Raw genomic sequence first — 67,388 nt, 5'->3', positions numbered from 1 at the left:
CAAAACAGTTATATTTTTACAATTAACCTACAAGAAAAGTAATTTTTTTTAACTTTTAAGTGCAATGGTACATGTGAAGTTTTGTTACGTAGGTAAACTCATGTCATAAGGGTCTGTTGTACTGATTATTTCATCACCCAGGAATTAGACCCAGTACCCAATAGTTATCTTTGCTGCTTCTCTCCTCCTACCCTCCACCCTCAAAAAATTAATATTGTTGACTTTTTAAACATCTCTGCCAGATATGTTATAAGCACATAATAATGGTTATGAATTTATTTATTAGGTAAATTTAATTTCATTTTGGATTGTAATTTATTTACATTGCCACTAGTGAATCTTATTAAAAATCTCTAAATAAATAAGTAAATAAATTTGGGGGGCATGCAAACATTCAGATCATAACACCACTCATATCTGGAGAAGTTTGTTCTCATAGTATGTTGCTGTGAGGCTCATCCACAGCCCAAGGTCATTTCTCTCTTCTTATCCCAGTCCTTTTACGCCATTGGCCCTTTGCAGGGTAGATTTAATCAAAGGAATGCAAACTCTACTTTGCTAGGCTCTTTCCCCTAGGAGAAAGACAAGTCTGGCTGGCTTCTTTTTTTTTTTTTTTTTTTTTTTTCTTTTTTTTGATGCTCTGTCTTCTTCCAGGCTGGAGTGCAGTAGCGCCATCTCTGCTCACTGCAACCTCTGCCTCCCAGAGTCAAGCAATTCTCCTGCCTCAGCCTCCCAAGCAGCAGGGACTACAGGCATGCACCACCATGCCTGGCTAATTTTTGTATTTTTAGTAGAGACCAGGTTTTACCATGTTGGCCAGGCTGGTCTCGAACTCCTGGCCTCAAGTGATCTGCCTGCCTTGGCCTCCAAAAGTGCTGGGATTACAGGCGTGAGCCAACATGCCCAGCCCGTCTGGCTTCTTGAAAAATTAAGTGTCTTAGGAAATACATATGCAGCCTATTTGGGAGCAAGGCAAAGGCAGACCTTAGAGAGAGAAGAGTTTCTCTGCTCCCAATTGCCGCTGGATATAAAGCATCTTAGGCCCCTGGAAATAAAAGAAGTTTGCTTCTCCTTGTTTGGATCAGAAAGTCTGTGGAGCTGAACTGAGGAAACCCTGTGATCCCTGCCTGACAAGATCAACCCATGAATTCTAGGCCAGCATCAGCCGTGAGACTAGGGACATCTGTGGGTAGCAGAAGGGAATGGGCTGGACTGGTTCTTTGACACAGAGAGAACTGGTTAGCTTTCTTCTCTCAAGAGGTCCAGAGGACAAACAAAGTAACCTGCTGTCCATCTAGATGGAATGTGAGGCAGCCCCATCCTGTCTCGTAGCCCCTCAACCAACCCAGTGCCCAATCATCTATGGCTAGAGCTTGATAGTGAAGACACTGTGGCCATGGCTCAGTGCCTATACAGGGCAGGAGATGACTCATGTGCTCTACTGTCTGTGTTGAGTGGTTCAAGAGCTACCATGTCCACAGAATTTATGCCATTGAAGTCTGAAGTTCCAATGTTAGTGCTGCCTTTCTTTGTTAAATAGTAGGGTGGTGCTGGAGGAGCCTGTGGGAAACCAACCACATGGGACCTGTGAGTTCCGATTTGCATAAGTTGATATGCATGAGCATTGGGACCACAAGGTAGGATGGGGGAGATTTTTGCTCAGACACCTAGGAGTGTGTGGGGTGTTGGATGACACGGTGTACCTGCCAGGACTACTTTTGAGCGTCTATCAGAGGGGGAAAAAAGTATAATGTACAGCTGAAGTGATTGTTTTCAAGAGTTTTAAGAGTGTTGCTGGAGCCGGGCATGGTGATTCACACCTGTAATCCCAGCAGTTTGGGAGGCCAAGGTGAGTGGATCACTTGAGGTCAGGAGTTCAAGACCAGCCTGGCCAACATGGTGGAACCCCCACCCATCGCCACTAAAAAAAAAAAAAAATACAAAACTTCTGCAGGCATGGTGGCATATGCCTGTAGTCCCAGCTACTCGGGAGGCTGAGGCAGGAGAATAGCTTGTACCTGGGTGGTGGAGATTGCAGTGAGCCGAGATGGCACCACTGCACTCCAGCCTGGGTGACAGAGCAAGATGCCATCTCAAATCAAAATAAAAATAATAATAATAAAAGAGTGATGCTGGGACACACAGCTCTGCTGCAAGGCCCAGCTAATAAAACAAGGCCCAGCTAATAAAACAAGACCCAGAGTTTGGAGAGAGAGGTGTTTTGTTTTGTTTTGTTGTTTTTGTTGTTGTTTGAGATAGGGTCTCACTCTGTCACACAGGCTGGAATGCAGTGGAGCCATCTTGACTCACTGCAGCCTCAACCTCCTGGGCTCAAGTGATCTCCCACCTCAGCTTCCCCAGTAGCTAGGACTACAGGCATGTACCACTGCACCCTAATTTTTTACTTTTTCACAGAGACAAGATCTCACTATGTTGCCAAGGCTGGTCTCAAACTCCTGGGCTCAAGCAGTTCTCCTGCTTCAGCCTCCCAAAGTGCTGGGATTATAAGCATGAGCCATGGCACCCAGCCTGAGGAGAAAGTTTGTATAGCCCTTTCTTCAGGGGACATAGCAGAGCCCAAATGCAGTGAGGGCTGAAACTAAGAAAAGATCCTTCTCACATCTTGCGGATTTGTGTAGCCTTGAACTCAGGGCAAGGAACCAGTACTCAGGGCAAGACAGCCACAATCCAAGCAGAACCAGCCTCCTCAGGTGTAGCTGAGAAAGAGAATGTGCCTCCTTCCAGAGGTTTGCACACTGCAGGTGTCACAGACAGAGAGGAAGGGGATAGCGAACTCGTTCCATCCACATATGAAACACCCACTGGGGCCTCTCAGACAGTTTAGAGGAGGCTACAAGACTGGCCTTCAGTCTGCTCTGAAGCTGGCAAGGACAATAGGGCCACGAATCCGGTGTTAACTCCAGGTGAGGCATGGAGTCCCCCATGTGTGAGGCACGGACTTACTTGAGTAACAGTCACAAAGCAAATCCCTGTGAGTGGACACCCCCAGGTAACCTTCAAGCAGCCATTAGAGCCACCAGACTGTCACTCACAGGCGGAGACAGTCCCCACATGGCTGGACTAACAAGCAGAACTTCCCCTGGGCCATTTGCTCTCCCTTTCTGAGGTTTCTGAACATGTTCCCGGGGCTGGCATGGGCAGAATAATGTGCTGGACGATTTATATTCATGGATGTGAATCTCCAGCGCTGCACTTTTCCCACTCCCTGGTGCTCCCTTCAGGCCAACCAGTGTATAGTCCCTGCCCATAATCTCCCCACTTGCCTCCCACCAAACTGCTCTCTGGAGAGCCCCCGAGAGCCGCTATTCACACCACTATGCTGTTGTTACTGAATTACCAATACTGTGAAAAATCCAGTTTTTCACAGCACTTGAAAATTGGAAAAGCTCTTTTGATGACCTAATGATCACACTGAAGCTTCTCAACAGCCAAGTGGGCAGGGAAGGCAATCACTCCCATTTTATGTGAGATAAAGGTGAAACCCACAGATGTTAAATGTCTGGTCCTGGGTCAGGATTTGAATCCTGGGGACTATTTTTGGTGTCATTTGGGAAGTGTCTGAGGGTTCACACTAAGAGGATCTTCCTACATGGCATGGGCTCATTCCCGTGGGCTGTTGGGGGGATGCTGTATAACAGAGGAATTTCAGGCTTCAGCCACCAACCTGGCATGGACACCAGGGCGTTGGGTGTCCTGGGCCTTTTTTTTTTCTTTTTTTTTTTCTTTTTTTTTTTTTTTTTTTTTGAGACGGAGTCTCACTCTGTCACCCAGGCTGGAGTGCAATGACAACCTCAGCTCACTACAACCTCCACCTCCCAGGTTCAAGTGATTCTCCTGCCTCAGTCTCCTGAGTAGCTGGATTTACAGGCGCCTGCCATCATGTCCAGCTAATTTTTTTTTTTTTTTTTGTATTTCTGTAGAGACAGGGTTTAACATGTTGATCAGGCTGGTCTTGAACTCCTGACCTCAGGTAATCCACCCACCTCAGCCTCCCAAAGTCCTGGGATTACAGGCGTGAGCCACCATGCCTGGCCGGGTGTCCTGGGCTTTGTTGGAGCTCATGGCAGATTGTCTCTTTTGCTCTGTGAGGCAGCGTGGGTGAGAAAGGACATGGTGCATGGTCCTCCTACCCTCCCCCATAGGGAAATACTTCAAAACACTCAGCAGCCCAGCTGCATCAATGCCTCATCCAGCAAGTCAGCAGGCGGCCCTTGCAGAGCATGCCCTTCCCCATTTCTGCAGGGCCACCTTGTAACTCACTGCAGGTCTGGGGCAGGATCTGGGAGACTCGAGTCCTTTTTACTGCCTGTGTGACCTGGAGCAAATCACCCGACCGCTCCACACTTCCATTTCCCACCTGCAAAATGAGAAAGAGCATTCCTGCTGTATGTGGACTATCATGAGAATGAAATAGGAAAGTGGGTTGGAGGAGGCTTTGTACACCGTACCACTGTTACAATCCCAATACTGGCCTTCTGAGGCCCTGGCACCAGCCCTCCTCTTACTGCCCTCAGGTGCTCACCTGGGCCTTTCTGGAGCCTTAACTGTGTTTGTCTCAGAGTCGATTATTTCAATCCACCCTGTATAGTGTGTTATGGAAGGGTTTTGCCGTTGAAATACAGTTTGCAAATCCAATATTTTCCCATCACAGAAAGGGAAACTGAGGCCCAAAAAGAGAAGGTGATTTGCCCAAGATCACTCAGAGAATTCGCAGCAGAGTTGGGAATAGAATTCAAGCCAAAAACAGGACCGGGCTCGGTGGCTCACACCTGTAATCCCAACACTTTGCGAGGCTGAGGTGGGCAGATCACGAGGTCAGGAGATCGAGACCATCCTGGCTAACACGGTAAAACCCCGTCTCTACTAAAAACACACATACAAAACTTAGCCAGGCGTGGTGGCAGGCACCTGTAGTCCCAGCTACTTGGGAGGCTGAGGCAGGAGAATGGCATGAACCCAGGAGACAGAACTTGCAGTGAGCTGGGATCACGTCACTGCACTCCAGCCTGGGTGACAGAACGAGACTCTGTCTAAAAAAAAAAAAAAAAGAATTCAAGCCAAAAACAAATTATAGCTGAACCCTGCAGCCAGCCCTCCCCTAGCCTGTACCCCACTGTGGACACCATAGCCAGCACACACTCCCCAGTGCCGGTGAGACTGAGAGGGGGCCTTCAGCCACAGACTCAGGAAAGCTGCTTTGCTGGCTTGTTTTGCACCCTCTCCCTGGAGACCTCCGGCCTCTCCTGTGCATCACCGGATTATTTCTGGCTTTGAAGATGATGGGGTGTGAGCAGGCCCAGGAGGCCCAGGGGCAGGAAGTCTGACTTCTTCATAAACACAGACCCTGGTGCAGGGTCACCAGAAGAACAGAGGTGTGGAGAGGAAGGACATCCCTCCCACTCCTATACCCTGGGGCTGTCTCTGCCAGTCACCTTGGCCCGAAAGTAAGGAAAATGAGTAGCTGACAGGGTGCTAGAGGCAAGGATGGGGGCTGCTGGGGGTCCAGGGAAGGAAGAACGTCTCAGAGACCTGGAGAATGCTGAAGATATCATCACGTAGGGCAAAAGCTGAGAGCTCAATTACAGTCAATTTCCTTCTTTTTGGGGTCTCATGGAAGCCCCAGCAGGTGTGCCTAGATCCTCCCAAACAAAGCAGGCACAGACGCTCTGACAACAAAGGACCCCCAGCCAAAGGCCCACAGAGAAGGACAATCCACATGTCCTATCCTGCGGTCCTTGTGGTCTTGCTCTCACAGTGTCCATGGTGGACACTATCTGGACCCCCAGCTACCTGCCAATGTCCAGACCCACAGACACCTTCTCCACCAAAGGAGATATGTTCATCGGGGCTGTGACCCCTTACACACAGCGCTGGACCAGACAGAAGTCAAGTTCCAGCAGCCTCTGGAGCAGCCACTGTGCCAACGGTGGGTCATGCTTTTTATCCCTGGAGAGGGAGAGAGGGAGAGAAGGAGGGAGGGAGGGAGGAAAGGAGGGAGTGAGGGAGAGGGAGCCACCTTCCTGATCACTGTAGGCAGCTGGGGACTCCAGACCTGTCATACCCACTACAGGGCCCCTGACAGGGAGACCCTTGGCCAGGACAGCGCCCCTCTCCATGAGTTCCCTCGGAGTCTTTGGGGGTTTGGTGAGGAGTAAGTTGGTGGAAGCCATAGTGAGGGACTGAATCCACACTGGGCTGTGTGTCTTCAAGACACTGTCACAGGTGCCATGACCCGGCAGTAGGAACACGTACCTGAGCATTAGAGGGTCTGTTCTAGTCCTAGTTCTCTCTGAGCAGCTGAGCAACTGCAAGCAAGGCCTTTTCTCTCTCTGGGTCTCAATGCCTCCCTTTGCACAATGCTAACACTCCTTAAATTTGCTGGACAGCAGAGCCTGGCAACTTCTGCCTGGGCGTGGTTTCAAAATCACAGCAACTAAAGCCATGAGAGGCAAGATGTATCTTCATGGGCACATTCACAGAGAAGGTAGCCCCAGACCCAACCTCGTCAGCAACACGGGCCCACAAATTCAGCTTTCATGCATATCTGAACTGTTTCCAAGGCTTAACTGGTTTTGAACCAGACTTCAATCTGTGAGCCAGCAGTTCCTCTCCAAAAAGATGCCTAGGAAGTATTTAGCTACACTCCTACATCACCTGCACCAGGTCTGTCTTATTTCTTCCTGCCTGAGTTTTTGTCGAAGGGATGTGCTGTGTGTCTTTTGCATCTACTCATCACTGTCTGCTTCTGTCTGTCTATGCAGGTATCTGCCTGTCTGCCTAGGCCTGCACCCATCTGTCTGCCTGTGTATGTGACTACCAGTCTCTCTATGTGTCTGTGTCACCTGTGTCCTTATCTCTTCTACATCACAGTGCCTGTCTCTGTGTGTATCTGTTTCTGCATCTGAATAACCTATCCCAGTCCATGTGTCTTCCTGTTTATGTGTCCCATCCACTCCATAGCCCCTCTGTCAGGTGCCTGCCTGAGTTTGTAGAGCTGATGCTGTTTATGTGCCTCCATTGCTGTCAGCCTCTCTTTGCACTACAATGAGTCTATGTGTGTATGTCTGCCCACCTGTCACTCGGTGTGTCTCCTTGTCCATCTCTAGGAAACTGCAGTCTTTCTCTAAGTCTATCTGCTTGTGTGTGTGTGTGTGTGTGTTTTGTGTGTGTGTGTGTCTAAATCTCTAGAATTCTCCCCTCCCCCAATGCTTCTTTAAGTAAATGTACATCTACATTCAGTCCCACCTCTCCTTTGCTCCTCCCAAGGAGGGACTCCCTGGGGCTGTTTTTTGTGGCTCTTTAGAATGCTACTGACCAAATCTAACTCTTTCTGTCCTTGACCCTCTCTAAGATTCAAAGCCCTCCTTTTCCTGAATGCCCTGAGTCCCCTCTCTTTGCTGTGGCTGAGGCAGAAGGGGACCAAGACTTCCTGCCCAACATCACTGTGGGACTGCAGATTTATGACTCCTGCATCTCAGGGATCCAGGCTCTGGGGAGTACCCTGGTCCTGCTGTCCAACCAGGTTCCACCCACAACCAACTATGCTTGTGGCTCCCAGCAACATCTCCTGGTCGTGGTTGGAGGGATGACCTTCCTGGAGTCAGAGCCCATGTCTGAGCTGCTCTCCATCTACAGAGTCCCTCAGGTGAGAGACATGCCTGGAAAGAGAAAACCACTTAAATACTCTGGCTGGGCACACAATGACAAAGTGCAGCCTGGTAGAAAGATCAGATTTATCACCTCAAAAAAGTTACTTCCCTGGGCCTGGGATTTCCCACTTTCTACAAAACGGGAGGCGAGTATTGGACTAGAACATTTCTGAATGCTGGTCCATAGACTAGTGCTGGTTTGCGGTGATCTTTCTCTGATTTGCAACAGAATGACAAAGAAAAGACACAGTGTATGTACATGTGGATGTGAGGTCACCAACCCTCCTTAGATGGTGGTTTTATCACAAACTTTTTTGTGGCAAAATTAAAATTTGGCAAACTTAGGCTAAACTCCCGTAATTGTCCTACCGATGTCTTAAACAGCCTGGAATCCCCGGAGTTAATAATCCCTGGATGCCCTGCACTCGACAACCGACCATGATCTGAGGGCTCATGACAGCATCTAAGATTTATAACCCAGGCTAGGATCATCTCATTCCTCCTTTGCAGCCTTCCCAGAAATTTGGAAAGTTGAGCAAGTGACAAACCATTCCACTGGATTTCTTGATGTTTCTATGAAACATTTGCCGAGATTTCAGTTTGATCTTCGATATATACTAAATCTGTTAGGCAGGGAGGCAATGTTTATGAAATTATTTCCCAGTTGAAGAATATTTATTTCCCCTAGCATGCCTGAAAGGTAACTGACCATCTGATTGTGACCTTTAAAACTCACCCCCCAAAAAATTAAATGTCTTCCCTTGTAAATTCCACTGAGGCTTCAAATGCCACAATTAAAAATATCCAGTCAGATGCAAACAGTTTATTTTCTAGGAGGAGTGATATGTACATATCGTCAGTCAGTCACACCCTAGTAGAAATGAGTTTATCACATGCTTTTTTTCTTCTGCAATATTGGCTGAGAGTGACTCTAATAATAACTATATCTATCATTTACTGGATATTTACTAGTAGAAAGGTGATTTTTAGATCCTTTGCATGTGTTCAAATCCTCAAGATTAAATAAATTAATACATGTAAAACATTTAGAAAAATGCCTGGCTTATAGTAAGTGCAATATTAGTAGTTCCTATTGCTATTATCTTCTATTATCTCATTTAATCTTCACAGCCCTATGAAATAGATACTATAATTAGTCCCATTTTGCAGATGATGACATTGAAGCTGAGAGGAAATGTTTACTTGTCCAAAGTCACATAGCTAATAAATAGTAGTCTGAGTGTTAAAACCCAGGGAACTTGATTCCAGGGGAAAAAGAAAGTGCACAAGCAAAGAGTAGGGAAACTGCCCTATATAAAACTGCTCCCTCTTTTTATACTGGTTACTATTTCCAAATGTTTACTGAGCACACCACCACTAGTGGTGTAGAGAATTGTGCTATAGCCACATGTACCATGAGGCACATGTGAGGCCATAACCCTATCCTCAGGGATGCTGGCACTCTGGAAGAGAAGGCAAGCATGAACTCATATAACCATAACTCCAGGGCACCCACATGGCTCTTAAAAGGCCTATCTTGGGAGAACTCAGCAGAACAACGCAGCCTCAAGCCTCCAAATTAGCATGTTAGGTTACAGTGGCTTAGAATGATATTTTCTAAGTCAGACCTCAAGACATCTAATTGACAGGATTGCTGTTTCTAGTTTTTTGTTTACATGAAAAGTCTTACAAAGGCATGAAAATAAGTCACTTTTTTAAGATCTTGATTGCCCTAACTAAAAAAGTTGAAGTGCATGAAATTAGTACAATCCCCATGCCTGCAGGCTGCTTTGAGGTCTCATTCAGCACAGCAGGTGGTATTAGACCCAAGACCATTCTCCCCACAGTGCTAGAAGAGAAGATGCCTACATCCAAAGTGAGTTCCGTTTTTAGGGGCTCTAGACCTAGGAGTGTGTGACCTCCAAGGCTGATCCTTAGGAAAACGAATTTAGATTGCCTGAGGTCAACCTCTTCACAAAGGACCCTTGGGCTTGATGCTGGGGAGATGTGGGAGGTGAGCCAGGCATATCCTTAGGACTGGAATGTATCTAAGTGAGTCTCTCTCCTAGATAGGTGATAACCCAATCAACCAAAAAGTGGCTCAACCTACCTGAGTGTTTCCATCCTTTATAAGGGAGAGGATGTCTCAGCTGAGCTAAACTCTGTTTGTCTAGGCAGGTCTGACTTCAGAGCCACAGTGGTCCAGTTATTTCTTTGTGCCACAATGCTAGGCTTATAGACAATCCTTCTGAGAATAATTTGGCTTCAGATAGAGGCTTTCTGTAGGGAGAGAATACACTGACCAGCCAACCAATGTTGGTCACATTCAAAGTTACATTTCTCACTCCTAGTAAGTGGTGTCTGGTCTTGGCAATGATTTTGGGAAACCTGCACCATTCCTAGCCTATACTAGTCATTTCTGGGTGAGTTCCTCCTTCTTGAAACTATGACATCATCTTGTTGCTCATGTACCACTCACCAGGAGATCTTTGAGATTGGCAAGTAGGTTTTGCTCATATTAGTATATAAACTGGCATGTAGCTGTTGTTCAGATCACATCTGTGGAATGGGTGTGAACTGAGACATTTCTGAAGCTACAAAGCAGATTGTAACCACCACTGGCACCTCAATGCTTAATATATGCTAAGAGCTACCTTTAACTTGCTAAAAATCCAAGGGAACTCCAAATGTGTTACATCTTAAGAAATTCTTGAGGATTTTGCAATAGCCCTTGCTGTTGCCGACTCTGGTTTTCCAAAACCCCAGAGTCCCTAAAAATCAAAGGACCTACCTCATTTCACACAACTCACCAACAGAGATCACTGGACAGAGGTGGGCTGGGAAGCCAAAGAGCTAGAAATGATAAAGGGCACTGGCTTGACAGTCAGCAAACCTGGATCTTATGTATGCTATTTACTGATTATGTGACCTTGACAAATTGAGTCATCTGTCTGAGCTTCACATTCCCTCATCTACAAAACGAAGGTAACAAAGGTTAATGATAATGTATTTGCCTTTAGAGTCATTGTGGATATTAACAATGGAATAACCAGGGCCTGGTACTTAACGAACCCTCAATGACTGTTAGTTGGAATTGCTATTAGTGATAATGATGATACAGTGCAAGCCTGGAAAGAGCAGTTAACTTTGGAGAAAAGCTGGCTCCCATGTCCTCTGTGTAATTTTGCCCAATATAGGAACAAAGACTCACCAAAAACTTTAAAGTAAAAGAACTTGTCTGCACATATCTGGTAGGACAGCTTCCTTATGGTAGGCTGGGAAAAGTCTGACAGTGAGCCCCTGCACTGACCTGAGGAGGCTGTAGGGGAAGCAAAGCAGGAAGAAGATGAGCAGGAGAGAAGAAAAAAGAACAGGCATTCACTCATGCACTCAACAACTAAGATAAATTGAATGGATCCTGCTTAGAATCTGATTGGAGAGAAAAAGGCATGAACTTCAACAGTCTGAAGTAGTAAGAGTTCAGTGATGATGTGACGAAGGTAATGATCCCAGGGCTGGCATGAACCAAGAATTGAGAACTAGATCTCAGCTTGAGGAGCAGGGATTCAGGGAAGGCTGTACAGTGGGCCTGGGACTCCTCAATAAACAGGCCATACTGTGTTTTGTTCTTATCCTCCTCTATCAAAAAAAAAAAAGTACTCTCTTAATTTCATGACTGTTTCTTAAGTGTAATATTCAGCTGACCATAGCACAGCCTTCCAAGTAACTGGAATTACAAGCATGAGCCACCACACCCCACTACTTTTTGTACTTTTAGTAGAGACAGGGTTTCGCCATGCTGGCCAGGCTGGTCTCGAACTCCTGACCATAGCTCCTGAAAAGTTTGTTGCTAATAAACAGGTTAAAGAAAACTTAATACATCATATGGGCACCCGCTAGGTCTGCCCACCAGAAATCACACTCTGCACTGACAACCCCTTTCCCTCTGCTCCAAAAGCCTCCCAGCTTTCCTTAGGCAGGAGAGCTGGAGAGCTTCCAGGTCAACTGGACTCACCTAAGATTTTTATGTTACCCATTCCCGATATTAGATTTTGTTATTTTGCTTGTGTTTCTTCTAAATAGCAAATAACCGGCTTGATTTTTATCCAGTTTGAAAATTTCCCATCTATTGTAGTCAAAATCTTTACTCAGCTGCCCCGTGACAGAAGAGCTCAAGTCTCCCCTCTTCACCTTTGAAAAGGAAAAACCCAGATGAAGGGGCTGCTTTCAAAGGAGTGGGAAGGGATAATGAATGGTGAAACACCTGAAGGACAGCCATAGCAGGAAGCTGTTTCCATCCTTGGGAGAGGAAGCAGAGCTAAGGAAGGCAGCCACTGCCCACCCATGGCTGAGCAGGGAGAAATGAATACCTCAACCTCACTTTCCCCCTACCCCCAGTCTCCCAGCAAGCCTTCTACCAGAAGGGAGAGGGCAGGGCAGCCCTTTGACACAATCCACAAAGATCAGCCCTTCTGGAGCTCAGAGCTATGACAGAGAAACCTGGAGAGTGCATCAAGACAGGCAAGTAGAGAATACAGCACACTCTTCGTAAGCAGGGCAATGTAACCTATCATTTAAGCTGACTGCTGATATGGTTTGATGCTATTCTGCCATCTTATATAATCTCTATTTATTATGCTGGGTCATTGCTTTCTATTAATATATCTAAAACTATAATAATAGAAATAATAGAGATTTTTTACTTAGTTTTCTAGTTCTTATGCTTTCTCCTTTTCTTTCTTTTTTTTTTTTTTTTTTTTTTTTTTTTGAGACACAGTCTCACTCAGTCACCCAGGCAGGAGTGCAGTGGTGCAATCTTGACTCACCACTGCAACCTCTGTCTCCCGGGTTCAAGTAATTCTTCTGCCTCAAGTAACTGGAATTACAGGCATGTGCCACCACACCTGGCTAATTTTTGTACTTTTAGTAGAGACAGGGTTTCCACCATGCTGGCCAGGCTGGTCTCGAACTCCTAACCTCAATTGATCTGCCCGCCTCAGCCTCCCAAAGTGCTGGGATTACAGGCATGAGCCACTGTGCCCGGCCCTGAAATTTTTTTAATTTGATCATTTTTTTTCAATTGTTTTCCTTCTGCTGCTTTGGAATTTATATATCTTGTTTTTATTCTATTAACAATTACACAATTTTTAATTCACTTGAGCCTTTATCTTTCAAATAATGCCAAGAATTATACAATGTATAGAAAGAAACAAAGCCGTTAGCACATCTTTTCCTCTCTGCTTCTCCCACCCCCACTGGAAGATATGTTGGCATTCTTTAGTCCGCTGCATTCCTTTCTAAAAACGTCAATTGGTTTCTTAGGCCTGAGCCCACAGGTTTTCGAAGGACCTGGAAACAGCATATATCAAAGGCCAGTGAGATAATAATTAGAAATAAAAGGCAGAGAGGGAAAAATGAGGCCAAGTGACAAGGCTGGTGAGAGCATTTGTGGATCCTGAGCAAGTGTGTTCAGGCCAGGAATGTACAGCTCTGTTCCTTTCCCCCAGATCAGCCACGGATCTCAGCACCCCCAGTTCTCCAACTGTTTCCAGTTGACATCCTTCCTCCGCAAAGTGCCCAGCAGCATCCACCAGCCCTGGGTCCTGGCCAAGCTCTTGAGTTACTTTAACTGGACCTGAGTAGGCCTGGTCAGTTCTGACAACAGCAACTTTGAGTGGCTGGATCAGCAGCTGCAGAAGCAGATCGGGGACAAGGGTGGCTGCATGGCCTTCTCAAAGATCAGCAGTGTAGATGAGAGCATTAGCAGCACGGCCAGCGTCATCGCCTAAACCCCTGCTGCCACAGTCATCGTCTCTGACTGCTACCATTTTCACTTCAGACTCCTGGCAAGGGCCCTTCAGGAGAACAATGTGACTGGGAGGATGTGGATCTTTTCCACCTCCTTCGCATATAACCCCTCGGTGCTGGGTCCCAAAGCCCATGAGTTGCTGAACGGCAGCTTAAGCCTGACCATACACTTAGGAATAATCCCTGCCTTTAAGGACTTCCTGTTGGCGCTGCGCCCAGCCCTGTACCCAGGCAACAGTCTGATGAGGAAGCTGTGGGAGCAGCTGCAGGGATATAGGGGGTCTGGATTAGGGGCTTCCACCCAAAGTGCCAGAGAAGGGGCTTGGCATCACACAGGGCTGGAGAACATGACCACTGCCCACCTGTCTGCCTTCAAACTTCCTGATCTAACTGCCACTTACCAAGCCTACCTGGCAGCCAAAGCCCTGTGGGTCGCCTATCAGAACTTGATGTCCTGCTCTCAGAGAGAGGGACCATTCCTGGGAGGCACGTATGCCAACGCATGGGAAGCCAGGCCTTCTCAGGTGAGCGGCCAAGAAGACTTTCCCAGTCCCTGCCAATTCCAGCTTTCTGTGAGCTTTAGACTAGCAGAGAGGCAGTGTGGCCTAATGAAAGGAGCATCAAATTTAGAACAAAAGTGATTTGGGCTCAAATCTCAATATGGGATTTCTCTGGGGCCTTGTCACTTACCTTTCCTGAGCTTCAGCTCTCTCCTATGTAGATTGAGTATAATAATAGTGGGTTGTTATGAAAATAAGAGATCATACATACAAATGCTGGCTGGTGATTAATGCATGTTATGGGTTACAGCTTTTCTCCAGGTGGTGTACACTGCTGCTAATAATGGTGACGACATCAAAACTGCCAAGGGCCTTAGAAATCTGCTGGTCCAACACGAAGCAGGAAGATCACAAAAAGGGGGAGGCAGAGCTGGAAGAAAACGCAGCTGTCCTGACATCCAGGCCACTACATGCCAATGCTGATATGCAACAAACACCACACGATTTTCACAGTAAGAAAGAGTTAACCACAAAGTTAGAAAACTGGTAAATCTGCAATGTAAAACATCCAATCCAGCACCAACACCCATTCTTCATGGGCTGCTCAGGGATAAGGACAGGAAGGGAAGGGAGGTGGTCTTCTCCTCGTAGTCAGAGAGGTAATGCTAGAACAAGCTCAAAGAGATGAAATAGAGTTCAGAGGACAAAGACCTCAACCAACAACATCAAAAGAAGAGCACTGGGTTTTCAGCTAGAGGAAGAGCTGAGTCTGAGTGCTTAGCCTAGTCATCAGCCTTCTCTGTGTTCGAGGTCTTTTTTCCTCTCCGGTCATTAGGTACTTTAATCAAAAAGACCTTGGGCTGGGCACGGTGGCTCATAGCTGTAATCCCAGCCCTTTGGGAGGCAAGTGGATCCCTTCGGGTCAGGAGTTCAAGACCAGCCTGGCCAACATGGTAAAACTCTGTCTCTACTAAAAATACAAAAATTAACCAGGCGTAATGGCATTGTCTATAGTCCCAGCTACTCAGGAGGCTGACGCATGAGAATCGCTTGAACCTGGGAGGCAGAGTTGCAGTGAGCCAAGATGGCACCACTGTACTCCAGCTTAGGTGACACAGTGAGACTCCATCTCAAAAAAAAAAAAAACAAACCTGAATTGTATAACCGTGGCAGCCTTAGGAAAGTGGGTACAGATCAGTAATTTTTACAGTGTGCTTCTTGGAGCCTTAGAGTTCTATAGGGAGTCTTAGGTGCCCCCGCTGATAGAACACTTCTTCAGGCAGTGAGAGGCTTGGGGATGGGGCTCTGGACCCCACAGCTGCCTACACCAACCAGAGATGCTCTATTTTCTCTGCCTAATATATTAGTGTTAAGCATAAGATTTTACTTGGAAAAGATTTTTCTTGAAAAGTAGCAACTAATGGACTAGATAAGGGGTCAGCAAATTGTCTCAGTAAAGAGCCAGATAGTAAGTGTTTTCAGATTTTCAAACCATGCAGCCTCTATCACAACTACTCAATTCTGCTGTTGTAGTGCAAATGCAGCCATAGAAAACCCATAAACAAATCAATCTGACTGTGCTCAATAAAACTTTATTTATGAACACTGAAATAGGAGTTTCATGTATTTTCCGTATATCATAAAGTATTACTCTTCTTTTAATTTTTTTCAACTACTTAAAAATGTAAAAGTCATTATTAATTCATACATCACACAAAAAAATAGGTGGCAGACTAACTTTAGCCTACAGGCAGTAGTTTGCCTACCTGTGGACTAGAAAATCTCCAGCAGAAGGAAAGGAGATGATGACAGCTGCCTCTTCATAGCATTCATAAGACTCTTATTAAAGATACCAGAGGTCTAGGTCCAACAGAGATAACTGGCTCTGACAGCGAAGGTCAGTTGTTAAATTTTCAGGAATTGTGCAAGTCATTTGTTAAACCACTGGTAGCTTCAACCTAGCCATAGTGGGAGTATTTACACCAGGGAAATCAGCAAACACCAAAAAGCCTGGCTTCCTTTCTTAGCAAGCCAGTTGTTAAACATTAAGTACATATTGCAAATAGCCATGCGAAGTTTTAGAAATAAAGTCAAAGTAGAGCAAAAATCCTTTTAATATTAAAAGAAGGTTGTCTTAGTCCATTTGTGCTGCTATAACAAAGTAGCCCAGACCGGGTAACTTATAAATAATAGAAATATATTGCTTACAGTTCAGGAGGCTGGGAAGTCCAAGATCAAGGCACCAGCATGCAGTGTCTGGTAAGGGCCTTCTTGCTGCCTTACATGGCTGAAGATAAAAGGTAGAAGGGCAAAAGGGGCCTAAGTTAGTAGTTGCCTCCAGCATTTTTTTTTTTTTTTTTAGAGTAGAGTCTCGCTCTGTTGCCCAGGCTAGAGTACAGTGCTGCGATCATGGCTCACTGCAGCCTCGACCTCCCAGGCTCAGGCAATCCTCCTACCTCAGCCTCCTGAGTAGCTGGGACTACAGGCACATGCCACCATGCCTGGCTACATTTTTGTATTTTTTGCAAACATGGGGTTTCACTATGGTGCCCAGACTAGTCTCAAATTCCTGGTCTCAAGCGATCCTCCTGCCTCAGCCTCCCAAAGTGCTGGGATTACAGATAGAAGCCACCACATCCAGCCTCCTCCAGCCCTTTTACAAAGAACTAATTCATTCATAAGGGTGACTTAATCACCTACGAAAATGCCCCACCTCTTAGTACCACCACAATGATAATTAAGTTTCAACATGAATTTTAGAGGGGACACAAACATCCAAACCATAGCAAAGATCTTCAAACTAGGCTCAGCTTCTTTAAGAAGGCTTTTAGGCAATTTCATCGGTGCTTATGTAGTATAAGTTCTTAAGGGCTCTAAGAAAAATAACAGTTAACACCTTTTTAGTGTTTTTTATGTTGAGTTATATGCTAAGCACTTTTATGTATTAATGCATTTAATTTTCAAGATAATCCTATGGTGTAGGTCCCCTTTTTACCGATGAGAAGTTTAAGATCTACAAAGAGCAAGATCTACAAAGTCACATCACTGATTCAGATAGAGTGAGGAATGTCACAGGAATCTTGGCTCAGGACTCTAGAACCAGTTCCTCCCAACCAAGTCATTTGCTCAAACTTCATCCTCTAGTTCTTATGAACTTTCATAGCCCAGTTCAACACACACACATACACACACACATATATTTGATTGGTGCAAAAGTAATTGTGTTTTGTTGTTCTTGTTGTTGTTTGAGACAAAGTCTTGCTCTGTCGCCCAGGCTGGAGTGCAGTGGTGCGATCTCGGCTCACTGCAACCTCCACCTCCTGGGTTCAAGTGATTCTTCTGCCTCAGCCTCCCCAGTAACTGGGACTTCAGGCATGCACCACCATGCCTGGTGAATTTTCGTATTTTTAGTAGAGACAGCGTTTTATCATGTCGGCCAGGCTGGTCTCAAACTTCTGACCTCAAGTGATCCACCCACCTCGGCCTGGGATTACAGGCATGAGCCACCACACCTGGCCTCAATGCATGCATTTTTATGCCACAAGTATTTACTAAGCACTTGTATTTTCATGCACTTTACATACTAAGCACAAGTATTTTCATGCACTTGGAGTAATGAGGGATACAGAAATGTACAAAATGTGTGCTTGCCTCAAGATGTTTACATTGTAGTTGAAAGAGTAATAAATAAGCAAAAATATTGATATTGGTATTGGTAAAAATGGCACTTGCAGGAGTGGGAAAGTGATCCAGCTAATTCAAAGCAGGGGATGGCCAAAGGAAAAGAACAGTAGAAGGAAAAGTTGGAAAGGCAGGTAGGAGCTCTATTATAAAGAACCTCAAATGTCTTCTTAAAGAGTTCAAGGCTTCTGGAAAAGATGACCACCTCTTTTCCTAATTACAAAATCAAAGCCAATCCCACCTTTTCCAAAGATGTTCAAAGATCAAACCACTGGCTCTAAAGTCACTAGAGGGATTCCTGAAGGCACTCTGCCTATCTTCCTTTTGCTACTCTTTCTTTTTCAGCTTTATTCAGGTATAATTAACAAATAAAAATTGTATGTATTCATGGGGCACAATGTGATGATTTGATAGGCATATACATTCTGTAATGGTTACCATAATAAAACTAATTAACACATCCATCACCACCCATAGTCATCATTTGTGTGGGAGGGTGAGGGGAAATAAGGACACTCAATATCTGCTTTCTTATCAAATTTCAAGTAAACAATACTGTATTATTAACTACAGTCACTATGGTGGATGTTAGATCCCCAGAACTGGTGGTTGGGATGGGGGATGGAGGATGAAGAAGGGGAAATATTGGTGCAAAAACTCCCTTTTCTGCTATTTAAGCTGTTCCCAAAAAGAATGATGACAGGGTTTTGATAGTCACATAATCCAAGAGTGTCTCAGCCATGAAGAGTTTAGAATACACTGAAAAGATACTTCTTAGTTTATATCTGCTTTACTGTGAATTTAATATTTTTATTTTATATATATATATTTCTTTTTTTAAGATGGAGTCTTGTTCTGTCACCCAGGCTGGAGTGCAGTGGTGTGATCTCAGCTCACTGCAACCTCCACCTCCTGGGTTCAAGGGTTCAAGCAATTCTTCTGTCTCAGTCTCCCTAGTAGCTAGGGCTACAGGCATGTGCCACCATGCCCGGCTATTTTTTTTTTTTTTTTTTTTTTTTTTTGTATTTTTAGTAGAGGTGGTGTTTCACCATGTTGGCCACGCTGGTCTTGAACTCCTGATCTCGGCCTGCTAAAGTGCTGGGATTACAGGCGTGAGCCACGGTGGCCAGCCTAATTGATATATTGAAATAATCGTTCATATTCATGAGATACAGTGTGATATTTCAGTACATGTATACAATATGTAATGATCAAATCAGGGTAATTCGCAAATCCGTATCTGCTTTTAGTCAAAACACATTTTTTTATCAGCCACACTTCTTTGTGCCTTGAAGGCAGGACTGAGTTTTTCTATCCTAGGTACCAATCCTATCTGGCATAAAGAAGGATGCTAAGTAATTCATATGGATGGATTGTAAAAAACGGGATACGTTCCTATTCATAAGACCAGCCTATCTGTGAAGCAGTCTAAGGTAAGACCTAATGTTTCAGATCCCCATTACCTTGTCTTTCACTTCCCTACCCTGGCCCCTATAGATTAACACAAACTTGGACAATGAGAAAACAGAACTCTTTCTTCTTAAAGTGTGCAGAGATAAGATGCCTCCCTCCAAGGCACCAACAAGCATAGATATGGGAAACTGTCCAGTGATGTGGAGGAAGGGCTCCTAATGTGAGACGGAGTCTCTCTCCATCGCCAGGCTGGGGTGCAGTGGCGAGATCTTGGCTCACTGCCACCTCTGCCTTCTGGGTTCAAGCAATTCTTCTGCCTCAGCCTCCTGAGTAGCTGAGATTACAGGTGCCCACCACCACAGCCAGCTAATTTTTTTTTTTTGTATCATTAGTAGAGACGAAGTTTCACCATGTTGGCCAGGCTGGTCTCAAACTCCTGACCCCGTGGTCTGCCTGCCTCAGCCTCCCAAAGTGCTGAGATTACAGGTATGAGCCACTGTGCCCAGCTGCTCTTAATCAATTTTTCACTGTTATCTTCCATCCCTCTCTCAGGTGCTCCATTATGCCCGAAAGGTTAACTTCACCACCAAAGCCCAAGAAGAGGTTTTCTTCACCAAAGATGGGGAAGTGCTGACAACGTTTGACATTGAAAACATCTATGTTCCCCCAGAACTGTCAGGACAGACAGCCATTGTTGGACATTTTGACTTCAGAGCACCTTCTGGAAAAGAGCTTCTGTTCGATGACAGCACAATTGTCTGGGCAGAAGGACTCTTAAAGATTAGAGCTGAGAGAACCCTAAGAACCAAGACCACACAGCACCTCTCACATCCCAAGCTCCAGGAGTATTTGTCATATTGAACTCACTTAGGATACTGGGTCAAAAAGGGGTGGATTATTGACTTACACAACTTTGAGGCTGTTCAGAAAATAAAACCTTCCAAACTCCCTGGTTCCCAAAATTAGGCACCTTGCTAAAGGCAAATATAACTAATGAGCCAATGGGAAAATAAATTATATACAATTGCCAATTCAAGTTTACCCTGAGATGGTCAACTCCAGATACCCGGGGATACTACTGATTTAGCCTTGCAGACTTATGTCAAGAAATAGGCAATTGATACTGAGCTTTTTTAAGCAGTGGAAAATAACCCATGGAATCCCATTAGTCCTTTCCCAGACCCCTAAGTATCTAAGATCACCAGAGGGAGAAATTCTTTTTTTTTTTTTTCTTTTTTTTAAAGATGGAGTTTCGCTCTTGTTGCCCAGGCTGGAATGCAATGGCGTGATCTCGCCTCACTGCAACCTCTGCCTCCCACGTTCAAGTGATTCTCCTGCCTCAGCCTCCAGAGTAGCTGGGATTACAGGCGCCCACCACCACGCCCAGCTAATTTTTTGTATTTTTAGTAAAGACGGGGTTTCACCACGTTGGCCAGGCCGGTCTCAAACTCCTGATCTCAGATGGTCCACCCGCCTCAGCCTCCCAAAGTGCTGGAATTACAGGTGTGAGCCACCGTGCCCAGCTGGGAAATTCTAATTTAAGTGCGGTTACATCTCAACTATCATCATGCCTCCTGCAGTTTCCTCTAACTCGTGTAGGCAGGGTTAAACATTCCCTTCACTGAGCAACTGTAGCATTTTTCACATACCTCTATGATAACAGTAAGAAAATGACTATAACTGGTATAATATGTTCTATAATATGTTTTATCTATTTTCTCCGTGATTTCAAACTTGTTCCCACTGGTCTCACCTTAGTCAGGCATATGGTTTTTTATTCCCATGACTGTCACACCTCAATGTCCAAATCATCCCACCCTGAGAGGAGGGAACAAAGTTGCTGATGAACAAGGAAGCAGAATAGAGTTCCAGGGAAGAAATTAGCATCGTCTCCCCACAGGCAAAGGGCTGACCCGGCCTGTTGAGATCTTCACTCAGTACTGTTTCAGGTATCTCACAGCCCAGGTACTTATCTTCTTGCTTGCTTCTCCTTCCCCAGACCACAGAATCCATGCATCAGAACTTTCTAAGGAAATTCATTCTGCAAACACAATCTGAATCTCTGTTGCTCCCAACTTGGAGTGATTTTGCCTCTCATGGGACAATGACAATGTATGGAGACAGTTTTGGTTGCCACAACTTGAGGGAATGCTGCTGCCATCCAGTGGAGCAGGGGCCAAGGTTGCTGCTAAATGCCCTAAGATGCACAGGACAGTTCTCCATAACAAAGAATTATCCAGCCCCACTGTCAGTAGTGCTGAGGTTTAGACACCCTGGACTCAAGGAACCCTAGAGTGGTGCTGAGGCTTAGCTAGTGTTTGTAGTCTTTGTTTCTAATTCACTGTGGATGGCCCAGTCCTGTTGGGGCTAGGAGAAAATTAGTCCCTTAAATATAAACAAAGGGATTTGATGAGCCCAGAGTGAAAGACAAACTCTTCAGTTAACACTTCAGAATATGATCCCAGCTCACTAGCATTTGTCATGCACTCATGATTCTGGTCACTGTGATACAGACTTCACTTGCATTGTCTTATTTAATCCCCACACCACCTTCAAAATACATATTATTATGGCCAGGCACGGTGGCTCACGTCTGTGATCCCAGCACTTTGAGAGGCCAAGACAGGTGGATCATTTGAGGTCAGGAGTGCAAGACCAGCCTGGCCAACATGGTGAAACCCTATCTCTACTAAAAATTGGCCCGGCGGTAGTGGCACATGCCTGTAATCCCAGCTACTCGGGAGGCTGAGGCAGGAGAATCACTTGAACCCAGGAGACGGAGGTTGCAGTGAGCCAAGATCATGCCACTGCACTCCAGCCTGGGTGACAGAGTGAGGTCCTGTCTCAAAAAAAAAAAAAAAAAAAAAAAAAAAAAAAAAAAAAAAAAAAACGTATTATTACTACAACTTGAGTATCCCTTATCCAAATTGCTTGGGACCAGAAGTGTTTCGGATTTCAGATTTTTTCAGATTTTGAAATATTTGCATATGCATAAGGAAATATCTTTGGGATAGGATCCAAGTATGAATATGAAATTCATTTATGCTTCATATACCCCTTATGCACATGGTCTGAAGGTAATTTTTTACAACATTTTTAACTATATTGCGCATGAAACAAAGTTTATGTCAAGTCAGGTGTGGAATTTTCCACTTGAGGCATCATGTTGGCACTCAAAAAGTTTTGGATTTTGGAGCATTCCAGATTTCAGATTTTCAAATTAGGGATGCCCCATCTATATCTCCATTTTATTGAAGAGGAATCTGAAGCTTAGAGAGGTTAAGCCCAAGGCACGCAAACCATAAAGGGCAGAACCAGAATTCCAACCATCAAGATGTCTTGTTTTCCCACCACACTCGAAATCCCGAAGAGCTTATTCTTACCTATCACTGTTTCCCTAACACCCTGTACAGTACCTGATATATGGAACACATTTTTAATTATCTGAGCAAGAAATGGAGGAAGAGGAAAATGAAAGAGAGAAGAAAAGGAAAAGGTGATAAAGAGGGGTTTAATAAAGGAAGGAGTAAGAGAAAGGAAGAGAGAGAGGGACCCAGTAAGTGAAAACGATGAGGCTTATTCCTCCACAACCTGACTGTGCAGATGTTGCTCAATTCCCCCTGCAGTCTCCCCAGCACTCTCTCCCCTCCACTCTCTCCCCTCTCATGTGTAGGTCCCTTCCTCTGTCTGCAACGAAAAATGTCCTGTGGAAACCAGGAAGTCAACCCTATCTGAGAAGTCAAAATGCTGTTACAAAAGCCTTCCCTGCCCCAGAAGAGAAATCGCAATGTCACCAGGTAAGGAGGGAGGCTGGTTCTTGGTCAGAGGGCGGCCAGCCATCAGACAGAGTAGGCTTCAGATGAAAGCTGTGTCCACATCAAGGAAATTCCTTCAATGGAAAAGTCCAGGGAAGTGGGGACCAAAAAGAAGATGTCAATGTGACCTTCCCAGATGCTGCATTAAAGCCATTTGAGGCTATTACATTCATTCTTTCTTTTATCAACCATGAGTTTGTTCAAATCCTGTACTTAGTTTAACATTTGGCATATGGTAGGCATTTCATAAATGTTTAAAAGGAATTACGCTAATGACATAGTCGGTATTTTACTAAGATGTCATTCATTCAACAGATATCAACTGGCACCAACCATATACAACCACTGTGCTGGGTGCAAGGGTACCAACAACAAATAAGGCATGGCCCTGGACCCACAGAGCTCAGGATATATTAAAAGAGAATGATACTGTACCCCTACACCTAGCACAGCTCGTCTCTCAATAAAGAAACTAGACTATAAAGTGAAGTCAATACTGTAATACTGTAATAAATAAATAAATATTCAAGCATTGAGCCATGAAAGCACATTGGAACAGTTAATTCTAACAAAGAACAGGCAGGGAGACTTTGCAATGCAGGGGGTGGCATGTGACACAGGCCTTAAACAACAAGCAAGGTTTCAAAGGCAATGACGTGTAATAAGGATATTCCAAGGAGGAAGTTATTATAGTAAAGGCATGAAAGTAATAAGGAGCCGAGAGTGGTTTCAGCATCAATTGTGATGCAAGATATAGGAAGCAGGTGGTCAGATCATAGAGGACCTTACCTGCTGGACTCAGGAGCATGGACTGTATTCTATAGAAAATGGGGAGGAGCCTCTGAACTACTTCAGTATAAAAGCAATGTGTATTTCAGTGTGTGTCTGGGGAAATGAATAGACAAACAGACAAAGGAGGGAGATTGGAGCAGGAAGACCAGGTTCAGAATCCAGGTAATTGTTGAAGCCACAGGTTTGGGTGAAGTCTCTTCAAAACTCTCCCTGGGAAAGTAGAGACTTTGGAAACACCTTTTGCCCTGTTGAAGAGAAAGTTTCCACCGAATGAAGCAGATAAGGAACCACCAGGTGCTGAAGAGAGGATGACACAAATGAGAAATCCTTGAACTTGGAGACTAAGAAGACATGGAATCAAAGTATCTAGGACCCTACAAATATATCCAAATCAAGGAAAGAGATCAAAGAAGAATAAATGACTATTCCAGGGCTCAGGCCACAAAATACATCCTTAAAATCACTATGGAATACAAAACTGTTAAGTTTTGTTAATGTTGTTATTTAGAGAAGGGTAGCACAGTTTAAAAAATCTGTGTACATACTAAGCACTCCATAAACATTCCTTAAACTAAATCGGCTGATGCATGAATAAATCTGTAAATTAATTAGCTGTGGCTATGAATTACAACATTACCACAATGGTTGGTGAGTTTAAAGGAATCCTAGACAGGAGTTGGAGCTTCCATAGGTGGTTGTCTCAGTGTTATTTCATGTTAGTCTGATGCATGATAAGCAGCTGCTGTCAGGATTTCTGCCATCTGTGTCTTTGGCCCTGAATCCGAGGACATCAGGCAATCTGGAAGGCCCATCCAATTGAGACTGAAATACACCGAGCCTGCTGGAAAAGCCATCACAAGTCGTAGAACTGCTTGACCATGGAAAAATTTCCAAAAGCTTTCCCACTCTGTTGTCTGACCCAGTTTCTCTTTCTCCCTTCAGATAATGTTGTGTGTCGGAAGTGCTCTGACAACCAGTGGCCCAATGTGCAGAAGAGCCAGGGCATCCCCAAAACCCTTGACTTCTTGTTCTATCACGAGCCCCTCGACACGGCATTGGCTGTCTGCACAGCCCTGCTCTTCATCCTTGCCCTGGCCATCTTAGGCATCTCCATCTGACACCACCACCCTCCCATCATCCAAGCCAACAAATGCCAGCTCAGCTACCTCCTGCTGTCCTCCTTGGCCCTCAGCTTCCTCTGCCCCTTCATGTTCATTGTGCACCAGGCAGACCCCATCACCTGTGCTGTGCACCAGGCAGCCTTTTGGGTCACCTTCATGGTCTGCATGTCCACTGTGCTGGCCAAGACCATCATGGTGGTGGCAGTCTTCCATGCCACCCAGGCAGACACCCAGCTTAGGAGGTGGGTGGGGCCAGTCCTCCCTAGCACCATCCTCACTGTCTGTTCCCTGACCCAGGCAGCCTTGTGTGCACTCTGGGTGACCAGATTGCCCTCACAGCCTGTGAAACTCTACAGAACCCAGGCCCACCGTGACTGTAAAGTGTGATAAAGGCTCCTTGGAACTGTTCTATGCCATGCTGAGCTACTTGAGTTTGCTAGATCTGGTCAGCTTGCTGGTGACCTTCCCCACCTGCCGGCTGCCTGACACCTTCAATGAAGCAAAGCATATCACTCTCAGCATGTTGTCTGCTCCTGTGTCTGGATGTCCTTCATACTTGCCCACATGCGTGCCCACAGCAAAGACACTGTGGCCATGAAGGTCTTTGTCATCTTGGCATCGGGAGGAGGCCTCATGTCCTCCCTCTTCTTTCCCAAATGCTACCTCATCCTTCTCCATCCTGGAAAGAACACAAAAGACCAAATGTTTGGCCAGCATTATCTCAAGTGGAAAAACTAAAGTGAACTATGGGGAGTGTGGCTTTCTCAGGGATGCCTTCCTGAACTCCCCACCAGGAGGACAAGCCTTCTTCTGAGCCCCATCACTCAGGTCTGAACCCCTCCCTGTCTCTCAGCTGCTTCTATTTTATATTTCATTCTATCAAGGGGAGAGGAGACATGTTTGCAAATAATATTGTCCTTGATAGAAGCATCTGGCCTAATTCATTCTATGGCCTCTCAGCACCCAGCCAGCACCTCATACAGTGAGGAGATAGAATACGTGATTAGTAAATGAATGAATCAACTTATGCAAAATTAGCATTGGAAGAGGTCTTTGAGAGGAGACAGGTAGAGTAGTTGAGTGGAGCCAGACAGACCTGGTTCATGTCCTCCTGCTGTCATAGCTATATAAACCTGGGCATGTTACCTCACCGCTCCGAGCCTCAGTTTGCCCCAATGTAAAATGAAACTAAGACTTTATCTTTGGGTTGTTGTGATGATAAAACAAGAAACTATATGAAACGTCTCAGCACATGATAAACACTCAAAAGGTAGATATTTAAAGTCACCCAGTCCACTCTGTCCTTTTACAGATAAGGGAATTGATGCCAGGAGAGAGAACCAATTTACTCAGGATATCACTGTATAGAGGTTAAGAGTCAATCAACAGGTTTCAAGCCCTATCTCTGCCACCTACTTTGCTGGGTGACTTTGGGCAAGTTACTTAGCTTCTCTGTCCTTCTGTTTTCTCCTCTATAAACGAGGATAATAATAGCACTGACTTCATAATATTATCAATGAGGAGTTAATAAATTTAGGAGTAATAAATTTAGTAAAACATTTAGGAAAGTACCTGGCACAGAACAAACACTAAACAAGCATTTGTTAAATAAATCAATAAAATCATACCCAGTGGCAAAACCTTCACCTTGATTTATTGCCAAATAACTGAAACTTTTACAGGACACTTGCTCTAAGCTACATCCTGGAAGGGACCTTCAGAGAGGCTAAACTATAATCCTTATAAGCAAAGAGTTTGTGATCTGCCATCACCAACCTAACCTGGGTAGAGTGAACTAAATATACCTATTGTGAAATTGTTTTATAAGTAAATAACCTGTAGCTGCTTGCCTTGGAGTAAATGAGGACAAGTGACTGTCACAGACCCAGTGGAGTGACCACCTATGCAAAGTCTGCTCTAAAGGAAGCCCCTCCACTTCCATGAGAGTGTGAGGATGCTAAAGAAGCCCATGAAATACTGGGCATCAACTGATTAAATGAAAGTGCTCCTGGATTGCTTCCTGGGGAGAAACAGAGCTTTACTGTCATTACACAAAATATCTCAATGTATCAAGGCAACCACATTTCTGGGCAATGAGATCCATTTTAAGTTCCTACCAAAACGTGCTGAAAATCCTACCTTGCCAAGGCTGGCCAAAGATGTTATTGGGACCAATGAGAATGAAGCCACCAAAGAAAACAAGGATATGAAGAAGATTCAATTTAGGCCAGGTGCGGCGGCTCACGCCTGTAATCCCAGAACTTCGGGAGGCCAAGGCGGGTGGATCACCTGAGGTCACGAGTTTGAGACCAGCCTGGCCAACATGGTGAAACCCCATCTCTACTAAAAATACAAAAATTAGGCGGGTGAGGTGGTATGCATCTATTGTCCCAGCTACTTGGGAGGCTGAGGCAGGAGAATCACTTGAACCTGGGAGGCAGAGATTGTGCCACTGCACTCCAGCCTGGGCATCAGAGTGAGACCCTGTCTCAAAATAAATTAATTAATTAATTAAAAATAAAAAAGAAGACTCAATTTAGAGGAACAAACCTGTATTCCACAGCCAGAGCCAACATTTTGACAGACACACCCTAAAAATCAATTGCTAAGGACTTGGCATGTAAAAATGGAAAAATAAGAGACTAACTCAAAAGACTAAGAACCCTAAAAAATGAAATAGAAATCCCAGCACAGGTACAAGGGACAAGAACAACATGGAGCCATAAAAGAGAGATCAGAAGAATGTTAGTGAAGGAGAGTTATACCAGAGCTTTTGACAATGGTGATGTAATGGCACACAGAAAACTGTAGGATTCTGATTTCAAAGTGTAGATCCAGTCATTCTCACCAAGTCCCAAGTCAAAGGACCTTCCCAAGGATGGTTACCAGGTAGTTTCTACCTAACCAATCAGTATCCTAATACCCAGAATGGTCAGAGTAAGACAAGCATCACTCCTTACTGAATTCCATCTTAATAAGTCTTGTTTGTCCAGAATTACTCCCTGTGACATTCTCTGAGTAACAGTGAAGTAGTATCTATGCTAGGTTAGTCCTTCATATGACAGTGTTACACTCTATAATAGATATATCCCCAAAGAAGAAACTATATTTTTAGAAACTCCCTATTTACAAAAATATGCATTTCCTACAACAGGATTGTATAGCTTATCTCATTGCAGATTGATCTGCCATTAGTAGTGGCTTTAAAAACTTTAGCTATCAATACCTGCACATATCATGCACCTCAAATTCTTGTGGGTAGGACTGGTTTTTAAGGGAGTTATTGTTTTAATTTGTAACGTAAATAATCACATTCACAAAACTGGGTTTTTCCCAGTTTCATTACTTGTATCAAGTTTTATTAAAGCAATATTCACATTAATATGTTTAGGATCCTTTCTATGGGTATGCATCAGACTTTTTACCGTTTTATGTAATTTATCTCAAAAATATAGTTATTCTTGGCCGGATGCGGTGGCTCACACCTGTAATCCCAGCACTTTGGGAGGCCGAGGCAGGTGGATCATGAGGTCAGGAGTTCGAGACCATCCTGGCTAACACGGTGAAACCCCGTCTCTACTAAAAAAAAAAAATACAAAAAAATTAGCCAGGCGTGGTGGCAGCCACCTGTAGTCCCAGCTACTCGGGAGGCTGAGGCAGGAGAATGGCGTGAACCTGGAAGGCGGATCTTGCAGTGAGCCGAGATCGCGCCACTGCATTCCAGCCTGGGCGACCGAGTGAGACTCCGTCTCAAAAAATATATATATAGAGAGAGAGAGTTATTCTTTAAGAAGCTCAAAATGGTAAGCTTTACTGACACTTCCCATATAGTTATCCTTAGAGTAGTTCTCAAAATTCAGAAAACATTCCCTGTGTTGGAATTTGAATTTTTTCTACTACAATAAATGAAAACTACATAACCCAGTATGTTTTGCTTTCTTTTCATCTTTCCATTTTGTTCAGAAACCTAAAAGTCTAACTCATTGTGTGTTCATATCTACTCAGGTCAGGTGCCTGAAAGTCTACAGGCATACCCCAGACATATTGTGGGTTCGGTTTCAGATCACAGAAATAAGTGAATAAAGCAAGCTCTCATACAAATTTTTAGTTTCCCAGTGCATACAAAAGTATGTTTACACTATAGTGTAGTCTATTAAGTGTGCAATAGCATTATGTCTAAGAAAATGTACATACCTTAATTTTAAAAATACTTTATTGCTAAAAAAAAATGCTAACAATAATCTGAGCCTTCAGAGAATCTTAATCTTTTTGCTGATAGAGGGACTTGCCTCGATATCAATGGCTGCTGTCCAATCAGTGTGGTGGTTGCTGACGGTTGAGGTGGCTTTATTAAAACAAGACAACAATGAAGTTTGCTGTATTGATTGACTCTTCTTTTGGTGAAAAAATTTCTCCGTAACACGTGATGCTATTTAACACTATTTTACCCACAGTAGAACTTTTGAAATTCAAGCCAATTCTTTCAAGCCCTGATGGTGCTTTATCAACTAAGTTTATGGAATATTCTAAATCCTTTTATTGTAATTTCAACAATGTTCACAGCATCTTCACCAGGAGTAGATTCCATCTCAAGAAACTACTTTCTTTACTCACCCATAAGAAGCAACTCTTCATCCATTCAAGTTTTGTCATGAGGTTGCAGGAATTCAGTCACATCTTCAGGCTCCACTTCTAATTCTAATTCTCCTGATGTGTCCACCACATCTGCAGTTACTTCCTCTACTAAAGTCTTGAACCCCTCAAAGTCATCCATAAGGGTTGGAATCAACTTCTTCCAAACTCCTGATCATGTTGATATTTTGACCTCCTCCCATGAGACATGAGTGCTCTTAATGGCACCTAGAATGATCAATCCTTTCCAGAAGATTTTTAATTTATTTTGTCCAGATCCATCAGAGAAATCACTATCTATGGCAGCTGTAGCCTTACAAAATGTATGCCCTAAATAAGACTTGAAATCAAAAACTACTTGTTCCATGGGCTATGGAATGGATGTTATGTTAGGAGGTATGAAAATAACATGAATCTCCTTGTACATTTCCATCAGCGCTCTCATGTCGTCAGGTGCATTGTCAATGAGCAGTAATATTTTGGAAGAACTATTCTTTCCCGAGCGGTAGGTCTCAATAGTAGGCTTAAAATATTCAGTAAACCATGCCATAAACAGCATGAGACAGGAAAATGTTTACTCAGTGAAGCAGTCAGAACACACATATTTATCAGTTAAGTTCACTGTCCTATATGTGCACAGTTCATAGCTCCCCAAAACAATGACAACAGTGACATCAAAAATCACTACTCATAGATCATTATAACAGATATAATAATAACAGCAAAGTTTAAAATGTTGCAAGAATTACTAAAATGTGACATAAAGAAGCAAAGTGTGCACATGCTATTGAAAAAATGGCACTGATAGACTTAACACAGAATTGCTACAAATCTTCCATTTGTAAAAAAAAAAAAAAAAAAAAAAAAAAAAAAAAAAAAAAAAAAAACCAGTACCTGTGAAGCACAATAACACAAAACACAATAAAATAAAGTATGTTCATATACTACTTGTATTTCATTCACATGGATTATTATATTTGATCTGGAAAGGTTCTGACCTCTGCATTGTTTTTGCATCTTGCTGTCATCCAAAAGAATCTAAAACACATTCTTGATACAACAGTCAATAAATGAAATGATTTTCAAAATGTGCCCTTCCTGTTAACTTTGGAAAATGCAATAGCTCAGACCCTATTCAGGAAGACTGTGACAATGAGGGACCATTTTGCAATATGCTCATTACTGGCCAGCTAAGGAAAATATGCCTTTCCCCCAATTCAGTCCCAAGCTCAACATTTTCCTCTTCCATATTCTATAGTTTCTGGAATCCACATTGAAATGATTATTATAAATGTCTTTTTAAATGCATCTACCTACATGTAAGGAAATACCTGAATTATAATTGTCTTTTTAAGCCTTATTTCAAAAGAGTTGATACTGCCATAGAGATCTTCAATTTCCAAAACACCAACTGATATAAGGGAGCAGTCTATATATCAAATAAGCAAATATAGATACAAAAAAAGATTAAGTGCATGGACCACATGAAAAATCAGCTTTTATTCTGGGGACTTAGTTTGTGCTAAAAACTGCGGATTGTCTACCACAATTTGTTTTTTTCTTTTTCTACAATAATTAAATGGTGACTGGGCATCTGGCTACCTGACTATGGACTATTTTTACTACCCTTGCAATTAGATTTGACCTAAGGCTCACTTCTCACCAAAGAGGTGAGTGGAAGTGATGACTGCTACATCTAATCAAGAAATCTTAATTGATTCTTGTAGTCCCAATACTTTGGGAGGCCAAGGTAGCAGATCACTTGAGCCCAGGAGTTTGAGATCAGCCTGGGAAATAACCTGGCGAAACCCATCTCTACAAAAAATTTAAAAATTAGCCAGGTTTGGTGCTGTGCACCTGTAGTCCCAGCTACTCAGGAGGCCGAGGTGGCAGGATTACCTAAGTCCAAGAGGTGGAGGTTGCAATGAGCCAAGATCGTGCCACCACACTCCAGCCTGGATGACAGAGTGAGATCCTAAAAAAAAAAAATGAAGGAAAGAAGGAAGGGAGGGAGGAAGGAAGGAAGGAAGGAAGGAAGGAAATAAGGAAGGAAGGAGGGAAGGAAGGAAAGAAATAAGGAAGGAAGGAAGGGAGAAAGGAGGGAGGGAAGGAAGGAGGGAGGGAGGGAAGGAGGAAGGAAGGAAATAAGGAAGGAAGGAGGGAGGGAGAGAGGGAAGGAAGGAGGAAGGAAGGAAATAAGGAAGGAAGGAAGGAGGGAGGGAGGGAAGGAGGAAGGAAGGAAACAAGGAAGGAAGGAAGGAGGGAGGGAGAGAGGGAAGGAAGGAGGAAGGAAGGAAATAAGGAAGGAAGGAGGGAGGGAGGGAGGGAAGGAAGGAGGGAGAGAGGGAGGGAAGGAAGGAGGAAGGAAGGAAGGAAGGAAGGAAGGAAGGAAGGAAGGAAGGAAGGAAAGAAAGAAAGAAACCTTAAGACAGTGTGTCTCCTCCATGCTCTATCTTCACCCTTCTTTCCCAATGGGACCCAGTATTGACCATGTAAATAACAAGAAGGCTCTAGACAAGGGTTGGCAAATGGTTTCTGCCACAACTACTGCCATTGTAGCACAAAAGCAACCACCAATGATACATATAGGTGTCACTGTGTTCTAATTAAGCTTGATTTATGGGCGCTGAAATTTGAATTTTATAAAATTCAAATTTTTGTGTGTCATGAAATACTCTTCTTCTTTCAATTTGTCTTCAACCATTTAAAAATGTAAAAATCATTATTAGTTCACAGGCAATTAAAAAAGCAAGTGCTGGCCGGGTGCAGTGGCTCAAGCCTGTAATCCCAGCACTTTGGGAGGCCGAGGTGGGCAGATCACGAGGTCAGAAGACCGAGACCATCCTGGCTAATACGGTGAAACCTCATCTCTCCTAAAAATACAAAAAAAAAATTAGCCGGGCATGGTGGTGGGCATCTGTAGTCCTAGCTACTTGGGAGGCTGAGGCAGGAGGATGGCGTGAACCCGGGAGGCGGAGCTTGCAGTGAGCCGAGATCACGCCACTGCACTCCCTCCAGCCTGGGCGACAGAGCAAGACTCTGTCTAAAAAAAAAAAAAAGCAAGTGCTGAGCTGGATTTGGCCAGCAGAACTTTCTTAGCTAACATCCTAGGGGATGTTGATCCTGCAAGATAGAATGAACTTGCATCCTTGAAGTTGAACAGAGCTACCACCAGCCTGGAACACTCACTGTGGACTCTTGCCAGAAAAAGAAAATCTCCTTCATTCTTTAAGCTACACTATAGTTAAGTCTCTCTTATTATAGAGACTTAGCATTTCACTTTATCTAATATATAGTCCATAACTCCTGACTATTCAGACCATAGCTCCCTTCCATAGTCCTCACCACTGTCCTTTTTTTAATTTCCATTTTTATTTTAGATTCAGGGGGTACATGTGCAGATTTGTCACAAGGATATATTGTGGGATGCTGAGGTTTGGATTCTATTCATTCTGTCACCTAGATAGGAACATAGTACCCAATAGGTAGTTTTTCAGCCATTGCCCCCTCCCCTCTCTCCCTCCTTTTGCAGTCCTCAGTGTCTCTTATTCCCATCTTATGTTCATGTACCCAAGATTTAGCTCCTACTTACAAGTGAGAAAACAAACTATTTGATTTTCAGTTTCTGCGTTAATTTGCTTAGGATAATGGCCTGCCACTACATCCATGTTGCTGCCTATAATACAATTTCATTCTTTTTCATGACTGCATAATATTCCGTGGTGTATATGTATTGCATTTTCTTTATCCAGTCTACCATTGACAGACACCTAGGCTGATTCCATCTCTTTGTTATTGCAAATAGTGTCATGATGAACATACAAGTGCATGTGTCATTTTGACAGAAGGATTATTTTACTTTGAGTATATACCTAGTAATGGAATTGCTGGCTTGAATAGTAGTTCTATTTTTCATTCTTTGAGAAATCTTCAAACTGCTTTCCACGTGGCTGAACTAATTTACACTCTCACCAACAGTGCATAAGTATTCCCTTTTCTCTGCAACCTCCCCAACATCTGTTATTTTTTGACTTTTTGATAATAGCCATTCTAACTGGCATGAGATGATATCTCATTATGTTTTCATTTGCACTTCTCTGATGATTAGTAATGATGAGAATTTTTTCATATGTTTGTTTACAACTTGGATATCTTCTTTTGATAAGTGTCTGTTCATGTCCTCTGCCCACATTTTAATGGGATTGTTTTTTTCTTGTTAAATCCCTTATAGATTCTGGATATTAAACCTTTGTCAGATGCATAGTTTGCAAATATTTTCTTTTATTTGGTAGTTTACCTGTGTGTCATGTCAACAGTTTATTTTACTGTGCAGAAGCTATTTAATTAAGTCCCACTTGTCAATTTTTGTTTTCATTGCAATTGCTTTTGAGAACTTAGTAATAAATTCTTTCCCAAGACCAATGTCCAGAAGGGTATTTCCTAGGTCTTCTTCTAGGATTTTTTTATAGTTTGAGGTCTTACATTTAAGTCTTTAATCCACCTTAATTTTTGAATATGGTGATAAGTAGAGGTTCAGTTTCAGTCTTCTGCATATGGCTAGCCAGTTTTCCCAGCACCATTTATTGAGTAGGGAATCTTTTCTCCATTGCTTATTTTTGTCAACTTTTTCAAAGATCAGTTGGTAGCAATGTGCAGCTTTATTTCTGGGTTCTGTATTCTGTCCCATTGGTCTATGTGTCTGTTTTTGTACTAGTACCATGCTGTTTTGGTTACTGTAGCCTTATAGTATAGTTTTAAGTCAGATAATATAATGCCTCCAGATTTATTTTTTTGTTTTTTGTTTTTTGTTTTTTTTTGCTTAGGATTGCTTTGGCAATTTGGGCTCCTTTTTTGCTTTCATACGAATTTTACAATTGTTTTTTCTAATTCTGTGAAAAATGACATTGATAGTTTGATAGGAATAGCATTGAATCTGCGGATTGCTTTGGGCAGTATGACCGTTTTAATGATATTGATTCTTCCAATCTGTGAGCATGGGATGTTTTTTCATTTGTTTGTGTCATCTCTGATTTCTTTTAGCAGTGTTTTGTGGTTCCCCTTATAAATATCTTTCACTTCCTTGGTTAGTTGTATTCCTAGGTATTGTATTTTTTGTGGCTGTTATAAATGGAACTGCATTCTTGATTTGGTCTCAGCTTAAACGTTATTGACTAACCTGTTTTTAAATATCCAAGGCAAGGAAACTGGGTTCCCACCTGCCTCCTCACTGTCCCTTCCAAGACTTGAGAGAAAAGACTCGACCCAGAGCTCCCTTTACTTCCTTGTTCCTAAGACTGTAGATGAGAGGATTGAGCATGGGCGTGACAATAGAGTAGAAGACAGATACCACCTTGTTGAAGTTGATGGAGGAGGTCACCTTGGTCCGGACATACATAAAGAAAAGAGTGCCATAGAAGAGGCTCACCACAGTCAGGTGAGCTGCACAGGTAGAGAAGGCCTTCCAGCACTTAGCAGCTGAGCGGATGTGCAGCAGTGTCCAGACAATGTTGCCGTAGGACACAGCAATGACCATAGAGGAGGCCAGTAGCACAGCCAGAGACACCAGGAAATCCACAGTCTCCTTCCAAGTGACATCTGAGCACGACAAGGCTAGCAAGGGTGAGGCATCACAGAAGAAGTGGTCAATGACATTTGGGCCACAAAATGTTAGCTGAGACATGAGGTAGATTGGCAAGATGGGTGTGAGGAAGCCTACCAGCCAACAAGCAGCTGCCAGACGGATGCAGGTGCCCCAGGACACCAAAGCCCCATAGTGGAGAGGCATACAAATGGCCACATAACGATCATAGGCCATGGCAGCCAGTGGGAAACACTCAGTTGCCCCAAGAAAGGTGAAGATGAAGAGCTGCGACAGGCAGCCAGCGTAAGAGATATTCTTGCCACCATCCACCCCAATAAAACCAGCCAGCATCTTGGGCACTGTAACAGAAGTGTACCAGATTTCAAGGCAGGACAAGTGTGTCAGGAAGAAATACATGGGTCTCCATCGTCGGTGGTCCAAACCCACCACTAAAATGATGGCCAAATTCTCCACCAAGGTGAACAGGTACATGGTGAGGAAGAGTATGAAGAAGAGGAGGTGTGCTTCATGGATGCCAGCAAAGCCCATCATGACAAATTCAGTTACCTGGGTCCAGTTTTTGGTATATGGCTGCATATGTGTCAGTGAGAGCTCAGCAAACTCATAGCCTCACAGACAATGAAAGCTCAAAGGGAACCTGTGAGGTTGGAGGACGTTGTACTAAAATGCCTTTCACTTCAGAAGAGAAACATGATGTCAAGACACCGTTCTTAGCCTCAAAGAATTTACAGTTCATGAGGGACATGAGAAAACAAATAATATTAGTAAAAAATGAAATGCACTGGCTAAGAATAAGGCAGGATACTATGGGCAGAAATAGCAGGGAAGCTCAACCAGTCTTGAGAAACCTTCGTGGAGGGAAGACTGTCTAAAGCTGATCCTGAAAAGGAAGTATAAGTTAGTGAGACAAAAGGTAGAGATAGAGAGAAGACATAGCAAGTATAAAATTCCAGACAACAGAGAGGAGATTGTGCATTTGGGAAACTTCAAGTAGAGACAGTTTACCATAGAGATCAAGAGCTTGATTTCCCAAGCAAGCATACCTGGATTCAAATAAAAGAGAACCTAACAGAGTGCGAAAATATAAGTTAGATAATTCCTGTAAAGCACTTAGCATCATGTTTGAGTCAGTAAATGTCAAGGGGGAAATCTACATGTTGACTTCTCCTGGAATAAGATATAGAGAGAAAATGACTGTTTCTGAGCCTGAGGAGTAGGCTGGGACACCATGAAGGGCTAGCAACCAAATTACGGGAAAGGAAAAAGCTGAGCTTCAGTCTAAAGGCCACAGGGAGCCTTTAAGAATTATAAGCAGAGAAGCAATGCTATTCTTTTTGCCCCTTAGAAGGGGCAGGTTTGGAGAACAAGATAAGAGCCAGAGGCCAGGCACGGTGGCTCATGCGTGTAATCTCAGCATTTTGGGAGTCCGAGGCAGGTGGATCACCTAAGGTCAGGAGTTCAAGATCAGCCTGGCCAACATGGTGAAACCCTGTCTCTACTAAAAGTACAAAAGTTAGCCCAGCGTGGTGGTGGGCACCTGTAATTCCAGAGAGGCTGAGGCAGGAGAATCACTTGAATCCGGAGGGCAGAGGTTGCAGTGAGCTGAGATCGTGCCACTGCACCCTGGCCTGGGGGACAGAGCAAGATTCCATGTCAAAAAAAAAAAAAAAAGGAGGAAGCAGGAAGGCTGGGTTAGGAGGTTGTTGCAAGTATAGCATGGAGTGATGGTGACTTTAACTGTGGAAATGCCAGTAGGAGACTGAATATGACTGTTAAGAGATAGAATCAACATAGTTGGGTTTGAATCCACACTGGGTTTGAATTTAAGCTCCAATATCAACTTGAAATATGTGACCATGAGTGAATCACTAAATAATCCCATTTTTAAAAAAACAGATAATACAAGAGTTCCAAAGAGATTACTTCCTATCTCATTTTAGAATTAAATGAGAAAATATAATATCTCCATTTTTGTGCCAGTTTTAAAATACAGCCCCAAATTCTTGAACACTCTTCCCATCCAAAAGTGGGTCTATGGCTATTCCCATTGAATCTGGGTTCTGTGACTGCTTAACAACAGAATAAGGTGGAAGTGATGCTGTGCCAGGTTCCAGGCCCGGGACTTGGAAATCCCAGTTTCCTCTTCTTGCTTCTTGAAACCCAGTCACAGTAGTGTGAGGAAGCCTATCCAGCCTGTGGAAAGGCCTAGGTGGAGAGGAACTAAGTCCCTCAGCCCTCAGCCTGGCCAAGCTTCCACTGACAGCCAGCACCAGCGTACCAGCCAGGTGAATAAGCTGTCTGAGAAATAGATCATTCAGCCCCCAGTTGAACTGGCCAAGCTGACACCAGCCTTCCCTTCTGAGCCCTCCCCAAATTAAAAATCTGTGAGCTAAATAACTGATTGTTGTTTAAACCACTAAGTTTTAGGCTGCTTTGTTATGCAGTAACATAGATAAAGCAATTATATCCTAGTTGTGTAACTTGGGCAAATTATTTACTATTTCTGACCCTTTGGAGAAAAATAGTGTTTTGCTACAGTCACAGATTCCTGAACTGGAATTTGAATCCAGGTTTGCCAAGGTCTAAAGCCCTTGCTCTTTCCCCTATAAATAATTAGCAAGTTCCTTCTGGCTTCAGAATTCCTGGCAATGAAAACATGTAGAGATACAAAATCAGAAATAAACAAGTTCAAAGTTTTCAGATTTCTGCGTGCGTCTTCACCATGCCTAACATCCCCACAGTGGGAAGTCTATAAACATTGACTTCCTCTCACATAATTGCATTGCAGCCCCAGACACTTCATGCTTCTGTTGGCTCAAGGAAATTTCAGGACGCAACTTCCACCCATTTATCACGTTTGCAACCTCGCTTACAATGTAGCAGCCTCCAAACAATGAGCACCCTTCCCAGTGGAGATACTGCACACACATGCTCTAGAAGTTTGACTTGACTTACTGTGTTAGACAGTTTCATAGTCAAATTCTCTGAAAAATTCATTATTTTTCATAGTCATGGAGAGAACGAGATTTAGAGTCAAACAGCTCTGGGATCAAGCCCTGGGTCTGCAATTTACTAGCTCTGTTGTGTCATCTATAAATTCTTACTATTTTTCTAAATCTTACCTGTCCTTTCAGCTGTGACTCAAGTTTGATAGTCCTGTCTTCACTAGGAAGCCTTTTTCCTTACCTCATTCCTCCAAACTTGTATGCAGATCAAGCAAACAAATGCACAGGGCACCTGCTCTGACCTAGGAACCACGGTGGAGGGTACAGATGCCCCCAGCATCTACCCCAGGGCCAGGTACAGATCAGGTACCCCCAACATCCATCCTGAGGCCTGGTGCAGAGTGGGTGCCCCCAGCATCCACCCTAGGGCCTGGTACAGAGCAGGTTTCTCCATCATCACCATGGGGCCTGGTTACAGAGCAAATTCTCCCACCATCTGCTCCAGGGCCTGGTACGAAGCAAGTGCCCCAAGCATCTATCTCAGGGCCTGGTACAGAGCACGTGACCCCAGCATCCACCCTGGGGCCTGGCACAGAGCAGATCCCAGCATCCACCCTGGGGCCTGGTACAGACGTCCCCCCAACATCCACCCTGGTACAAAGCGGGTATTACTTTTTAATACTTTCAGCTCTCTGATCCATGGCTTAGAGAGAGAGTGCCAGAATCTGTGGGCTTTGTATCAGGCCCAGATTAGCTACATTGAAAGGATCTGCTCTTGTTTCTCAAAAGCTGAAGGAGGGGTAAAGAAGTAGGATATAAGAGAGAAGGAGAGAGGGAGAGCTGAGGGCTTTTTATCCCCTTGCATCCAGGCAATGATGCATTTCACCTGTGGGCTGAGATTTTTAAGATGCAGGAGCGGTTTCCCCACTATCTCTTTCCCCATCATAGAGCCAACAGCTGGCAGAATCCTAGATCCCTGAGGAAAACCACTCACTTCTTCCTGGAGCAGGGATTACCCAACATTTTCTGTAAAGGATCAGATTTAAATAGTTTAAGCTTTATGAGCCACAGGCAGTTTCTGCCACATATTCTTTGTGGGTTTTTTTTGTTTGTTTTTGCAACTCTTTAAAATGTAAAACCCTTTCTTAGCACATGGTCCATACACAAACAGGCTACAAGCTGAATTTGGACCATGGGCTGTAATTTGCCAATCCCTGCCCTAGACTCACACAGGACTGTTACATGAGCGAAAAAGAACACCACCTTCTGTGTTAAGCAGCAGTTACCCTAATTTATGGACACACATACCACCTCTGCCACCACCAAGCAGCCAAACTGTCCTCAAATTATCTGTTGTCTCTTGTTCTGCAGAGAAATGGGGGATGGGGGACAACTGATACCCAGGGTTTGGTTGGACACACATGGGCAGTTGCACCTGCACAGAAGCCCAGTGAGTCCTTACTGCTCCCCCTACCCTAATGCTAATTAACAAACTGCAAGGGAAGCTTTTCTTGAATTCCAAATCAGAAACCCAAAATCTAAACTGAATGATTCTAGAAAAATGCTTGAATCTCCATCAGTTCTTCCTCTACTGCCTGACACCCAATTGCATTTTTTGAGAGACTCAGGAAATGAACTCAAGTTGTCAAATAGATTGGATTGATATATGGAGAACAACATTCGAAGAGTTAAATGAATAAAATAATTTTTAAATGTCTCATTACTTCTTTTTCTAGTGTATATTAATTCACATTCATTCATTAAAAAGATTAAGAGAGTACTCGCTTCGGCATCATATATACTAAAATTGGAATGACACAGAGAAGATTAGCATGGCCCCTGCACAAGAATAACACACAAATTTGTGAAGCATTCCATATCTTTTTTTTTTTTTTTTTTTTTTTTTTTTTGGTTACAGAGTCTTGCTCTGTTGCCCAGGCTGGAGTGCAGTGGTGCAATCTCGGCTCACTGCAACCTCTGCTTCCCAGGTTCAAGTGATTCTCCTCCCTTAGCCTCCCAAGTCGCTGGGATTTCAGGCACACATCACCATATCCAGCTAATTTTTGTATTTTTAATAGAGACAGGGTTTCACCATATTGGCCAGGCTGGTCTCGAACTCCCGGCCTCAAATGATCCACTCACCTCGATCTCCCACAGTGCTGGGATTACAGGCATGAGCCACCATGCCCAGCCATGTTCCATATTTTTAACAAGCCTGCACATGTACCCTTGAATATAAAAGTTGGAAAAAAAATAAAAAGATTTGAGAGACAGAATCTCACAACTATCTAACTCCTGGAAATTTTTGAACCTATTAATTTGTTAACTCAGCGAAGTGGTTTACCCACAGTTCTACGCCTTCCAGTTCCTCATTCAAGCATTCATCAAGGAGAACCTGAGTGCTACGCATGGTACCAGGCATCAGGCCTCTAACCCAAAATGAGTTGCAAGTCCTGCCTTTTAAGAACCGTGTCTTTTAGGAAAGACCTAAAAACCCTAACTCAAGGGTTAGGACAGAGATGTGAGGAGCTAATTGCAATGTGTCTGGTAGAACAAAGTAGGGGGCAGTGAAGTTGGCATAGAAGGAAGACAGGACAGGTAAGATCAAGAAACAATTTCCCAATTAAATCACACTGAGGGTGGGGGGACGCTGGAAAGAAGGCAATCCTTAACTGACAAAACCAAGTGCGGTAGAGGGAGGGGGAGGCACCCCAGCAAGCCAGGGGAGAGACAGGTGGAAGTAGCTAATATGCCCAGAGGAATCGTTAGAAGAGGTTGTGAGGTCCACGGAGAGAGTCAGGAGAACATAGTGGTTAAGGCTACATTCAGGCATTAGACCACCTGATGCCTTCGAATCTCAGCTCCACCACCTTCTAACTGAAATCAGATGAAAGCAACCTAGATGGGAGGCAATGCCTAACCCAACAGAATGAATATCTGATGGAATCATTTAAGTCATCAGAGACAAGTCTAATGAGAAACTCTTTCTGAACAAGAGTTTCAGAGAATCCAAATTCTACTCCTCTTCCCCCCTGCCCCAACACCTCTTCGGGTCATGTGTTGGTAGGAAGATGAGCTTCCCTCCAAAAAAGGAGAAAGGAGGCCGGGTGCAGTGGCTCACGCCTGTAATCCCAACACCTTGGGAGGCCAAGGCGGGCGGATCACAAGATCAAGAAATCGAGACCATCCTGACCAACATGGTGAAACCCCGTCTCTACCAAAAATACAAAAATTAGCTGGGCATGGTGGCGTGCGCCTGCAGGACACGGCCTATGGTAGCGCGGCGCGCGCCCCAGCTACTCAGGAGGCTGAGGCAGGAGAATCGCTTGAACCCGGGAGGCGGAGTTTGCAGTGAGCCGAGATCGCGCCACTGCACTCCAGCCTGGCGACAGAGCAAGACTCCGTCTCAAAAAGAAAGGGTCATTTATGGAGCCCCTCCCATGGGCTAGATTCTGATGGGCTAATACCATCTGGCTTAATCCCCACAATATTGTACTATGATCCTATGAACTATTCTTGATATAGAGGTGTTATTCGTCTTGGTTTTCATGCAATTGAAATAACTGAAGGTTCAGAGAGACAGTAAGTAACTTGCGCAAGATCAAAGAACTACATGGCACAGAGAAGAGCCAAACCCCAGAGCTTCTGACAAAAAAAGCCTGTGCTTTCCCTCCACACAGTGCCATTTTCCTCTGCCATTTCATTTCATCCAATGAGGACGTGCCTGCAACCCTGGCTCCCTGCCCTGACTCTGAGGTTAATTTCCCTGCAGCTCGGAGCCCCGCCAAGGCTGGAGGAATATCCCACAGGCTCCAGTGAGCTGCAAGGCACAGTCACACTCCCAGGGCTATTAACAGCATCCGCTTCCTCTCCAAGGTTCAGGGAACTTTATCCACCAAGTGCCATGCAGAGAAAAAGCGGTCAGCCAGAGAGGAGAGGGTCACATGGGGCAATCACTAAATAAGGAGAAAGGCCGCACAGGAACTTGGCCCAGTTTGGTGTCCTCAAAAGATGGTGCTCCCTGGCTAAGATTTTCCCTAACAAATATGGAAAAACAGTTTGAGGCCCATGCACGAAAATTAAAACTTGTGTCCTGCAGCTATTTGCTTGTGTAGCTACGTGACAAGCCTGGTGAGAGAGGCTGGATTTCTCCCTCTTTCAGTTCTCTCCACCTGGCATCTAGGGGACTAATCCCAAAAAGTGAAAGGAACTGGAAAATAAACTTACTAAGATCCAGGAAATGATTTCAAAAAAACAGCAAACAAACGGAGGTGAGCAGGCGCAGTGGGTGGGTGTTATGAGACAGAGAGCGGGGCTAGGAGATGCCCAGGATGAAGCCCGGAGACCCGCTCTCTGATTCCTCTTGGGTCTAGCTCATCGCATGCCTGCTTCCCCGCTCCCACTGCAACGTGACAGCAACAGCACATCTCACTTTCCAACATGCAGGCAGCCCCCTGTGTCAACAGCACCGTCTCTGAAATCAGTGGAGCTGCATTTGACCCTACCTCCATCAGGCCGTAGCTGTGAGTTTGGGAAAAGGCGTTTGATCTTGCTGAGCCCCAGTGTCTTCATCTGCATATGGGGAGGATAACATGTACATTGCTGGGCTGGACTACAGACGGAAGGAGACATCATTAAGGGCAAGTCAGGGCCTTTGCTCCTTTTGCTCCCTCTACCATCTCTGTGTGGCATCCTCCTGCACTTCCTTCAATTCCCTGCACAAGGCCACCTTAACAGAGGCCCTTTCTGACCACCTATCTGAAAACGCAGTTCTTTTCACTCTCTGACCGTCTTCTCAGTTTGATTTTTTGGGTCACAGCCTCATTGCCATCTGTAGATATTTATTTGTTTGCCTATAACATCACGCACACACACACATACACACACGTTCACACAAAAGGAAGCTCCTTGAAGATAGTGCCTTTGTTTGTTTGTTCATTACTGTGTTGCTAATGCCAAAGTCACTGGCATGTAGTCTACATGCAGTAAATATATACTGATGTAATAAAAGGATGGTTGCATGCTCCTGATTGTACGTTGGCAGCGTAGGTTCCTTTCCATTTCTAGCTACCCATTTTCAAGGAAATTTAAGGAAAAGGAAGTTCACCAATACTTACAGAAAAGTCAATCAATTTGGGTGTTGTCCATGCAATTACTGTCAATGGACAAGACTGACAATGCCTGCAGGAATGATGTCTTGTATATCTGGAGCAGCCTGCTCTCATGGCCTTGGGTGGGAGGCAAATTGAATTGATTTCTATATATAATTTCTTTTTCTTAGCTACAGAATTTAATTCTAAATTTCCCGGAAAGCTGTTTTCAAACTCTGTTCCACCAAGCCCTAGGTTTGCTTAGTTGCCAGGTAGCTGGGAAGAGGAATGGACCTAGTATGTGGGGCTCTCAAAATCCCTGCTTCAACCAGCTAGTAAGTGACAGAGTTCAGATGAGAATCCAGCCCAGTCTGACTCCAGAGCCCACCATCTTTCCATCATACCACCTCCCCAGGGAAGGTGATATTCCTAAAATAAAATCTGATCAATTAACTGGGCGCTTCTCTCATTATTCCAGGGGCTTCGATACTGAGCAGATACAATCTGTTCCTCAAAGCTACTGGCATATAGTCTCCCTATGATGGGAACAAATGAGAAACTGAGGTATAAGAAAATAAGTGGGAGGCTTCTCCAGCCATATATATGAGAGAGACCCCAGACCCAAACCAAGCCAGAGAGTCTGCTATAGCAGACAGGAACCAAGGTGAGAATCAAGCTTTCTGAGCTTCTAACTCCTAATCTCTAGGCAGGAATAATATCTATTCTTGTTGTCTCTCAGAACATTCTGTGAATTAATGAGATAGTGGATGTGTGGATTCTTTGAAACTTTAAAGGTACACTCTGGTAAAACCTGCTTACTCTTTTGCTTCTATTGCTTATGGACTATGTGATGACCACAGAATTTCAACAAAGGAACAGCATGGGAATGGCCATCTGGTGGGACTCTGGGAATGGTCATGAAGCTGCCCTGGAATAACAAAAGCAAATTGATTTTGTTTAGATTGTAAGTTTATTTGAGGTGGCTTGAGGAGGCAGATGGAGATTAAGGAGAACTAAAACCCCACAAAGTCCCTCGCCACCCCTACTCTATGTGAGCTTAAGCAAATCAGTTGAATTCTGTGTGCCTCCATTTTCTCACTTGAAAACTGAATTGATATTTAAAACCACAATGGCTCTGTAAAAGAGCTTTTGGGCCGGGCGCGGTGGCTCATACCTGTAATCCCAGCACTTTGGGAGGCCGAGGTGGGTGGATCACTTGAGGTCAGGAGTTCGAGACCAGCCTGGCCAACATGGTGAAACCCTGTCTCTACTAAAAACACCAAAACTAGCCAGGCATGATGGCACATACATGGTAATCCCAGCTACTCAGGAGGCTGAGGCAGAATTGCTTGAACGCAGGATGTGGAGGTTTCAGTGAGCTGATATCACACCACTGTACTCCAGCCTGGGTGACAGAATGAGACTCTGACTCAAAAAATAAAAATAAATAAAATATTAAATTTTTTTTTAAAAAAAAGGTTTTGAACAACAAAAAAAATGAGATTACAAACTGGGAAAACTCTGAAGAAAAGATTGGGCTATACCAAATTCAGGAATCATACCTGTAGATTTGGTATCCATTTGATTGATAACATTCCTTCCATACACCACGCCTTGCATGCTCTTTGGATATGGGCCTCTAAAGGAGCCACATACCTGCCTCCCACTGCTTCTCTAGTTTCCTAGTGTCTTCTCTGGGTGAAACACCAAGGCCAAGCATGCCCAGAACCTTGGAACTGGTGGCCAGGACAGGTTATTGAATCCCACTGAGGGACAGAGACCCCAAATTCAAGGATCACAGCTTCCCTGAACCAAAGGGAGAGGGCACAGATCTGCCATTGGCTGAACTGGAAAGAGAAGAAATGAGAATTGTCGCTGGCTATAAGATGCCTCATACTCCACGTATGTGCCTACAACTCTCCCAGGGGTGACCCATGGGACCATTTCTCCATGGAGGTTTAAAGCTCTCAGACAACAAAGAAAAGAAAATAATAAATTATGAAAAACTTTGCCCCAGAGGGTATGCAGAAGCTACGTGGGAGTCCCAAATCTGTAGATTAGGATGACGGATGCCTCAGAGTGGAGGATGAGGGGCCAACCAGGGAAGATTCCGTGACAGCTAGACTCTTTGCCAAGGTCTCTGACTCCAAACTACTCTAGAATATGGTGACACAAAATCTATAGAGTTCAGATTTATCACAGATGCAGTGAGGCCTTCCTCAATAGAGTGGGTCAGATATCACCATCCACCTACCTGCCCCCTATCCCCCACTCCTGGAAAATAATCTGCAATGATAACACCAGACATTACTGAGTAGCCACTCTGGGCCAGGCTCCGTGCAATGTAGATGTGAAGTACCAGCTTCAACCCTTAAGGAGCTTACAATTCCATAAAGGCTGTGACTTAGGGTCACTTTTATCCTGAATGTTACTGTGCCAAATTGCCTTCCTTTCATAGAGTTACTCTGGGGCATTTGATGATTGTTTACAGCCTGGGCAATTGTTTTCTCCAAAAGGGAAATACGGTGTTATTTCAATATAAAGCAAAAAGAACATCAGGGATGGTGAGTATCCACTGTGTTTGATCACAGAAGGCAGCTGGACCAAAGCTGGCAAAGCCAAAAGGCAATATAAATGACTTGTTCTTCAACACATAGGATCATTTTCTTTGATTTTGTATGACGTGGGTCCAGCCTTAATGTTTCAGGTGCACATATCTTGTCTTCCCAACTAAACAATAAAGATCTTTTACCACAGGGCCATGTCTTATATTTTCTGCATTCCCAAAGAGCCTAGTGCAGTACTGCTCAGTGTAAAACATCATAGACTTGTGATAAAAGAAAAACTTTAGCGAATTAAATTTAAAGGAGTTTAGTTGAGCAATGAAACAATTCATGAATTGGGCAGCCCGCAGAATCACAGCAGATTCACAGAGACTCTAGGGGTGCCTCGTGATCAGAACAAATGTATAGACAAAAAAGGTAAAGTGACATACAGAAATCGGAAGTGAGGTACAGAAATAGTGAGATTGGTTACAGCTCAGCCTTTGCCTTATTTGAACGCAGTAATATTCAGCAGTCTGTGAGTGGTTTAAGTATGGCCGCTAGGATTAGCCAACACGCAGCTATTGTTACAAGTGCACACTAGTAAGTTAGGTTTTCAATTTTATATATTATGACGATGAGGTCTACAAAATTGTATATAATTGTCATTCCACCGTAATCTATTATGCTAGGTTACAGCTCATCCACGAGGACTCAGCTATAGAAGTACAGAGTCCTTCTCAGGCCATATTTAGTTTGCTTTAACACTTGGACTTGAATCCTACATGAGCCTCTTCATAGACTTGCTACCTTTCTAAAATTAGGAAAATAAAACTACATGACAAGGATGTACTTAGAGATAAATAAGGAAGCAAAGTTGAGGGCTTTGTCCACCTGACAGTAGACATAAGATTGTTATACCGTGACACTTCAGGCTGCTCTAGACAGGAAGGATGTTGAACTGTGCCATATCTGCATTCCCACTCAATGGAAAAACCTCTTTGCAGCTCTGACCCAATCTGTCAATGACTCTTTGCAAATCTAAAAAGTAAAAAAATTTTAAAAATTTAAAAATCCTCTTCTGCATTCACATGTGAGGCTGAGCAAAAGCAACTAGGAAGAACACCACGTCCTCAGGCCAAGGACATTCAGAGGCAAACAGCCACCTGGAGAACAAAGGAAATGGAGGCAAACTCCAAACCTCTGCTCTCCAGCCCAGGCCCCACTGGTTCCTGCCTTTCTCCTCTCCTTTCACCTTCTGGAACACTATGTCTCTCTGGCTTTACAGTGTAAAACAGTACAGCCTTGATAGCTCCTTGAGTTTTGCCACTCTGTTGTCCCAGTTTCACATCACAAAAGGTCAGAAACTGAGCAATTAAAGGCAGAATTCTCCTCTGTGTGTGAAAGTAATAAAAGAGGCTTTGAATGATTATATTCCTATTATTTTCCTCTTGCCCGAGGAATCAAATATCCCAACCTAGAAACTGGGACACATCAGAGGAGGGGCTACAGAACCAACACTGGCAAAGGAAGAACACAAACTAGAGCAAAAAGCCAAGAGCCTTCACCACCCCTCTGAGAAGACATTTGAAATAATTCACTGTACTTCCAATTTTAATACATTATGATGATGAGATCTACAAGATCATATGTAAATCTCATTCCACAGTAGAGGCTCAATCTCAACATGATGTTTTTCAGCCTTAATAGCATTCAGAAACAGAGTCCAGCACAGTATTTTTTGCAGGCATTTCTTTTCATTGTATTTTTATCATGAAATAATTCAACTTTATACACAAGAAGGAACATAATATAATGTTTACTGCTATCCAGCTTTATCAGTTATTAACTTTTGGCAATAATTATTCCACATCCTTTTTTTGTAAAAATATGATTGATAGACTGAGAGACACACAGACATATATATATATTTATAGATGATGATGATGATGATAATGATAATGGTGAAGCTAGATAGATAAATCGATGATAGAGAGAGATAAAAATGTAGATACAGTTGAGGCCTTCTGTTTGTTTTCAGTCCCATCACCCTTTCACCCTCCCCTCCTCCTCAAAATTAACCAGTATGGTAAATTCAGTATTTATCGTGCTCACAAATGATTCATACTATTTGTTATCCATGAACATTATTTTATTTTGCATATCTTATTTTGCATATTTTAAAATAGGTATAGTGGATAAACCTCTACACTTTGTAATTTGCTTTCTTCTTAGAGCATTGTTTTTAATATTTTTATGTTGATGCTTACAGCTCTAGCTCATTCATTTTAATTTCCACGTATATTCTGTTGTATTTTTAAAAGCTATATACTTATTCATTCTAATTTCCATGTATATTCTGTTGTATTTTTAAAAACTATATACTTACTCATTCTCTCATTAGGAGGCATTGAAGATGTGTCTAATTTTCTACTATTCCTCACAATAAACATTCTCATGACTTGTCTTATTGTGCGCATCTGCAAAAGGCCGTCTAAAGGAGTGGTTCTCAAAGTGTGGTCGCCTGCAGCAGCAGCATCACCTGGGAACATGTTGGAAATGCAAATCCGCTCCTTCCTCGGACCTACTGAACCAGAAACTCTAGGAGTGGGGTCTAGCAATATGTGCTTTAACAAGCCCTTCAGGTGATTCTGAATCAAGCTAAAGTTTGAGAACTGCTGCTTGAGGGTGACCTAAATGAACACATCTCACATCACTAAACAATGCTGAATTGCTCTCCAAAGGGGTTGCCCCAACTATATTCCCACCAGCAGTGTTTGAGAGTTACCAATTTCTCATACAAAACCAGCATGATGTAACTGCAACCCTCTGACAGTTTCGGCCATCTGTGGGTTAGGCATCTTGTCAAATGTTTATTAGCCAAATGGATTCCCGTTCTTGTGCACTTTCAGTTTTCTATTCAGTAGTTTTTAATCATTTTTTAATAATTTGTAGACATTATATGTGTTTTCTAAAACTCATACTTTGTTTTATAATCAATATGTTCCCAGTCTTTTAACTTTGTTTATATTGAGTTTGCTGTTGTCGTTGTTTTCATTTAACATCTTTTAAGTTTTATGTAGTAAAATGTACAAATCTTTTCCTGTATGGCTTGTGCTTTTGCGCCTTGACTAAAATGTATTCTGAAAAATGTTTGGATTTTGATTTTTATACTTAGTCTTTAATGTAACTGGACTTGATCATTGTGTATGATGTGAAGTAGATATTTAAATTTAGGGGCTTTTTTCATATTGATAATATCCTTCTCCATCAATTGGTAATGTCACCTCTCATAAATCCAGATATTCAAGATATTTAACATCATGTGTGTTGACCAAGCTTTTGTTCTTAATATTACTTACCTATATATCTTTTCTTTATTTAGTGGTAAATCTTGCTAGGGTTTGCCTATTTCATTATTTTCCTTTTTTCCAAAAACAAACTTTTGGTTTTGTATCTTCTCTTATTTTCTATTTCATTAATTCTTGCTCTTACATTTATTATTTCCCTCCTTCCACCTTCATAGATTGCTTCATTATTCTTTTAAAGCTATTTTTAATATATTTATTTTCATTTTTTGTTTATAATAAATGCAATTAAGCTATATATTTACCTGTAGACACCACTTTAATTAGATCAAATATTTATACATTTATTATTGTTCAGTTATAAATATGTTATTAATATGGTATTATTTCTTCTTTAATTCATGAGTTATTCAGAGTGTCATTCTTCAGCTTCCTGATAAGTAAGAAGAGAAAGAGAGTAGGATTGTTAAACTACTTTTTATCATTTAAATTATTTTTAATTTAATTGTGTGGTAAGATATTGTGATCAGTATGATAGCAATTCTTTGAAAGTTGTTGAGATTTCCTCTTTGCCTTCGTGTTCAAATTTTACAAAGGTTCTGTCTATACTTGAAAATAACATATATGCACTTGAGTGTAAAGTTTTTAGATATGTACCTATACATATATCACACTGGCTAATTTTATTATTCAAAGCTGCTATTGCCATTCTAATTTTTGTCTGCTGGATTTGTAAGTTGTGTTCATCTCCTACTATGGTTTTTTGACTTTCTCCTTATAATTCTGTCAACGTTTGCTTCATTTCTTTCAATGTTACAATGTATGATAATTGTATTAGAAGCATGTAATTTCATTATTGTTATATCTTCTTGATCTGTGGTTACATTTGTGTGTGTGTGGTTTCTCTCTTTATTCCTGAAATGTTTTTTGCCTTAAGAACTATTTTGTCTTATGTTAATTTTGCTACATTAATTTGTTAGTATTTGTGTTATACACGAATGCATGATTTTCTTTTTTACTATTCCTTTTAAATGTTTTTATAATTTCAACTTTTTTTTTAGTTTCGGGGGTACACGTGCAGGTTTGTTTCATGGGTATCTTGGATAATGCAGAGGTTCGGAGTACAATTTATCCCCCACCCAGATAGTGAGCATAGTATCAAATAGTTTTGCAACCCTTTCTCCCTCCTCCATGCCTCCCTTCTCTAGTAGTCATCAGTGTCTATTATCGCTATCTTTATGTCCATGAATACCCAATGTTTAGCTTACACTTAAAAGTGACAATATGCAGTATTCCTGTTCCTGTGTTAATTTGCTTAGGATAATGGCTTCCAGCTGCAACCATGTTGCTACAAAGGACATGATTTCATACTTTTGCATGGCTGTGTAGTATTCCATGGTGCATGTGTATCACATTTTCTTTATTCAATCCACTGTTGTTGGGTACCTAGGTTAATTCCATGTCTCTGCTCTTGTGAATACTGCCATGATAGAATGATTTCTTTTCTTTTGCTTTCTGTTTTGTTTTGTGGGGTTTTTGTGTGGGGGGGGGTTTTTTGGGGAGATAGGGTCTTGCTGTGTCACCCAGTCTGGAGTGCAATAACACAATCTCTGCTTACTGCAACCTCCACCTCCCGGTTCAAGCAATTCTCCTGTCTCAGCCTCCTGAGTAGCTGATATTACAAGCATGTGCCACCACTCCCAGATAATTTTTGTGTAGAGATGGGGTTTCACCATGTTGTCCAGGCTGGTCTCGAACTCCTGACCTCAAGTGATCTGCCCACCTCGGCCTCTCAAATTGCTGGGATTACAGACGTGAGCCACCGTGCCCGGCCATTTCTTTTCTTTTGGATATATACTCAATAATGGGATTGCTGCATCAAATTACAATTCTTTTTTTGGTTCTTTGAAAAATCTCCAAATTGCTTTCCACAGTGGCTGAACAAATTTACATTCCCACCAGTACTGTATAAATGTTTCCTTTTCTCCACAGCCTCATCAGCATCTGTTATTTTTTGACTTTTTAATATTAGTAGTGGCAAAAACACAACTACTTTTGCACCAACTTTGTATTAGCTATTCTAACTGGTATGAGATGGTATCTTATCAGGGGTTTGGGAGGTTTTTGGTTTTGGTGGTTTTTTTGTTGTTTTTTTGAGACAAGGTCTTACTCTGGCACATAGGCTGGAGTGCAGTGGTGTGACCATGATTCACTGCAGCCTCAAACTCCTGGCCTCAAGCAATCCTCCCATCTCAGCCTCCCAAGTACCTGGGACTACAGGTAGATGCCACTACACCTGGTTAATTTTTTTAAAAAATTTTTTGTAAAGATGGGTTCTTCCTATGGTGCCCAGCCTCGTCTCTAACTTCCTGCCTCAGCCTCCCAAAGTGCTAAAATTATAGGCATGAGCCCCTGAACCTGGCCTCACTGTGGTTTTGATTTGCTTCTCTCTGGTGGTTAGTGATGTTGAGCATTTTTTTATATGTTTATTGGCCACTCGTATGTATTCTTTTGATAAGTGTCTGTTCATGTCTTGTGCCCACTTTTTTTTTTTTTACACAGTCTCACTCTGTCACCCAAGCTGGAGTGCAGTGGCGTGAACTTGGCTCACTACAACCTCTGCCTCCCGGGTTCAAGCAATTCTCTTCGTCAGCCTCCCAAGTAGCTGGGATTACAGGTGCCCACCACCACACCCGGCTAATTTTTGTATTTTTAGTAGAGATGGGGTTTCACCATCTTGGCCAGGCTGGTCTTGAACTCCTGACCTCGTGATCCACCCACCTTGGCCTCCCAAAGTGCTGGGATTACAGGTGTGAACCACCACGCCCAGCCTGTGCCCACATTTTATGGGGTTGTTTGTTTTTTGCTTGTTGAATTAAATTCCTTATAGGCTCTGAATATTAGACAGTTGTTGAATGCATAGTCTCCAAAAATTTTCTCTCATTCTGTAGGTTGTCTTTTTATTCTGCCTGATAGTTTGTTTTGCTGTGCAGCTCTTTAGTTTAATTAGGTCCCACTTACCAATTTTTATTTTTGTTGCAATTGCTTTTCATGATTTAGCCATAAATTCTTTCCCAAGGCCAATGTCCGGGATGGTGTTTTCCAGGTTTTCTTCTAGGATTCTATAGTTTGAGGTGTCACATTAAATCTTGGATTCATCTTGAGATAATTTTTGTATATGGCAAAAGGTAAGGATCCAGTATCGTTCTTCTGCATGTGGCTAGCCAGCTATCCTAGCACCATTTATTGAATAGGAAGTCCTTTCTCCTTTGCTTATTTTTGTCAATTTGTTGATGATCAGATGGCTGAAGATGTATGGCTTTATTTCCAGGTTTTTTATTCTGTTCAGTGGTGTGTGATATGGTTTGGATTTGTGTCTCCGCCCAAATTTCATGTCAAATTGTAATCCCCAAGGTTGGAGGTGGGGCCTGGTGGGAGGTAACTGGATCCTGGGGGAAGATTCCCCCCTTTGCTGTCCTCATGATAGTGAGTGAGTTCTCAGGAGATCTGGTTGTTTAAAAGTTTGTGGCAATTTCCCCCTCTCTTTCCCTTCTGCTCCAGCCATGTAGGATATGCCTGCTTTCCTTTCACCTTCCACCACGATTATAAGTTTCCTGAGGCCTCGCCAGCCAAGCTTCCTATACAGCCTGCAGAACCATACACCAATTAAACCTCTTTTCTTTATAAATTACCCAGTCACAGATAGGTCTTTATGGCAGTGCAAGAACAGACTAATACAACGTATGTGTCTGTTTTTGTACCAGTACTATGTTGTTTTGGTTACCATAGCCTTGTAATATAGTCTGAAGTCAGGTAATGTGATGCCTCCAGCTTTGTTCTTTTTGCTTAGTATTGCTTTGGTTACTCAGGCTCTTTTTTGGCTCCATATGAACTATTTTAGTTTTTTCTAATTCTGTGAAATATGACACTGGTGGTTTGATAGAAACAGTACTGAATCTGTAGATTGCTTTGGGCAGTATGGCCATTTTAACGATATTGATTCTTCCAACTCAAAAAGCATTAAATGTTCTTCCATTTGTGTATATCACCTATGATTTCTTTCAGCTGGAGTTTGTAGTTATCCTTGTAGAGATCTTTCATCTCCTTGGTTAAATGTATTCCTAAATATTTGTATGTGTGCACGCGTGCACGTGTGTGTATGACTACTGTAAATAGTATTACGTTCTTGACTTGGCTCTCAGGTTGAATGTTATTGGTGTATAGAAATGCTACTGATTTTTGTACACTGATTTTGTATCCTGAAACTTTATTGAAGTTATGTATCCATTCTAGGATGAGCCTTTTGGCAGAGTCTTTAAGGTTTTCTAAGGATGGAATATCATCAGTGCAAGATAGGTTGACTTCTTCTTTTCCTATTTCAATACATTTTCTTTCTCATGCTTGTTTGCTCTGGCTAGGACTTCCCATCATTTTCCATTTTTTTATATTCAGCCCGTATGTGTGTATGTGTGTGCATTCATTCTGTGTCTTGTAAAAAGCATAGAGTTGTATTTTGTTATTTGTTCATTTGATTGCTTCTTTTAATAGATAAATCTGATCCATTTACACTTTTTTAATATAGTCATTTATTTAGACTTAATCATAGTACCATATTTTGTGTTTTCTATTTACCATCCTGTGTTTTTCCTCTTTCCTACCTTCTTTTGTTTGATAATGTGTATTCCATTCTGATTTGGAAGCCATAACTTTTATTTCTATTATTTTCATAGCCATCCTGAATTTTTTAAACTACATACTTAACTAAAAATTTTTCTGTCAATGTTTACAGACATTTAATTTCTTCCAACTGTAGTAAGATCTTCAGTGTGCTTTAAGTGCCCCCCTACCTTGAACAACTTCTCCACTGCGTTATCATTGTTTTTTAAGTTATAATTCTTAGGCTCTAACCATTAATTAAGATTTCCAACACTTTTCATCAATCTCTGTGCTCACTAGAACAACTCCACCGTTTTGGAGGTGAGAGAGAAGTTTGCTTCTTGTATTCCACATCTTCTGCAGGCTTCTGTTTCTGAAACAAATTTTAATAGTCTTATAGTCTTATAATGTGTAGTAAAATCTTTTAGTATTTGTGTGTCTAAAGATGATTTTATTTAACCCTCTTTCTTGAATAATAGTTTAGCTGATGGCAAAATTCTAGGTTGACAGCTTTTTCCTTCAGTGTTTCATAGTGAATATTCCATTATCTTCTAATATATGTTATTATGATACGAAGTGTGCTGTCAGTCTGTCATTCCCCTGCTGTACCTCCTCTCGCATAGTTTTCATTTTTCTACTCTCTGTATTGCATTCTGAGTGAGTTCTTATATTCTTCCTTCCAATTCTCTAATTATTTATTTTCCTGTGTCTGATGTTGAGTTCATCCCATTCATTACGTATTTTAAAACTTATATATTTATTTATTTATTTACTTATTTATTTATTTATTTGAGATGGAGTCTTGCTCTGTCACCCAGGCTGAAGCGTAGTGGTGCGATCTCGGCTCACTGCAATGTCCACCTCCCAGGTACAAACGATTCTCCCGTCTCAGCCTTCCAAGTCGCTGGGACTACAGGCAGGCATGCCACCATTCCCAGCTAATTTTTTTGCATTTTTAGTAAGAGGTGGGGTTTCACCACGTTGGCCAGGCTGGTCTCGAACTCCTGACCTCAAGTAATCTGCCCGCTTCGGCCTCCCAAAGTGCTAGGATTACAGGCATGAGGCATCGCACCCAGCCTAATTTTTAATAAGGGGTACATTCATATGGTTCAAAGCCAAAGGTTAAATAGGGTAAACAATGAAAAGTTCAACTTTGACTTCTTCTTGCCACCCAGTTTCTCTTCTCGAAGGCAAACAATGTTATCAATTATTTTTATTTTTTCTGATAGCCTTTCTTTCTGATTCTTTTATTCTATGCATATATGTGAAAATGGATGCACATTTTCACACACAGAGAAACACACACCCAAGAAGTTTTTTCTTCCTTTTATACACAAATGTGGCATACTCTGCATACTTTTCTTCATCTTGCTTTTGTTCGTTTGGCAAAATATTCACATCAATACATAATGAGACTCGTCATCTACTAAAAGCCTTCATAATGTCCCATGGAATGGATGAACATTCATTATTACTTCACAAGTCCCTTGTAAAAGTTGTTTCCACTGTCTCGTTATTAATTATGTATTAAATGACCTTATATACATAATTTTGAAAATGTGAGTTTTTGTCTGCACAATATATCCCTACAAGTAAAATTATTGTTTCTAAACACATGCATTTAAAATTGTGGGCATTTGAATTAAATTTTTAGAAAAACTTTTATTTTGTTAAATTTTTGAATAAGTAATGCATGCATACAGTGCAAAATTCAAAAGGAACAAAAGTGTAAATATCAGATTATTATACTGTATATCCTTCTAGAGTTATTGCGTGTATATATGGGCATATCTGTATATACAGGAATATTTCTTTGATTAAGATCAGTTAATGTTTTCTTCTGCATTGGAGCCTATGGAAATCAGATGGCTCTCTCCTTCTGATGAAGGCTCTCTCCTTGCTGTTGATTAAAAAAGACACATCAAACTTTAGTATAATCATTCACATTAGGGCATACGTTTTATTGTCTTATTATTCTGTCTCAGCCATAAAGCCTCATCGTTGTGGATACTGTCAGTAAAAGTAATGGTTCCTTCAGTTTTCACAACACCTTTCAGCTCACTCTGGAGCAATACAGGTAAAAACTGCATTCTGCTTGGACACAACGTTTCAAACTTGCCCTAATATGAACTGCTTTTTATTCTTGGTACACTGATTCCCCTCGGATCTACCCTTGGATTCCCCATCACCATCATTTTAGAGGTTGCCTTCACCTCTCTTCTGGATTAGATCTCATGTTTCCTGTATCCCATTTATTTCCCTTTCTTGGTTTACTCTTTCATATTTGTGGAGCATATCCTTCCGTAGAGATTTTGATTGTTTTTTGAGTTTTAGAAAATTTATACTTTATTGATAGGCTGTCTAAATGTAGAATTCTATTCCTCCCATTTATAATGTAAAAGAAATTGCTCCACTGTCTCCTGTGTTCTTGTTGGAATACAGAAGCCATTCTGATTCCTCGTCCTCTGAATATGTGTTGGTGTTGTTGTTGTCCTCTAAAAGCTGTTAGCATCTTCTCTTTATCCCTAGGTTCTGAAATTCCACAAGGATATGCCTTGGTGTAGGTCTATTATCATCCATTTTACTGAGCATTTGCTGACCCCTTTCAATATCCAAAATCCATGTGTTTTAATCTGGGAAATTTTCTTGAATTATTTTATTAATTTTTTGCCATGTATTTTTTCTGTTCTTTTCCTCTAGAACTTCATGTTGTTCATATGTTAAATTTCCTGGACTGATCCTCCAATTTTCTTATGTCTCTCCTTATTTTCCTCTGTATATATTTTTGTTCTAATTTTTAGATAAATTCCTCAACTTTGACTTCCAGCACTTTGATTGAATTTTTTCATTGCTGCCATCATGTTTTCGATTTCCAAATGTTTTTTTTTTTTCAAGATTATCTGAACTTTTAACATTCTGTCTGCTTCATAAATACAATATCTTGGTCGGGCGCAATGGCTCATGCATGTAATCTCCTAAAACTTTGGGAGACTGAGGTAGGCAGATCGCTTGAGTTCAGGAGTTCAAGACCAGCCTGGGCAACACGGCAAAACACCATCTCTACAAAAAAAAAAAAAACCACAAAAACAATTAGCCAGGCCTGGTGGCACTCGCCTGTAGTCCCAGCTACTCGGGGCCTTTTACTCCAGGTCTAGGGGTTTCTAGAAGTGCTAGTTCATGAAACTTAGAGGACTCTCAGCATTAACTAGATCTTTCTCAGCTTTCTGAGACTGTAATAACTTAAGGTCTGGCTTTCTCAGTTCTACTAATCAGTTACCACTCTTCCATCTCCTTTCCAGATTCCAAAATACTGTTACCATTGTCTCTTCACCTATTCTCCCCATTCTTGTTGGTTTGTTCATCCCTGTATTGTAGTTTTACTGTGCATTTGAAAGATAGCGAAATTAAACACAGGTAGCCAAACAGCCATTCTAACTCAAGGCTCCACATTTTTTAATTTCAATGACTATATTTTTTAAATTTCAGATTTTCTAATTGGTCCTTTTCATATCTCCACATTCTGTTTTCAGCCTCTTTTTTCATAATTTTTTTATTTTTCAATGGAAGTTTTGATATCATTTATTTATTTGAAATAGTACATTTACTTTAAAGTTTTATCTGATCATTCTGTAAAATTAATTTTATCTGAAGTGAATCCATGTTCTGATTGTTGGTTTGTTGACTTTTTTTTTTTTTTTTTTTTTTTGAGACGGAGTCTCGCTCTTGTCACCCAGGGCTGGAGTGCAATGGTGAGATCTCGGCTCGCTGCAACCTCCACCTCCTCGGTTCAAGCGATTCTCCTGCCTCAGGCTCCCAAGTAGCTGGCATTACAGGCACCCGCCACCATGCCTGGCTAATTTTTTTATTTAGTAGAGACGGGGTTTTGCCATGTTGGCCAGGCTGATTTTGAACTCCTGGCCTCAAGTGATCCGCCCACCTCGGCCTCCTAAAGTGCTGGGATTACAGGCGGGAGCCACCGAGCCCAGAGAGTTTGTTGACTTTTTTTTAGCATTAGCTTTTTTCCTTCAGTTTTGTATTTAGTTTACAGTCCTATTTGGAATTTGAAGTATTTTGCTCTTTTCATTTTTTCATTCCCTCTCACTCCCCCTACTCCACCTCCATATTCAATTATCCTGTTGAAAGCTTTGGGGGTCCCCAATCCAGGCTCAGTTCTGGTAAGGGCAGTGAGAGGAACAGTCTTGCAGAACCACTGGGCCATGGCAATTCCAGGATGAGTCACAGGGGAAGCTCGACTCAGCTCTTGGTCACAAGGCTTTGTCTCATCCTTCTCTCCCAGCCTAGAGCTGGATGGGAGCCACTGCTCCTTCAGCACTTGGCACATGTTCATTTCCAGCCTCCTTCTATAAGGATAGGGGATGAGACATGGCTCTCACCTTAGCCCTGGGCCTCCGTGGCTGAGAGCCTGCCTCTGCTTTCCCATCTCTCAGGGAACACTTTTGACTCCTTTGCCACCACTGACTGCCACTGCATCCAAAACCCAGCAAGTCCACCAAGCCTTGCAGCCCTGATCACAGTCTGTGTTTCTGTGCCAGCCTGGATCTTCAAAAGTGCTTGTCTTGTAGTTGGCCTAACTATGCCACCTTCTGTTTTCTCTTTTTGCTTTATTCAGTAGGCCTATGTTTCTAGAGTGGAGGCAGTTGAACTTACTACTCCATCTTGATCTGGCTCTCAGTAGGTTTTTTTGTTTTTTGTTTTTTTTTGATCTGTGATTTTGTTTTTAATTATCTTAAGTCTTATGATCACACATAATTTTTAAATTTGTGTATATCTCCTCTATTCTAACTCTCATAAGTTGGCAAAAGCACCATTCCCAATCACAAATACACAGTAGTTCTACAGTTTTATGCTCCTGAATGGCTGTTTAAAGACAATCTTAAATTATAACGTAGTCTGACTTAGATAGTAAGAATTCAAGAGTGAAGTTTAACTTGCTACTATTTTAAAGACATCTGACTTTATAGATCATCTATAAAATGTGACAAGAGTTAAATAATCTTCATTTGATATTACACATAAACCACACTAAAATGTGTTTCAATAAGTAAAAGGAACCATTTTAAATACAGTGAATTCTAATTAGATTGGCATAGTTAAGGCCAAAAATATAAAATGGACATTGCTATATTATCTTCAGTCCTTGCCTTTAAGAGACAAATGAGGCCAGGTGCAGTGGCTCACATCTGTAATCTCAGCACTTTGGGAGGCCAAGGCAGGCAGATCACTTGAGGTTAAAAGTTTGAGACCAGCCTGGCCAACATGCTGAAACCCTGTCTCTACTAAAAATACAAAAATTAGCTGGGCATGGTGGCAGACACCTGTAATCCCAGCTACTCAGGAGACTGAGGCAAGAGAATCACTTAAACCCAGGAGGTGGAGGTTGCAGTGAGCCAAGATCATGCCATTGCACTCCAGCCTGGGCAGCAAGAGCAAAATTCCATCTCAAAAAGAAACAAAACAAACAGAAAAAATTCAAAAAAACCAAACATATTAATTTAACCACAAGACGGTCTTAGTTTTAAATCAGGACTGCCCAATGAAAATATTTTGTCAGTCATTCATGATCTGAATTCTGGTGTATGAAATCGATTAAATTATGGTACACATAAAAAAATCATGAGACATTTCTGTTTTGTAACAAATAAGGCAGTGGTGTATTGTCACTCATAGTAGCTTTTTTTATATATAAGCTATCAAGTCTGCCCTTTCTGCCATCTTCTCAATGCCGGCAAAGATCATTTTTGTTCCAGCTATCTACTTCTTGGGATTCTCCAAATATTTCATCAGTGTATCCTCTCTCCAGGTGATGCCTTTGTTCTTACTGGTGTCTGTGTTAAGAGAATCCAACAGCCTGACCTGTCTTTCACATGAAGAGACCATGGATATTAGTCCCGGTCTTGTGTTTGCCTCCCTTTTCCATGGTGTGGCACTGGGCATACTTCTGAACAAAAATCTTGCCTTTGTCAAATCACCCATATTTAATTTTCTCTTTCATTGCTGGCATTATGAAGCTTCCTACTCAAAAGCTGGATGTCCCGCTCTCCTCAGTAGGTATTCCTGAAGTTAGACCGTTGAAGTGTGTAGACCTCAACCATGCTCATAATGTTGGTGCCCAAAGTGGCCAGGCCAGGTCAGCAGTGGTATGAACGCACTTTAGGCTTAATGTTGTCTCTGTCTATTGCATATTAGTGAAGCACCAGGCATTTAAGAGGCAGTCAAGGCTAAATATTAACCAAATCTAATTCTGAACATTCAGAATTCAAAGACAAATAGAGTGAAATTGAATAAAATTGAAACAAATATTTGAGGTTAATTCGCCTTAGAAAAATCCACTTCCGAGACACAACTACAGAGCTTCACAGTGTTGTAGTAAGGGTTAAATGAATGGTGCGTTTAAGGCGCTTAGTACACTGTTCAGCACGTATTAAATCTGCTAGGATACACTTGGTACTAGAATGCACTACAAAGGGGCCAGAGGAGTCAGTGGGTAGAGAGGTCTTTAGCGGATCAACAGGAAGGGAGAAACAAAGGGGAACAGGAAATGACTCTCCAGCCAACGGGGGGAAGGATTAAAAACAGAAAGATGATTATCACCAGTGCAATGATGTTTCCCTCCCTTCCAGCAATCTTCACCCTGTACACAATAAGCAAAGAATTATCAACGTAAATCCATAGGCTGTGTAAATCCAGAGAAGCTACAAGAAAGATAACACAGCTCCTAGACTCTCTGGAATGTACTGGAACCTGCTGTGAGGTCTGAGATTCATCTCTGTTGTTTATAGCTTTGTGTCTAGCACATAGTGAGCATTCGATAATTGTTGAATGAATGAATACATTAAAGGTTCTCAGAAAGGAGTTTCCATAGCAGATCCCAATACCAGCACCTGTGTGAATAAATGTATATTGTGGGTACAGAGAGGTAGCAAATCAGCAGAAAGAATATCCTCTCCACTTCCAAGATTTGGTACCATTAGAGTGCAAAAAGTGAAGAACCAAACCAAATAAATGAATGACCAACATTGACCATGGGGAGCATTCAGGGACAGATCTTTAAAACAGGAAAATGGTGACATCTGGACTAAAAACTATCTCAGCCAGGCACGGTGGCTCACACCTATAATCCCAGCATTTTGGAAAGCCTAGGCAGGTGCGTCACTTGAGCCCAGGAGTTTGAGACCAGCCTGGGCAATATAGCGAGACCCCATCTCTACCAAAAAAAAAAAAAAAAAGTAGACCTCTCTCCAGATGTAAAGCATTACTCATTAAATGTGGTGGTAGTGTGTGTGTGTGTGCGTGCGCGTGTGTGTGTGTGTGAGAGAGAGAGATATTATGTTCCCTGTCAATTAAACATGTTAATTCAATTGTATGGTAAGAGGGTCGACTCAATTCCAGCTATTACCAGAAGTACTAGAATAGGAGAATATGACAACCAGGAACAGCCCTTAAAACCAACTGTGAGGGGATTCAGAAATAAGTTGCATAGATTACAGGGCTATCTGTGCAAACTCCGTGTATTCAGAGTGTAGCTGGTTTCCTGATTCTGAGGTTCCACAGAAGTGGATGGCTGAGATGACAAATCCTACTTGTTATGCATGTGACTTTGGGGATGTCACTTCCCCTGCACTAGTCCTCACATTCCCTATATCTACATAGTGAAACCATGTCTATCAGGAATATTCTGATTGCAGATAGAAAACTCAACTCAAGCTCAATCAAGCATTCTCATTGATGGGTGAGTGTGACCAAAGAACTCTAACATGTAAACAGGACTCCTAAGGTCAATTTTTTCTCCTTCCCCCTGCTCTGTCCACCCCTATGTGGGCTTCACTCTCAACAAGCCCTCTCCTCTTGGTAGCAGAGTGACTGTTACCAGCTCTGGACTTACATCTTCATTTGTATAAGTCCAATGGAAAAAAGGGCACACTTCTCCCACAGTAGTAGTGGGAGTAGTGGGAGTCCTGAGATGGCATCTCACTGGTTCCAAAGGGGGCAGATGCACTATCCTAAGTCTCCACCACTGTGGCTGGAGAGATAGGGTGGTCTTATTCCCTTCGTCTGACATGCATGCCCAACCCCAGAGCCAAGGAAGTTTGCAGAGACAATAGGAGGTTGGACCAGATGACCTCATATTCAAGGACTTCATGCTTTGTTTCACTTTAATATCATCCTCATTTCCTTCCTCCTGCCCTAGACATTCTTCCTGCACAGGTGCTGCTGAAAGTTTCCAATAATCCAAGTACTAAGACAAAAATGTTCCGTAAAAGAGGAGGAAATGCAGCACCCCAGCCACACACCCACATGTAAACACAATTTTTTAATGTGTGTTAGAGAAGAATGTTGACCATCCCCTGCCCTTCTCCACACCTTCTTACATTCCCCGCTTCTGCCACCCCAAGATACTTATATTTCCATGGAAAAGACAGGAGAGATGCTCCATCCTCCCAGGATATCTCTGCCTCTACCTCACTCCTGCATTTATTCCACCTCATGGCAGGTAGGTGAAGGGGGTGGGTGCTCTGAGAATGCATGTCTCAGCCCCCTCTGGTTATCTTTTCTCAACATGTTTTCCCTCGGCATTTTTTTTCTCCCTGTTCTTCTCTCTGCCTTTGCTTGAAAGATGCCTGCAGTGTTGAATGGATGCTCTCAGTCAGGGGTTGAGGATTAGAAAGCCTGCTGTCACCTATAGACCTCTCTTTCTGCCTCATCTCTCTTGCTTCCTCCCCTACCACTTCTCTCTGACTCTAACCAGATAAATTTCTCTGCTTCTAAAGACTCTAGAGATTATACTGAACCCACTTAGATAATCCAAGATGATCTCTCTATCTTGAGTTCTATAACCTTAATTATACATCTGCAAAGCACTTTTTGCTATGGAAAGTAACAGATCATTGGATCTAAGGATTCAGGTGTGGATGCCATTGGAGGACCACTATTCAGCCTTACACAATGCCTAAAGAAGCAAGATTCTAAAGCAAAGTAGATGATCCAGCAAGTGGAGAGCAGACAGCCCATCCAGTACCTCCCAAGCACCCTCTTAAGCATTACTTCCTCACAGAAACTTAGGGGCATTTCAGGGATGCTTCCTGATCATGACCCTAAAGGGACCTTCCTAGAAAACTGAAATACAGAACCTACCTGTGCTTGGCCAGGTATGGTGGCTCATGCCTGTAATTCCAGCACTTTGGCAGGCTGAGGTGGGTGGATCACTTAAGGTCGGGAGCTCGAGACCAGCCTGGCCAACATGGGAAAACCCCGTCTCTACTAAAAATACAAAAATTAGACAGGCATGGTGGCAGGCACCTGTAATGGCAGCTGCTCAGGAGGCTGAGGCATGAGAATCACTTGAACCTGAGAGGAATAGTTTGCAGTGAGCTGAGATCTGGCCACTGCATGCCAGCCTGGGTGACACAGCGAGACTCTATCTCAAAAAAAAAGGACCCACCTGCAATTCAAGATAGAGAGTCAGTGAACTGAGAGTCAGGCTTCTCAGGCCAGTGAACCAGCAGCATTTTGTTTGCTCACCAGTAAGAAGCAGTAAGAGACAGGTCCAGCCTGGAAGAGCACATGACTCAATACTCAGAAATAGAAACAGGAAGAAGAGTGGACTCCCATTCTAACCCTCAAAACCACTCCGCAAGGTAAGAACTATTATATCCACTTTCAAATGAAGACATCAAGCAGGCAAACGTTAAAAAACTTGCTCAGAATCACACAGCTAATTAATGGCGTGGCTATGACTTGAACCTAGGTCAGACTTCAAGCCCTCTCCCTCTCCACTATTGCTAACACTCAACACTTACGTGTTTACTGCAATTTCCAACTCAGTTATAACCCTGAAAGATATAAAATGGGCCAGGAATTTGCTTTAATTTTAGAATTAGAGGATCTTGAATTGCCACTTACTCCAGGGCACCAATGACAATAAAGCTCTGTGGTTCAGGAAAACAGGAGGATGAGCTGCCTCCAGGCAGAAGGCTGCAGAGTGGGCATGCTTTTGAGGTGGTGGCATAGCATCAGAGAGTTCAGAGCAATGGTCTAGAGGCACAGGGGTGAGGGCTGGGTGGGTTTCACTGATCTCAATACTTGCAGAGGTCAAAGCAGGATATGAACTGTCAGATGATGTCACAGCAGCCCCATCTCATTGTGTGTGGGATTGGAGAACCAAGGACTGTATGTCCCAGCTTCAGCCTCTGTTTTCTGTCTTGGAGAAGTCACATGATATCTGTCCTAGTCAGCTTATAGAAGACCTGATCTTCCGATTTATAATTACATTTATTTACGTGCAACAAATACTGCCAGCACATCTTCTGCGGACAGGTACTAGATAAGGTAAAGGATATCAAGTTTGATTTTCTGATCTGATATTCATCAGAAAACAGTGAGGAACTGGCCCCATAGCAACTGATGATAACAAATCCTCAATACCCTTAAATCAGGGTGTGATTGTTAATTTTACGTATCAGCTTGACTGGGCTATGGAGTGCCCAAATATTTGGTCAAATGTTATTCTGGGTATGTCTGTGAGTGTTTCAGAAGAAATTAACATTTAAGGCTGGGCACGGTGAGTTACACCTGTAATCCCAGGAATCTGTGAGGCCTAGGCAGGCAGATCACTTAAGGTCAGCAGTTCAAGGCCAGCCTAGCCAACATGGTGAAACCCCATCTCTACTAAAAAACAAAAAAAGTAGCCAGGCATGGTGATGCATGCCTGTGGTCCCAGCTACTCAAGAGGCTGAGGTGGGAGGGTCGCTTGAACCCAGGAGGTGGAGAATTTCAGTGAGCCGAGATCGCGCCATTGCACTCCAGCCTGGGTGACAAAGGGAGATTCTGTCTCAAAAAAAAAAAAAAAAAAAAGAAAAAGAAATTAACGTTTAAACCAGTAGACTGAGTAAAGCAGTTTGTCTTCTATAATGTGAATGGTCCTCATCCAATCAGTTGGAGGCCTGAATAAAACAAAAAGCTGACCATCCCTCAAATAAGAGGTAATTTCTGCTGATTGATGGCCTTCAAGCTGACAAATGGATTTTTTCCTGATTGCATACTCAAACTGAAACATCAGCTCTTCCCGGCTCTCAAGCCTACTGGCCTTCAGACTGAAACTACATTATCCTTTCCCAGGTCTCCAGCTTGCCCACTGCAGATCTTGGGGCTTGTCAGCCTCCATAATTGCAAGAGCCAATTCCTTATAAGAAGTATTTTTCTACATACATGTATATCTCATTGGTTCTGTTTCTCTGGAAAACCCTGACTAATACACAGGGCATGGCTCAAAGTGGAACAAGGAGGCATCACAGCCAACAAAGAAAAGAATCTTTCTTTATCAAGCATCGACTTTGTGCATTTTGCACACATTGTGTCACTTAATCTCACAATATCTCATTAAAGTAGTACTATGATTCTTTAGAAATAAAGAAGCTTAATGTTTGAGAGATTAAATAACTTATATATTCAAGGTCCTACAGCTAATAAGTGGAAGAGGTAAGAATTGATCCAGATCTGTACAGTGGCTTATTCGTTCTGCTATGGGGTGGATAATGGGGTTTGGTCATTCCAAAGCCCAAACAAGGGAGGCCCTGGCTCACAGGATTGCGAGACCCTTTCCCTAGCAAGATGCAAACAGATCATCCCATTCGAAATCCCACATTGGGTTATGTCTTAGAGAAGAGCCTTGGGGTTCAAAAGCCTCTCACAGAAGCTCATGATAGACCAGAGAGGAAGCAGAGAGAAGGATTCTCAGGCTGAAACTTGGAAAGGGTGTTGTTATTTATTAGCAATTTCTGCTAAGGAGTTCAAGTGAGATAACAGTTCATAAGTAACATACATTGCCATCCCCTGAAGAGGTCATCCAAATTTTCCATTGCGAGACCAAGAGACAGAGGGAACCCCAAAATTACGCTTTTGTAACCCTAGAGACTTTCAGGAAGCAAGACTTTAATTTTGCTTTTATATCTGATATTGGAGGGAGAAAGAAGGAATCAGGAAGAACTTCATAAAGAAAGTAGCAATCAGAATAAATCTTGAAGGAAGGTAGGCATCATGGTGTTGTTTTATTAAAAAGAAAAAAAATTAAAATCAGCATAAACCTGGTTCCAAAACTCACATACATCTCTTACTAACTGTTCAATGCAGAGACTTTACCCTCTTGATTGCATTCCAATATCTAGCACAGTGTCTGGCAGATAATAAATGCTCTTTAACAGTATGTAGAATGGGGGGATCTGGCAAGATGGCTGAATAGGAACAGCTCTGGTCTGCAGCTCCCAGTGAGACCAATGCAGAAGGTAGGTGATACCTGCATTTCCAACTGAGGTACTCGGTTCATCTCACTGGGACTGGTTAGACAGTGGGTGCAGCCGACAGAGGGTGAGCAGAAGCAGGGTGGGGCATCGTCTCACCTGGGAAGTGCAAGGGGCAGAGGACCTCCCTCCCCTAGCCAAGGGAAGCTGTGAGATACTGTGCTATCTGGCCAAGATACTACATTTATCCCATGGTTTTTGCAACCTGCAGACCAGGAGATTCCCTCATGTGCCTATACCACCAGGGCCTTGGGTTTCAAACACAAAACTGGGCAGCTGTTTGGACAGACACTGAGCTAGCTGCAGGAGTTTTCTTTCATACCACAGTGGCACCTGGAACCCCAGCAAGACAGAACTGTTCACTCTCCGGGAAAGGGGGCTGAAGCCAGGGAGCCAAGTGCTCTTTCTCAGCAGGTCCCACTCCCGGGGAGCCCTGCAAGCTAAAAACCACTGGCTTGAAATTCTCGCTGCAGGCACAGCAGTCTAAAGTCGACCTGGGACAATTGAGCTTGGTGGAAGGAGGGGAATCCGCCATTACTGAGGCTTGAGTAGGCAGTTTTCCCTTCACAGTGCTGAGAAACCTGGAGGGAAGTTCGGACTGTGTGGAACTCACTGCAGCATGGCAAAAAGGCTGTGGACAGACTGCCTCTCTAGATTCCTCCTCAGGGGGCCAGGCGTTTCTGAAGGAAAAGCAGCAGCCCCAATTAGGGGCTTATAGATGAAACTCCCATCTCCCTGGGATAGAACCCCTGGGGGAAGGAGCAGCTCTGGGCTCAGCTTCAGCAGATTGAAGCTTTTCTGCCTGCAGGCTCTGAAGAGAGCAGTGGATCTCCCAGCACAGTGCTCGAGCTCTGCTAAGGGACAGACTGCCTCCTCAATTAGGTCCCTGACCACCGTGCCTCCAGACTGGGAGACACCTCCCAGCAGGGATGGACAGACACCTCATGTAGGAGAGCTCTGGCTGGCATCTGGCAAGTGCCCCTCTGGGACAAAGCTTCCAAAGGAAGGAGCAGGCAGCAATCTTTGCTCTTCTGCAGCCTCCACTGGTGATAACCAGGCAAACGGGGTCTGGAGTGGACCTCCAGCAAACTCCAGCAGACCTACAGAAGAGGGCTCTAACTGCTAGAAGAAAAACTAACAAACAGAAAGCAATAACATCAACATCAACAATAAAAATGCCCACACAAAAACCCCATCCAGGGGTGGAGCCAAGATGGCCGAATAGGAACAGCTCCAGTCTACAGCTCCCAGCCCCAGCGACACAGAAGACGGGTGATTTCTGCATTTCTGCTTGAGGTACTGGTTTCATCTCACTAGGGAGTGCCTAACAGTGGGTGCAGGACAGTCGGTGAAGCGCACTGTGCGCGAGCCGAAGCAGGGCGAGGCATTGACTCACTCGGGAAGCGCAAGGGGTCAGGGAGTTCCCTTTCCTAGTCAAAGAAAGGGGAAGCAGACGGCACCTGGAATATCGGGTCAGTCCCACCCTAACTGCGCTTTT

General features: G+C 42.9%; 1 protein-coding gene and 1 non-coding gene across 2 annotated transcripts; one reads left to right on the top strand and one right to left on the bottom strand.

Moving 5' to 3' along the window:
• Positions 1-34,637: 34,637 nt before the first annotated feature.
• LOC115834700 (olfactory receptor 6Q1) lies at positions 34,638-35,627 on the bottom strand. The gene has a single exon (XM_030810124.1). It carries the CDS (start codon positions 35,608-35,610, stop codon positions 34,657-34,659), a length of 954 nt encoding a protein of 317 aa, XP_030665984.1. The 5' UTR covers positions 35,611-35,627; the 3' UTR covers positions 34,638-34,656.
• A 4,129-nt stretch (positions 35,628-39,756) lies between these two features.
• On the top strand, positions 39,757-39,863 carry LOC115834870. Its single transcript, XR_004029871.1, has one exon. It is a non-coding gene; the product is annotated as a U6 spliceosomal RNA (small nuclear RNA).
• The last annotated feature ends 27,525 nt before the right edge of the window (positions 39,864-67,388 follow it).

The sequence above is a fragment of the Nomascus leucogenys genome, chromosome 4 (assembly GCF_006542625.1).
Source record: "Nomascus leucogenys isolate Asia chromosome 4, Asia_NLE_v1, whole genome shotgun sequence".
In the NCBI taxonomy this organism is placed as follows: Eukaryota; Metazoa; Chordata; class Mammalia; order Primates; family Hylobatidae; genus Nomascus; species Nomascus leucogenys.
The sequence above is the reverse complement of the archived record's forward strand: the minus strand, read 5'-3'. Positions and strand labels throughout refer to the sequence as shown.

Bases quoted from the DNA above. Each gene is read 5' to 3' on its own strand.
- LOC115834700 (XM_030810124.1), bottom strand. From the start codon at position 35,610: ATGCAGCCATATACCAAAAACTGGACCCAGGTAACTGAATTTGTCATG.